The following is a 72,089-nucleotide window of genomic DNA, read 5'->3' as shown; positions in this document are numbered from 1 at the left end:
CACACCACTGCATTCCAACCTGAGTGACAGAGCGAGATCCCGTCTCTAAACATAATAATAATAATAATGGGATGCTAATCTTTTCCTGAATTACCATCTAGAGTTTGCTTCCTATTGTTTTTCTCACTTTCAGCCCTAACGATTTCTCCACTTGGCATTTTCTTGACCCTAAACACCCTTCCATAGTTTTCAGAGAGTTTCCTAGACATCTTGACGCCACAAACGTCATATGCAAGCATGACCCAAATGTAATTAAGGGCAGAAAAGAAAAATAACTTGGGCATGCTCAAATTGGCAAGGCAGGAGCTTCTGCAATTAAGTCGGATCTAGTATAATGACTTGTAAATTGTCCTCAACCTGCCCACTAGAACCTTGTTAGGTCAAAAGCCAGTATTCATTCATCCAACAGGAATTTTTTTTTTTCTTTTTTGCTCTTGTTGCCCAGGCTGGAGTACAATGGCGTGATCTTGTCTAGCTGCAACCTCCGCCTCCTTGGTTCAAGCGATTCTTCTGCCTCAGCCTCCCAAGTAGCTGGGATTACAGGTGCCTTCCACCACTTTCGGCTAATTTTTTGTATTTTTAGTAGAGACAGAGTTCACCATGTTGGCCGGGCTGGTCTCGAACTCCCGACTTTAGGTGATCCACCCGCCTCAGCCTCCCAAAGTGCTGGGATTACAGGCATGAGCCACTGCGCCCGGCTGGGATTTTCTTTTAGTAAGCTTTGACTTTAAATAACTACTTTAAATAATTTCAGATTTAAAGAAAATTTGCAGAAATAGCACAGAGCATTCCTGAACACCCTTCATTTAGATTCCCCAAAAAATAAAATTTTGCCACATCTGCTTAATTTTCTCTCTCTCCTCTATATATGTCTATCTATTCTATTTTTTCTGAGTCATTTTAGAATAAATTACAAACTTGATGCCTTTTCTCTTAAATACTTCAGTGTGTACTGCCTGTGAACAAGCACATCCTCCTATATAACTACAACATAAATATCAAAATCAGGAATTTAACATTTTACAATACTATTAGCTATTCAATGGACCTTATTTAAACTGTATCAATTGTCTCAATAACATTATAAGAACAGAAACTCAGTTTGGGGTCACACATCGTATGCAGTTGTCATGCCTCTTTAGTCTCCTACAATGTGGAAGTTTCTCAGTCTTTTCCCTGTCTTTCATGAGCTTGACATTTTTTTAAGGTTGCAGGCCAGTTATTTTGTAGAATATTACTCAATTTGGTTTGCCAAACATTTTTGGGAAATTAGATTAAGATTATGCAATTGTGGCAGAAACCCCACAAAAGTGACACTATGTTTGCAGTGCATGATATTTGGAGGCACAGGACATCAATTTACCCATGATGGGTGAATTAATATGGATTAACTTTGATCACTTGGTTAAGGTGATGTCTTCCAGGATTCTCCACTGTAAAGTTGCTATTTTCTCTATCATAACAAATAAGGATCTTGTAGTGAGTTGTAAATATTCTCACGCCTTCACCCACTACTTGTAACATGCATTAAAGATTCCTGCATGAACCAATTATTACCGTAACAGTTGTCAATGGTAGGGATTAGCCTCTCACGGGAGAAGACAACCACAGTATTACTAAATAAAAGTACATTAGGTAGGATGATGATAAGTGCTAGAGAGAAATACAGCAGGGAATAGAAATAAAGTGTTGAAGGGTTCTAATTTTATTTTTTATTTATTTTTTTATTTTTTATTTATTTTTTTTTGAGACGGAGTCTCGCTCTGTTGCCCAGGCTGGAGTGCAGTGGCGCAACCTCAGCTCACTGCAAGCTCCGCCTCCCGGGTTCACGCCATTCTCCTGCCTCAGCCTCTCCGAGTAGCTGGGACTACAGGTGCCCGCCACCACACCCGGCTAATTTTTTTGTATTTTTAGTAGAGACGGGGTTTCACCGTGGTCTCGATCTCCTGACCTCGTGATCTGCCTGCCTTGGCCTCCCGAAGTGCTGGGATTATAAGCGTGAGCCACCACGCCCGGCCTGAAGGGTTCTAATTTTAAATAGGGTTATCAGAGAAGACCTCAGTGAGAAAATAACGATCTAAAAGGATAAGCAAAAGCTGGATGCGGTGGTGCATGCCTATGGTTCCAGATACTCGGGGGGGCTGAGGTGGAAGCCCAGGAGTTAAAGGCCTTATTTTATGTGTTTTATTTTATTGAAAAATTTAAAAAATAAAATAAAAGGACATGTGACTGACCCATCTGAGGAAAGTCCAGGCAGAGCAAAGAGCTAGGGCCAAGGCCTTGAAGTAGAGCTCATCTGGAGTGTTCTAGAAATGGCAAGTGGCCAGAGGCAGGGCAGGAAGGGGGAGGTGGGGGGGCGGTAATAGGAGAACATGATATCAGAGAATTTATTATAAGGACTTTTTCGCTTTTATTCCAAGCGAGCTGGAAAACCATTGAAATGTTTTAAACAAAGAAGTAACATGATGGACCTTGCTCCTACCCCACAGAGCAAGTTAAGCCTTGGCTCCCTCACTGATAAAGTGGGAGTAATGACAGCTACTCCTTCATGTTGTAGTAGAGACTTACAGGAGATAACATATGGAAAGTGCTTAGCACAGGGCCTGGCGAGTAATAAGTGCTCAATAAATAACTTCTTTTATTTTTGTTCTTATCTCAGGAAGTGACTCACCTGTTTTCGCAGGTCAGGGATGTGTGCAGGGCCCTGGTTTCATTTCTCCTGTGTGCTTGCTTAGCTGCCAGACTTCCTGCTTTTCTCATTAACAAAATTCCTTGCTCAAGGCAACATAACACACAGCGGTTGTTAACTTTATGGCCGGACCAGGAACCTCTTGAAACTGAATCCAAAGTCTCATGTTTATGTAGTTACATACATGGGGTGTGAGGCTGAGATTTTCAAAGTGCTCCATGACCCCAAAATGCTATAGAAGAAGTGGGGCTTAACTGGATTCTGGAGAAGAGGTTCTGGGAACAGCCCAGCAAATAGCTAACTTTCTGACCCTTTCGAAGTCATTTGACATTTGGTAACATTCAGTTTCCATATCCGTCATGAGGAAGTTCTGTGAGATTACATTTAAGGTTACTTCTAGGTCAAAGATTCTGTGACTGGATGTTCTTGGCATTGATTAAATAAATATATTGATAGAGAGTGTGTCTCTCTTCTTCCTCCTTCAAACAGCCCTCTACGATGGCTAGTAATTTCCAGGACTAAGATGTGTAATTCAGGCTCTCTGCTTTGTTTCCCTTTTACATCTATGCAAACTTTTATGGGGCTGTTATCATGCAACCCCTTTGATCTGCCTCTCCCTGCATAGACAGCCAAGAGAGCATCTCTTTGGCCCAGCACACAGCCACTGCAGGGAAGAAGGGGAAAGAAAGGAAATAGCTATTGATTGCACTCCTACTACATACTAGAATATAGTGTTGACGTGTTTGCTCATTTACTACTCATGAACTCTTTGTGCTATAGGTATTATCTCTATAGATATGGAAACCAGGAATCAGAAACATTTAAGGTCACCAAACATATAAATGCTGGAATTTGAACTCAAGTTTATTCTGTCTGTCTCTAAAGATCTGTTTTTTCCCATTTCTTTATCTTGCCTTCCAGAGTAGTTGTGTCTTCAGCCATGTACCACAATTCATTCACTCATTCATTCCATGAGTGATCTTGCAAATAGTGCTCATTACAAGACTTCTTTTTTAACAGCCTCCATATGAAAGGAGCATCAGTCTCCTTTACCCAGCCAGAATGGTGAATGCAGTGTTCTTATTTCAGGCACCTATTTCCTGAGAAGCTAATGCAGTCATGGCGTTTATGTCTCTAATTTTTTTTTTTTTTTTTGAGATTTAGTCTCGCTCTGTCGCCCAGGCTGGAGTGCAGTGGCGCAATCTCGGCTCACCGCAAGCTCCGCCTGCCAGGTTCACGCCATTCTCCTGCCTCAGCCTCTCCGAGTAGCTGGGACTACAGGCGCCTGCCACCACGCCCGGCTAATTTTTTTTTGTATTTTTTAGTAGAGACGGGGTTTCACCGTGGTCTCTTATTAACTTCAGCTTGGTATTAGCCTGTAGTTCATTTCCTCCTCTTTGAAAGAAGAATGGTTTTTCTCTCTATTTTCTCTATATATGTATCTATTATGAAACAGACTTAGAATTAGAGCATGTTTTCTGCAGATTTCCCTAGGTTTCACAATAATAGTGAGATTTTTCCCCCTAAAAACTACCTTAGCTAAAAAACAGACAGACATACTAGAACAGAAAAGTGATTAGATCCATATTGAATGAGAATATTTAGTTCTTCCTTGAGGCATATTATGTGTATTTGACAAATGTTGCTTAAGTGAAGGTTTAAAAAATAAAAACTAAATAATGAGTTAAAGACTGAAAAAAATGAGTATGAGTTATAGGATTTTGGATTATTGTTGAGGGAATTATTGAGGCTACATGGTCTTCTATCTAGGAATATCCATTCCTCCATTTCATGAGGGTCACAACATTAGAAGATTTTTAACATTACTATTTATGCGTCCACCCTTTGTTCCACATTCTTGCTCTGTCAGATGAGAAATAGAAACACTTCAGCAATTAAAAAAAAACTTTTTATGAAAAATAAATCACTTACAATCTCACCACTTAGGAGTGCCTAACCCCTTACAAACTTGATCTACTATAGATCCCTCTCTTTCCCTCTTCCCTCTCTACCCACATTACAAATTAGGAGTATCATTAAACTAACTTTAAAAAAAAATAACTGCTATCAAATGCTGGAGTTCAAAGTTTTTTCAATAAGTCAAGAATATGCAGTCATAGCACCTGGTTGGCAGACTAGACCTCCCGGGATTACCCAGCACCTCTTGTGCAGAGCAGAAGTCCTTCCTGGGGCATCTGCCAGAGGGTCTTTAGGGACCCAACTGGACCCTTCCGGGGAGAGGGTCTTCAAAACTTTGCAAAATAGCCCATTCCATGGCTTCTTCTAGCACTATTCATTCTCTTATTTTCACTTCTCCTCATAATTTGTATATCCCTCCTTCACTCTGTACTTCCTTCTCTGTGGAACAAACATGAGACATGTCAGTGAAAATGGCTAGAGGGATACAACGTGGGGCCTGGTCTGGCACTACTCACAAACAGAAAAATTGGTGCATTAAACAACTGACTTTAAGGGGAACCATTCCAGAAATGATAAGAGAGGATGGGGCTGTAGCTATAATCTGCACATCGTTTGAAATGCTCTAATATTATGAAGAGAGCACTGACTTGAGAAGGGAAAGACCAGGGTCTGCCACCAATTTATTGGGGGATTTTAGCAAGTCATTTAATTTCTCTGGCTCACCAGAAAAATGAGGGTAATGTCACAAACTTCTCATGATAAACGAGTGACATAAAATGTTTATTTTAAAGTGGTTCAGAAAGCTATGCATTAGCAAAGAATGTATGACTATATATATAGGTTACATGTTGAGTTTTTAACAGGTATCTATATGCACTGATTGCCTGTGGTGTACATTTTTCCCTTATTGCATCCTTTGTCAACTAAAGTGAGATATCAAAAAAAAAAAAAAGCAATACGTGCTTTATAAAAGGTGCTCGGTAAATTGGTGAGAATTCTTTGCTGACCTCTGAGTATAACAACAAATTCTCAAAGACATTTTGTGTGTGTGTGTGTGTGTGAGACAGAGTTTCACTCTGTTGCCCAGGCTGGAGGGCAGTGGCGTGATCTCGGCTCACTGGAACCTCTGCCCTCAGGGTTCAAGTGATTCTCCTGCCTCAGCCTCCTGAGTAACCGGGATTACAGGGGCCCACCACCATGCCCAGATAATTTTTGTATTTTTAGTACAGATGAGGTTTCACCATGTTGGCCAGGCTGGTTTCGAATTACTGATCTCAAGTGATCCGCCTGCCTCGGCCTCCCCATGTGCTGGGATTACAGGCATAAGACACCGCACACGGCCCTCAAAGACATCTTTTATCCTTGGTACCCTTTCACAGACACAGGAGATATCCGTTAGCAAATGGAAGGCAAATGGTTTTCAATTGCCCTTCTAAACCAATCAATTGGTAATCAGCTTCCTGGAGCCTGGATTGAGAGAATGACCTCCTGATTGGGTAGGAAAGAATTCTGTGATTTGTTAGGATGTCTGCCACAGGGGGCTGTGTGAAGTGACAGCAAATGTGCCACATATCAACCATGACCATCTTAAATACACCATGACTTAAGGGCAACTAGATGTATATGTACAACAGGACACTTATTTCCCTAAGCCTGGATATCAGGTCCACTGTTACCAATAGTAACCAAATGAGATTTATACAAAATGTGACTGTGTATCGTATCTAGTTATATGTTCCTATGTTCCTGTCAACACCACGGTATCTAGAATAATAATTCATTCTCCAAAGTGATGGGAAGCTATTTTAGTCTCTACAAATTAAGTGTGCAGTTCACCCAGTTATCCAAAAATTCCCAAAGTCCCCGCTATGGAGTAGAGTTACTGACTTTTTGATGGCTGTATTGTTGAAGGTGGGCAGCTGCTCATTTACCTGGTTTACTAAGCTCGCCTGGTCATGTTTTTCATCTTCTCAGTTCCTTCTGTTTCTGTCAGGCAAGAAGGCAATGGCTACTCAGTCCTTATTTTCAGCCTCTTACTCTCAATCTCCATAGAATTTGTACTCAAAAGTTTAGTTTTCACCTGGAAATGGCTGTTTTCCTATCCCAAAAGAGGTCTTTTAGAATGTTTGATCAGGATGGTGCAGTCATCTGTATGCTTAGTTGAACCTAGTTTAATATGTCTGTCTCTTAGCTATTTTTGTTTCATGAAGCACAAAATAATGTCCTTTTCATGAACCACACTTCAGAAGGTTGCATTTCAGTACCATGTGCAATACTCTAGTATTTGTCTTTAGATTGCTTCAAATGGCTTTTCTCAAAGACTAAAGTGCTTTACTCACCTCACACTTTCAGCAGCGTCAAGATAGGGTTTTCATATCATTATTTTTCCTCCCTGTACCGTGCCTTATAGAATTGGCTGTTGTCTCTCTTCCCAAGGAATGACGTTTCTTTCAAGGCCTATGTTACCACCTTGACTCAGAATTTGATGCCAAAGTAGCCCTAAGCAAATTAGAATGTGGCAGTCCACGGCTCTAGTTGCCCAGTCAATGAAAGAGAATGTTTCTGGTTCTCTGCCTTTTGGAGATTCTTACCTGAGCACATTTGAGGATTCAGAAGAGAAGTTAACTCTAGCAACCTACAGAGCATTCTACTGCATCACCTCACCAGCTGGCAATAGTGCCTGACATATATTAGGCACTTAATAAATATTTATGGATGAATAAATGAATGCAATTTTCAAGGAAGGAAGGAACTAATAAATCTTAATTGGTTCATTTAGACAGAGTGCTTACAGTTTCATCTGGCTTTTCTTAGTTATAGTTAGTTAAATTGTAGGCAACTCAGTGGTTCACAAGGCAGCCATCCCTGTCTCCCTGTTGAGAGCTCCCCAGTGGGAACTTGCTGAGCCTGAAATACATTGATGTCACTCTTCTACAGGGAACTTCCACAAACTCCTGCTGTTGTGGCTTCCAGATCCAACCTAGGTCCTACCGCATGCCAGCTTGGTGTTTCACACTCAGGTTTCTTACTTCCAATAAATCCTGTTTGGAGATTATGTTAGCCAGAATCAGTTTCTGTCACTTGCGATCAAAGAAACATAATGAAGAATGCCCTCCTTTTTCTTCCTTCTAGCAAAAATTTTCAAAGATACATTAAAAAAAAAAAAAAGAATGCCTTCTTCGGCCCCCGAACAGCTAAGATTTATGCACCCACAGAAACTGAGAAGCTTCTGAAAATAAATAGCAGGTTTAAGATCCTTGTCTAGACTCTAGTTTCTTTTGAAATAAATACAATTCCAGTGCCATTCTCTGAGAAGACTGCCACTTGAAAAGTTAACTTCCTTAGTAATTCTTGTGTCTTTAAGTATGGCTTCATGAAAATTACTGTATGCGTCTTTTAAAAATGAACATGAGATTGACAAAATGTTGGCAAGTTGGATGGTGGGTATATGGAGATTATTACACTTTTCTACCTTTATGTATGTTTGAAATGTCCATAATAGAAAGAGTTTAAATGTTGTCATGCCAAAGGCTTTTATTATTTTGGGTTTTCTTTCCACTAGGAAGCCAGGTGTTACTTTGTATGGTCCCACGTGCTGTAGGCAGCCTCCTCAGCCCATGTAAGTGCGGTTTTCTTTCTTAGAGAGCCTGTAACTGCATTTGGCACTTCCTTAATCCCCATTGAGTAAATTCACTCCAGGAATCGTTTATTGAGTGTCTTAGTCCATTCAGGCTGCTATAACAAAATTCTATAAACTGGGTAGCTTATCAGCAACAGAAATTTATTACAGCTCTGGAGGCTGGGAAGTACAAGTGCAAGGCATCAGCAGAGCCAGTGTCTGGTAAGTGCCTGAGTTCTGGTTCACAGATGGTATCTTCTTGCTGTGTCCTCACATAGTGGAAGGAGTGAGCCTGCTCTCTGAGATATCTTTGATAAGAGTACTAATCCCATTCAGAGGGTTCTCCTCATGACCAAATCACCTCCCAAAAGCTCTGCTTCCAAATAATGTCACCTTAGAGGTGAGGATTTCACCATAGGGATTTGTGGGGGGACACAAACATTCATACCATGGCACTAAGCAATGCAGATTTTACTGTAGATTACTTAAACGAGAAGATCTATATCATAAGCCTAATTAAATTTCCCTGTAGGCATTTCTATCCTCCTGAAAGTCTATCTCCCGCAGCAGGCCAACCACAGTGTCTCCACTTGCCCTTCTTTTCTTTTTTTTTTTTTTTAAATAAAAGAGAAGGTGTCTTGCTATATTACCCAAACCAGTCTCAAACTCCTGGCCTCAAAGAATCTTTCTGCCTCAGCATCCTGAGTAGCTGGGATTACAGGCATGAGCCACTGTGCCTGGCTCCACTTCCTTTCTTACACAGAGTAATTTAGCTCCACCTCAGCTTTCTAGTCCCGGGAACTACATCCCTAAAGGTGTTGAATACCCATGCTTTAAAGTGAATTTTGGCCAGACATGGTAGCTCATGTCTGTAATCCCGGTACTTTGGGATGCCAAGGCATGAGGATCACTTGAGCCCAGGAATTCAAGGCCACCCTGGACAACACAGCAAGATCCTGGCTCTACAAAAAATAAAAATAAAAAATTAGCCAAGCATGGTGGCATGCACCTGTAGTCCCAACTACTTGAGAGGCTAAAGTGGTAGAATCACTTGAGCCCAGGAGGTCAAGGCTAAGGTGAGCTATTATGGCACCACTGCACTCCAGCCTGGGCAACAGAGCAAAACTCATCTCAGAAAAAAAAAAAGAAAAAAAAAAGACAACTTTGATCTAGCTGAGAACAGTTATTATTTTAGCCTCATTCTCTCACTCTTGATATGCTTTATCCTGTTCATTCCAAATGCCTAAGGCTCCCCCACACCAAGCTACTTCCCTCAAATCAAAATTCTCCTTAAATTCTACTTCACACTAGAGGTAAATTGCTAGAGCAATTGGGAGTGAGGGAAGAAAGACATAAAGAAGACTCACAAATTTACAAAGCAAAGAACAGCAGAGGAGAATTCATCTCGCCTTCAGGGTATGGAATTCATACATCCCACCTCCCATGTTTACCTATTGCTGCTTAGTGGTTTAAACAATAACAATCACTTATTTTGCCCAAGAGTCTACAATTCAAGCATGACACCTTGTCTCTGCTCATGCAGTGTGAACTGGGGTGGCTCAAATATGGACATATCTCCTTTCAAGATGATTCCCTCACATGGCTACTTGGTGCTGACTGTTGGCTGGGGGCTCAGCCACGGCTTAAGCCAGGGGACCTTGGTTCCTTTCCATATGAGCCTCTGTACAGGCTATTTGCACTTCCTCATAGTATGGTGGCTGGGTTTTCAGAGCAAGCATATCAAGAGAACAATATGGAAGTGCATGATGTTTTTATGATCTAGCTTCAGAAATCACCTAGCATCAGCTCCACTGAACTCTGCTGGTTGAGGCAGTTGCAAAGGCCCAGCGAAGTTCAAGGGCTGTTCTTGAAGAGTATATGGGACAGAAGGTATTGTTGCAGCCATCTTTGGCCACAGATGCCATAAGGCTCTCTGCATCTGTCAGCCATCTTTGGCACATCTATCTGCCACAGATGCCATAAGGCTCTATGCATCTCTTGAGATCAGAGTGGCAAACCACCTGTTCCTAATAAAGCATCTCTAGGAGAGTTGCTGAAGTGATGGCCAGAGGCCCAACTCAGATTATCAATTATGATGGCATAAATTCTGTCATACCAGCTAAGTCTTTCTGGTGACTTTAACAAGGTTTTCAGAGCCTTACGTGTGGTTGGAATTTGTAATAATAGTTGATTCCTCCAGCTATTCTGACTCAAATCTGTGGTAGGATCCAGGCTTCTGAATTTTAATAAGGACTACAAGTATTTCTGAAGCAGGTGGTCCTCCTACTATGAGACAAGTACGTTTCCCTGTAGGTGGTAATTGAATGAGCTCTAGTCCAATAATATGGATATGGACCATACTTAGAGGCTGCAGGTAGAGCTCCTGAATTAATGAGACAAGGAATCGACATTCTGAACTAAAGTACCGTGTGTTTCCTGCCCTCTTCTTTCCACTTTGTTTTTTCTTTTCCATTTCTGCCCTAGTTCCTGCATTCTGGCAACTGCTACTCTCTATAGGGACACAGCTTCTATTCAGTCTTGGGAGCAGAGCATTTCTCATTATTACAAGTAACTCTTAGAATTTCCAGCAATTCCAGTTCCCTGTTCATCTCTCTAATTTTCTCCATCCTCTCCAGAATGTTAAGGTTTTCATAGGTCATTTCCACTACAGCAGCTGGTTTTCGCTCTGGAATTTTTAGGTCTTCTCTTAGGGAAGATGTTTCAACATCTTCCAGTGAAGAACACCCTTCAAATGACTTCCAAGTAATGTCACTGTAATCCTAAATTCTGATGCAATTCCCCCTCAAATCTTGTCTTTGGTTGGGTATGGTGGCTCACACATATAATCCCAGCACAAGTCAGGAGGATTGCTTGAATCCAAAAGTTTGAAACCAGCCTGGGCAACATAGTGAGACTCTGTGTATGAGTCTGTTCTCAGGCTGTTATGAAGAAATACTCAAGACTGGGTAATTTATAAAGAAAAGAGATTTAGGCCGGGTGCAGTGGCTCACGCTTGTAATCCCAGCACTTTGGGAGGCCGAGGTGGGCGGATCACGAGGTCAGGAGATCGAGACCATGGTGAAACCCCGTCTCTACTAAAAATACAAAAAATTAGCCGGGCATGGTGGCGGGCGCCTGTAGTCCCAGCTACTCGGAGAGGCTGAGGCAGGAGAATGGCGTGAACCCGGGAGGCGGAGCTTGCAGTGAGCCGAGATTTCGCCACTGCACTCCAGCCTGGGCAACAGAGCTAGACTCCGTCTCAAAAAAAGAAAAAGAAAAGAGATTTAATTGACTCACAGTTCCACATGACTGGGGAAGCCTCAGGAAACTTACAGCCATGGTGGAAGGCACCTCTTCACTGGGTGGCAGGAGAGAGAATGAGAGCCAGGCAAAGGGGGAAGCCCCTTATAAAACCATCAGATCTTGTGAGAATTCACTCACTATCATGAAAACAGTATGGGGAAAACCACCCCCATAATTCAGTTACCTCCACCTAGTCCCACCCTTGACACGTGGGGCTTATTACAATTCAAGATGAGCTTTGGGTGGGGACACAGAGCCAAACCATATTACTCTGTTTCAACAACAAATTTTTTTTTTAAATTAGCAAGTGTAGTAGCGCATGCCTGTGGTCCTAGCTACTCAAGAGGCTGAGGTGGGAAGGTCACTGGAGCCCAGGATGTCAAGGCTGCAGTGAGCTCTGATCGAACCACTGCATTCCGGCCTGGGTGACAAAGTGAGACCCTGTCTCAAACAAACAAAAATCTTATATGTTTTTGGTGTCTTTCTTCTCTGGCTCTTGTGTAACATCTACTTCAGTGGTGGCAGAAACATTCCATGCTGCACAGATTCCCATGCAGCGCAGGTGCTGCCTGACTCACTCCTGGTATTCAACTCCTCTACTCTTTGATTTTCCACACAGGACCGGGACTAAGTGTGTATGTGTGTGTTTGTTTTTTTAAATTCAACCTGTTTACTAAACTAGTTTAGTTCCTCCTCTATCACATGCAAAGCTAAGCCACTGGCTAAATCACATTTTTCTTCATTTTCTTTCCTTTTTCCATAGTTCATGTATTGATTGCCACATCAAAACCTATTATTATAAAGCTGAAAAATTGAACCAAAACTATTTCTCCATTATTTTCTGTGATTTTTTTGTGTGTGTTAAAGCCTAAGCAATAATTTTGGAATTTAAAGAGATAAATAGCATTTGAATTAGGTAATTTATGATTATAGTTGGCTTTATAAGCCTAATGAGACCAGAGTGGATGAAAGAAAGAAAAATTTCCTACACATCTATGGGGAAATATCCAAGTATCAACAGGGGACATAAAATTATGTGTTGTATTTTGTTCCCCTAAATATTCAAAAAACTAAGAAATTCTTTTTATTTATTTATTTTTTTTCCTGAGACGGAGTCTTCCAGGCTGGAATGCAGTAGTGTGATCTCAGCTCATTGTAGCCTCTGCCTCCCAGGTTCAAGCAATTCTCCTGCCTCAGCCTCCTGAGTAGCTGGGATTACAGGTGCCCACCACCACGCCCAGCTAATTTTTGTATTTTTAGTAGAGATGGGGTTTCACCATGTTGGTCAGTCTGGTCTCAAACTCCTGACCTCAGGTGATCCGCCTGCCTCAGCCTCCCAAAGTGCTGGGATTACAGAGGTGAGCCACCCCACCCAGCAGTGCAGCAGATTTTATAGGCAGGCTTGAGGAAGCAGTGTCTGATTTACATAGGGCCCACAGATTTGTTTGACCAGGTGTGATGTTTACATGGTGTACGGGAAGGCTGGTCACCCCACCCTAATCCCAGCCTAATCTTATTGTGGCCAAATGGGGCTTTCCCACTTGGGCCAGGCCACCCATCTTTGGCCCTGGCCTCCCTTACTGTACACATGGCTGGCAAAAATAATAGATGGAGCCACGATTTTGAACATGACTAGTCCCAGGTAGTATATTCCTTTTGGCACAACTGCTGGCATTTGCCTGTGCCAGCTTCCAGCTTGCTTGTCTATGTCTGTAGCTTGATTTTATAGGCTGCTCTTTGCTTGAAAAGAAAATGATTTGAGGGCTGCTTTTTATTAAAAGGAAAACCTTATCGAGGACTCCCATACCCTCACTATCTGCCTAAGTAATTTCTTCTTAACTCCTGTATCACTGGCAATATTAAATTTCTTTAGCAGTCTGGGTGCGGTGCCTCACACCTGTAATCCCAGCGCTTTGGGAGTCCAAGGTGAGTAGATCACTTGAGGTCAGGAGTTCAAGACCATCCTGGCCAACATGGTGAAACTCCATCTCTACTAAAAACAGAAAAATTAGCCAGGTGTGGTGGTGGACACCTGTAATCCCAGCTACTTGGGAAGCTGAGGCAGGAGAATTGCTTGAACCCAGGAGGCAGAGGCTACAGTGAGCTGAAACCATGCCACTACATTCCAGCCTGGGAGACAGAGCAAGGCTCTGTCTCAAAAAAAACAAAAAAACAAAAAACAAAAAAAAAATTCTTTATCAGAGTTGTGGTGTTAGAGAAAACTCTCAAACCATTTTTACTATTCTCTCATTCAACCCGACAATCATCAACCCAGAAGACTTCTGTGACCAAATGTCAGAGGGTGGGTTTCTTCCCACCACCAAGCAAACAATCAATTATGCAGTGGACACAAGCTGGGTGTCCTCTGTGAAATTAGTCAAAGTCTACAAAATTAGGATTGAGGGAGGGGCCTGAATTCTGTTAAAATGTAAGCATAGGAGGCCGGGCGTGGTGGCTCACACCTGTAATCCCAGCATTGTGGGAGGCCAAGGCGGGTGGATCACGAGGTCAGGAGATTGAGATCATCCTGGAGAACATGGTGAAACCCCATCTCTACTAAAAATACAAAAAAAGTAGCCGGGCATGGTGGCGGGCACCTGCAGTCCCAGCATATATATATATGTTGCTTGAGGTAACACTTTTTCCTTATTTTAAAATAGAAACCAATTTCACCTCCAACATAGTGTGTTGGCTAGTTCACTGCTGGTTCCCCAAGGCATATGGTAGACACTTAATAAACATTTGTGAATGAACAAATGAATAAATGAGTTCTTCTAGTCCTTAGTGGGGCTCAGAATTTGAAGCTGGTAGAACACAAGAAATACATTTGCCCACAGGATTTAGAACAGGCCAAGAATGGCAATTCTTGTAATAGTGATCTTGATGGGAGTACTAACTAAGCTTGGTTTACATGAATGTGTAGCCTCAATCACGATATGCTAAGGTGTTATTCATGAACAGTCATGGAATAAAACTGTTCTTGAATGTTGAACTAGTGTTCCTGTCATTTCTATATGTAACAAGAAGAAAATACTTCCATGTCCCAACTCCTGGGGGATTGCCTTGACAAGGAGTTGGTGACTTTACAGCTTTGCCTCTTAATTTAGAGAATAGTATGAGGGTGAGGTCACACTGTATCACTAGGGGTTGATTTTTTCTAAAACTCTTTTCTTGTCTTTCTCTACACTTCCTTGTTGATCTCATTCATTACCATGAATGCAAGCACCATTTTTGCACCAACGAACCCTAAATTTGTATTTTCACCCCTAGTCTCTCCTTTGACTGAAAAACTCTTTTTTCTTTTTTTGAGACGAGGTCTTGCTCTGTTGCCCAGGCTGGAGTGCAGTAGCATGATCTTGGCTCATTGCAACCTCTGACTCCTGGGCCCAAGTGATCCTCCCACCTCAGCCTCCCAAGTATGTGGGACCAGAGACATGCAACACCATGCCTGGCTAACTTTTGTATTTTTTGTAAAGATGGAGTTTTACCACGTTGCTCAGGCTAGTCTTCAACCCCTGGGCTCAAGTGATTCTCCTGCCTCAGCCTCCCAAAGTGTTGTGATTATAGGCATGAGCCACCGCGCCCGGCCAACTGATGAGCTCTTGGCATCTGCTTTCTCTACATTTTCTCCTGGAGGTTTTATGCACCTCACACTTAACAAGTTGAAAAACAGCTTTAGATTTTCTCAAAACCTATTCTTCCACCCAGATCTGATCTTCCCCATTTTGTTTTCTGGCTCCACCCTCCACCTGGCTGCTGAAGCTAGAAAACATGAAGTAATCCTGAATTTCTTCCTTTTCTTCCTATCCCCTAATCTAACTCATTAGCATAAAGCTTTTCTTGATTGTGCGTCTCAGAGTTTGGGCTCATGTACTCTTGAAGGCTGGAAACATTTTAAGAAAATGGCTACCTGTTGGCTGGGTGCAGCGGCTCCCACCTGTAATCCCAGCACTTTGGGAGGCCGAGGCAGGCAGATCACGATGTCAGGAGATCGAGACTATCCCGGCTAACACAGTGAAACCCCGTCTCTACTAAAAATACAAAAAATTAGCGGGGCGTGGTGGTGGGCGCATGTAGTCCCAGCTACTGGGGAGGCTGAGGAAGGAGAATGGTGTGAACCCGGAAGGCAGAGCTTGCAGTGAGCTGAGATGGCGCCACTGCACTCCAGCCTGGGTGACAGAGCAAGACTCCATCTCAAAAAAAAGAAGAGAAAATGGCTACCTGTTTACTGTTGGAAATTTATATCTTTTTCTCTGAGTGAAAATTGGGTATTCCTGTGGAAGATTCTTCTTTTTTTCTGGGAAAAAATAATTTTGTTTTCAGTTTTTCAAAAAACCTGTCTTGTTTTGAACTAATTACCTGATGTTTTAAAAGCATATCTTCAATCTGAATGAGGGTTTAGAGTTCACGGGAACAGATAACTAACTTGGTTTTATTTTATTTTATTTTATTTATTTTTTGAGACGGAGTCTCGCTCTGTCCCCCAGGCTGGAGTGCAGTGGCGTGGTCTCGGCTCACTGCAAGCTCCACCTCCCGGGTTCATGCCATTCTCCTGCCTCAGCCTCCTGAGTAGCTGGGACTACAGGTGCCCGCCACCACACCTGGCTAATTTTTTGTGTTTTTTAGTAAAGACAGGGTTTCACCATGTTAGCCAGGATGGTCTCGATCTCCTGACCTCATGATCTGCCTGCCTCGGCCTCCCAAAGTGCTGGGTTTACAGGCATGAGCCACCGTGCCTGGCTTTCTTTTATTTTTTGAGATGGAGTCTCACTCTGTTGCCCAGGCTGGAGGGCAGTGGCGCAATCTCGGCTCACTGCAATATCCTCTCCCAGGTTCAAGTGATTCTTCTGCCTCAGCCTCCCGAGTAGCTGGGATTACAGGCATGCGTCACCATACCCGGTTCATTTTTGTATCTTTTTTTTTTTTAAATTGAGCCTTGCTCTGTCACCAGGCTGGAGTGCGGTGGTGCAATCTTGGCTCACTGCAACCTCCACCTGCCAGGTTCAAGTGATTCTCCTGCCTCAGCCTCCTGAGTAGCTGGGACTATAGGTGCCCGCCCCCACGCCCAGCTAATTTTTTTGTATTTTTAGTAGTCGGGGTTTCACCATGTTGGCCCAGATGGTCTCAATCTCTTGACCTCGTGATCCACCTGCCTCAGCCTCCTAACAGGCGTGAGCCACTGTGCCCGGCCTCATTTTTGTATTTTTAGTAGAGACAGGGTTTTGCCATGCTGTCCAGGCTGGTCTCCAATTCCTGACCTCAAGTGATCTGATCCCCTTGGCCTCCCAAAGTGCTGGGATTACAGGCGTGAGCCACCGTGCCTGGCCTCTAACTTAGTTTTAGATGACAATTATTAATAGTTGTGTCTCAGCCTGAACAAACAAAACCGTAAGCTCTCTCCTCCAGCAGCCATTCGTGAGTCTACAGGCCAGACTGAAAAGACCTGATAAGCACTGTCTCCTGAAAGACGGCAGATTGGGGGTAAAACAGAGTATAAAGGAGCATAAAATGATAATCATTTAGGGGAAAGTGTATTGGTTTCTGTTCTTCAAATTTAAAACTGGAGATCCATCAGCCTCAGCACCTCAGATTAACACATCTGCTCTGTTCTGTTTCAATCAATAAAAACAAAAAGATGAACAATGAGACATTTTTGGTCATACAAATGTAAGATCAGTCTCTGTCCCCCACCTCCTATCTTTGGGAATTTTCTGGACTTTATGAAGTTGTCCAAAGGCAATTACATCAGATTAGAATATTAAATGTACTGTTTAATAATTAGAAGTCTGCCCCCTGCCCGTGGTGTGGGAGCTTGGTGAGCAGGGAAAGGAGTACGGCAGGGAGCTGTTTTTCATGAGATGCCATGAGGAGGAGGAAAAGACTAAAACTGTTTTTGCAAGGATTATGACAGCAAGAGAAGTCTAGCATGGCTGACTCCATCTTGCTTCTAGTCTCACTAGCTGGCTGTCCTCACTCATTCCCCGGCATACACCAAGCTAACCACAGGAGGAATTTAGTTTATAGTTTAACTTTGAAGCAAGGATAATAGTCTCTCCCTAAAACTAGCCCCCTCCTTGCTCAGGGACTAAGACTACCTTTGTAAGACTAATGAAAAGCCACAAGATTAGAATTATGGGAGGGACTTGAATTTGCTGTAACATAGGCATGGTTAAAGAATAACCAGCCATTGTTTTTCTGTAATCCCTTACTGCTCAGGAGTCATGAAGCCAGAGTTCATAAGACTTGTGGCTTCCTAAATTGCTCCTACAGATAACATCACTATTGTAGAACCAAAGATTGGTCTTTTGAGATGTTCTTCAGACTTTTGCATTCTGGTGACTGGCTGACCCCACCTGGACCCCATGACTCATGACTCCGCCAGTCCTGTGGCCTCTACCCAAAGGCAGACTTAACACATGAGGACTGTTTTCCACACCCCTATTATTTCATCCTCCACCAGTCAGCAGCACCCATTCCCTAGCCCCCTGCCTGACGAATTATACATTAAAACCCTTGCCTCTAAGTTCTCAGGGAGGCTGATTTGAGTAATAAACTCTCATTGGTTGCTTGGCTAGCCATGTGTTAATGAGACTCTTTCTCTACTGCAATAGTGCTGTCTCAGTGAATTGGTTTTATCTGTGCAGTAGACAAGAAGAACCTGATGGGTGATTACAAAAGGAGGAGGAATTCTGGAGGTTCTGAACCTGGGAGAGGAGAGAAGAGGGAAGAAATGCTTTAAGGGAAGTATGGGGTTCCTGGGTGCTGGCTTTTATTTTTCTCCACTAAGCAGTTCTGTAGGGAGGCTTATCTCTGAAAACAAGGGCATGCCATTGAATGACTTATCTGTAAATGTCCTTGCTCATTCTTAAGCTCATACTATGTGCTGTGTGGCTTTGAAGGCAGGCACCTCACTGCTTGGTGTTTCTGCTGAAATCGCATGGTCACCAACTGTCTATGTCCACAGGTCCTAAATCCTGTCATTCTGCTGCCAGGCCCTCTCTGTGGGCTGTGGCTTTGTAAGGAAAGAAGCAGTCAGGATTCTCCTCCAGATGCAAATATTCAGCCCTCACTCTGACATGTTTTGCAGTTTAATTTCTTTCTGTACTATCACTGGGTCAAAATTCTTGAAACAAACAAAAGGATATAACCTGACAAATTATTTTGCAGACAAAGTCCACCATGCTGCCAGGCTTCACTGCTTCCTAAAAATACTACTTTTTGCTTGCTTTTCTTCCAAATGATAAGCAGATCTCAGGATACATATGTGGCTTTGCTATTATTGTCTTCTTTTCCCTCTTGACAAGTGGGAAGTTCAATGCTCATTGAAGCTTTTTGTAAATCTGTTCTATAAGAACTGGCATTATGGAGTACAGGTCTTTTCCCCATTCACAGTGTTTGTGACCAAACTCAGGTGAGCTTTTAGGCCCAAGAGATTACTGATGCTTAGTGGATTACACTTCGCATTTAACAAACCCTGTTCCTACACCAGTATATTGTCTCTTTTAACCTTAAAATCTAGGAAATAGTAGGAAGGCCTTATTTCCACTTTTTTTTTAAAAAAGACAAAGTCTTGCTCTGTCACCCAGGCTGGGGTGCATAGTTTACTGCAGCCTCAAACTCCTGGGCTCAAGCAATTCTCCTGTCTCAGCCTCCCAAGTAGCTGGGACTACAGGTGCGTGTCACCATGCCTGGCTAATTAAATAAAAAGTATTTTTTTTGTGCAGAGGGAGTCTTGCCATGTTGCCCAGGCTGGTCTGAAACTCCTGGCCTCAAGTGATCCTCCTACCTTGGCCTCCAAAAGTGTTAAGATTACACATGTGAGCCATTGCACCAGCCCTTATCTCCACTTTAGTGGTGATGAATCTGCGGCTGAGAAAGGCCAAGCAATATGCTTGACTTCACACACTGGCAAGCGGATTGATGTGGCACGAATTCCTCTCCAGGCTCTTCTGCCTTTGCCAGCCCCTGACTATGGGGCCACCCTGGGGTCTGACCATGGCCCCTGCTCTCCACACTCTCACACTGCCCCTGAGCAATCTCATCCTCTTACAGTTTTAACTGTCAGCTGGATGCTGATGATTTCGAAATGTATATCTCTATCCCAGACCATTCTGAGCTCCTGTGTTCAAATTTCAGCTAAATGTCTCTGCTTGGATATCTCATGGGCAGCTCAAACTCAACATGTCCCCAAGAAAACTCTGAGTTATGTATTGCACTCAAGCTTTCTCCTCCTCCTATATCATTTTCTGTCCTCCTTCCCTTCCTCTTTCTCACTCTCTCACTTCGTTTTTCTTTCTGAGAATTTGGGTTTTTTCTGCCTGATTACTCTTCTTAGTTTCAATGTCAGGACTTTAATAGATGAGAACATGTGGAATTTTTGTTTAAGAATGGTAAAAAGTGGCCAGGTGCGGTGGCTCACGCCTGTAATCCCAGCACTTTGGGAGGCCAAAGTGGGCGGATCACGAGGTCAGGAGATTGAGACCATCCTGGCTAACACGGTGAAACCCCGTCTCTACTAAAAATACAAAAAATTAGCCGGGCGTGGTGGCGGGCGCCTGTAGTCCCAGCTACTCTGGAGGCTGAGGAAGGAGAATGGCCTGAACCTGGGAGGCGGAGCTTTCAGTGAGCCGAGATCGCGCCACTGCACTCCAGCCTGGGTGACAGAGCAAGACTCCATCTCAAAAAAAAAAAAAAAAAAAGAATGGCAGAAAGTAAAAACATCCATTTGAGGAAAAACAAAGCAATCAGAACTTTAAAGACTATAGATATTACAACTCTGAAACACTTAACAAAAAGTAAGTTCACCACGAAAGTACTAATTTGTCATTTGAATACAAAATGTTTATCACTATAAACTAAGGGGAAATGACTAAATTTATATGTATGTATGTCCTCTGTAGATATGTCCTGTTCTCTGACATCTGTGGGAAGTAATTGTCTGTTGTTTAGCAGAAATTCTGATTGCCTCATTTTTTCATTTCTCTCTTACCAAAAATAACTCTTTTTGTTCCTGTTGTTTTCTCCTGACATTTACTTTTTAGGGTCTAGCTTTATCCAGATTCGAAAATCCAGACAATCCAGCTACTTCTATCTGTATCAGGAAACAGAGGCCTGGGTCTAGAGACAGGGTCTTGGTGAGGGAAGGACTCAAAACCATGAGATACAGCATGACTGGGCAGCACCACAACTGTGGAAGGTGAGAATGTTTGGCAGCATATGAGTCAAGGCATATGGATCCACATAAAGAGGAAAAGTATCCTGTCCTTGGGTAGGACAGCTGGGTAGGGCATTAGTTGGTAGTTTTGTGTTTACTGATCTCATCTTGTTAAAACCGTTTCATGATGGTTGTAGATTCTGGGGACCCAGAGTGTGGAGGGCCTGGAGAAGTGGTGATATGGTTTGGCTGTGTTCCCACCCAAATCTCATCTTGAGTTGTAACTCTCACAATTCCCACGTGTCATGTGAGGAACCCAGTGGGAGGTGATTGAATTCTGGGGACAGGTCTTTCCTGCACTGTTCTTGTGGTAGTGAATGAGTCTCCCAAGATCTGATGGTTTTAAAATGGGAGTTTCTCTGCACAAGCCCTCCCTTTGCCTGCTGCCATCCACATAAGATGTGACTTGCCTTCTACCATAATTGTGAGGCTTCCCGAGCAACATGGAACTGTGAGTTCTCCATTAAACCTCTTTCTTTGCCCAGTCTCAGGTATGTCTTTATCAGCGGCTTGAAAACAAACTAATACAGTAAATTGGTACCAGTAGAGTGGGGTGTTGCTGAAAAGATACCTGAAAATGTGGAAGCAACTTTGGAACGGGGTAACAGGCAGAGGTTGGAACAGTTTGGAGGGCTCAGAAGAAGACAAGAAAATGTGGGAAATTTTGGAACTTCCTAGAGATTTGTTGAATGGCTTTGACAAAAATGCCAATAGTGATATGAACAATAAAGTCCAGGCTGAGATGATCTCAGATGGAGATGAGGAACTTGTTGGGAACTGGAGCAAAGGTGACTCTTCTTATATTTTAGCAAAGAGACTGGCGGCATTTTGCCCCCACCCTAGAGATTTGTGGAATTTTGAACTTGAGAGAGATGATTTAGGGTATCTGGCAGAAGAAATTTCTAAGCAGCAAAGCATTTAAGAGGTGACTTGGGTGCTGTTAAAGGCATTTAGTTTTATAAGGGAAGCAGATCATAAAAGTTTGGAAAATTTGCAGCCTGACAATGCAATAGAAAAGAAAAACCCTTTTTCTGAGGAGAAATTCAAGCCAGCTGCAGAAATTTGCATAAGTAATGAGGTGTCAGATGTTAATACCCAAGACAACGGGGAAAATGTCTCCAGGTCACATCAGAGGTTTTCATGGCAGCCCCTCCCATCACAGGCCCAGAGGCCTAGGAGGAAAAAGTGGTTTCATGGGCTGGGCCCAGGGTCTCCATGCTGTGTGCAGCCTAGAGACTTGGTGCCCTGAGGCCCAGCCACTCCAGCCGTGGCTAAAAGGGGCCAACATAGAGCTCAGGCCATGGCTTCAGAGGGTGCAAGCCTCAAGCTTTGGCAGCTTCCACATGGTGTTGAGCCTGCAAGTGCACAGATGTCAAGAATTGAGGTTTGGGAACCTCCACCTAGATTTCAGAAGATGTATGGAAATGCCTGGATGTCCAAGCAGAGGTCTGCTGTAAGGGCAGGGCTCTTGTGGAGAACCTCTGCTAGGGCAGTGCAGAAGGGAAATGTGGGGTTGGAGCCCCCACACAGAGTACCTACTTGGACACTGCCTAGTGAAGCTGTGAGAAGAGGGCCACTGTCCTCCAGAGCCCAGAATGGTAGATCCACTGACGGCTTGCACTGTACCCTTGGAAAAGCTGCAAACACTCAACACCAGCCCATGAAAGCACCTGGGAGGGAGGTGAAAGCATCTGGAAGGGAGACTGTAACAGGGGCTGAACTGCTCAAGACCATGGGAACCCCCCTCTTGCATCAGCCTGACCCGGATGTGAGACATGAAGTCAAAGGAGATCATTTTGGAGCTTTAAGAATTGACTGCCCTGCTGGATTTCGGACTTCTATGGCCCCGGTAGCCCCTTTGTTTTGGCCAATTTCTCCCATTTGCAATGGCTGTATTTACCCAATGCCTGTACTCTCATTGCATTTAGGAAATAACTAACTTGCTTTTTATTTTACAATCTTTCCAGCTCATAGAAGAAGGGATTTGCCTTGTTTCAGATGAGACGTTGGACTGTGGGATTTTGAGTTAATGGTGAAATGAGTTAAGACTTTGGGGGGACTGTTAGGAAGGCATGATTGGTTTCGAAATGTGAGGACATGAGATTTTGGAGGGCCAGGAGCAACATGATATGGTTTGGCTGTGTCCCCAGCCAAATCTCACCTTGAATTATAACTCCCTCAATTCCCACATGTTGTGGGAGGAACCCAGTGGGGGGTGATTGAGTTATGGGGATGGGTCTTTCCTGCACAGTCCTCATGATAGTCATGATAGTGAATGAGTCTCATGAAATCTGATGGTTTTAAAAACAGGAGTTTCCCTGCACAAGTTCTCTTCTCTTGTCTGCCTCCATGTGAGACATGCCTTTCACCTTCTACCATGATTGTGAGGCCTCCCCAGCCACGTGGAACTGTAAGTCCAATAAACCTCTTTCTTTTGTAAATTGCCCAGTCTTAGGTATGTCTTTATCAGCAGCATGAAAACAGACTAATACAAGTAGGCAGAACTGAATAACAAACAGAGAAAGAGGAGTGGGGGGTCCTCCACCATACAGGGATTGTATCAACTTCTGAGTCAAGGTGAAGGTAAGCTGCAACAGTCGTAGTCCTTAGACCCCAGGACTAAGAAGAAAATAAAAAAGGCTGTGCTTACAACACTCTAGTTCTAGGTACCAGGGTTTTTAGTGCTGGGAAATGCCAGTGAAAAGGTATGAGAACTTTCAAAACTAAGCCCAATCAGTGGTTCAGGAGCAAGAGGGTTGATATAAGAACATTTTGTCATCTGTTTTCCAGGAGTTAGAACAACCAACTAGGGGTCATATAGACCTTGGCTGTGTCATATTAAGAATATCATGGCCGGGCACAGTGGCTCACACCTGTAATTTTGGGAGGCCGAGGTGGGTGGATTACCTGAGGTCAGGAGTTCAAGACCAGCCTGGCCAAAATGGTGAAACCTCATCTCTACTAAAAATACAAAAAATTAGCCAGGCATGGAGGTGGGTGCCTGTAATCCCAGCTACTGAGGAGGCTGAGGCAGGAGAATTGCTTGAACCTGGGAGGAGGAGGTTGCAGTGAGCTGAGATCATGCCATTGCACTCCAACCTGGGTGACAGAGAGAGACTCTGTCTCAAAAAAAAAAAAAAAAATCTGCTGCAGTCCACCACTTTTCCCTTTTCGGACGCCTCTCTCTCACGAGAGAGAGGGGGCTGCTCACCTCTATCCTTTCTTCTGCCTATTAAACTTTCCACTCCTTAGCACACTCCGTGTGTGTGTCTGTGTTGTTAATCTTCTACGGGCGAGATGACGAATCCCAGGTATTTACCCCAGACAACTGTGCTGCTTCACTATGACAGGAAATGTCCTTTCCATAGGGCATAGACCAAGTAAATGACTTTGTAACTTTCCTTCAATCTCTTCATTTACATAGAGCGTACACCAAGAAACCAGTGGAATCCTCTAGATGGTATTTAAACTCCCAAAAATTTTGTAATGGGGCCCTTGAGCCTCTATGCTTGGGACTGCTCCCACACTATGGAGTGTACTTTCATTTTCAATAAATTTCTTCATTCTTTCCTTGCTTTGTGTGTGCATTTTGTCCAATTCTTTGTTTAGGACCCAAAAACCTGGACACCCTCCACTGGTAACACCAGTACCGATGACACCCTGGAGCGCCCTGCCCTGATCTCATCCTCTCTTTCAGAGACAATCTGAATTTCGCACTACAATTTCCTTGACTTTCCTTACAGTTTCACCACATATGCAGGTATTGCTGACCAACATACTTTTGATTTAAAAGTATATGTTATCATATAACATGTATTCATTATATGGAATTTCTATAAACATCATCAAATACCATACATTTTCCTCTGACTTGCTTTTTGCACTCATTGTTATATTTTTGAGCTCACCCATATTGATCCAGAAAGCTAAGGTTCATTCACTTTCACTACAATATAATATTATTTGTCTGATATTAATATAGCCACAGCAACTTACTTTCAGCTCGTTCCCTGTAGACCATTATCCATCTTTTGACCTACTAAGGTTCTGTGTAGTATGCTGAGGCAAATCTTGATAAGAACATATAGCTAGATGTATTTGTTCACTTTTAAAATCTGATCTGGCAATTTTTGTGTTTTAACTGAGGTATTTAATGTGATTGCTGTTACGTTTGGGGAGAAAAATCTGCCATCTTATTTTGTGCTTTCTATTTATTTCTTTTTCTATTTCTCTGTCTTTCCCCTCTTCTTTCTTGACTTCTTTAGGTTTGATTGAGTCCCCACTTCTAGTTCACCCCACCGATAGGAAATTTTCAAAACATAGAATTTTAAATGCAATCAAGCTATAAAATGAAAGGGAAAAATAGAAATATGTTCAGACACAGAAGGACTCAGAAAATGTACTTCTCACTCCCATCCCGTCTTAGGAGGTCACATTCATATGTCACCCAGCCAAATGAGAGAATAAGCCAATGAAAGAGGATGTCTAGGAGTCTATATAACCCCAGGAAACAATAAAGAAAAGTTTCAGATGGACAGAAGCACAGCAAGTCTAGAGAAGAATCCATCCAAATTGGAGCAAGAGGGTAGAGGTTTCAGGGAGAAACTATGCAGGGAAAGCAATTCCAAAGATTTGCAACTAGCACTGAGGAAATGATTAAGATAGGTAAGGTAAGGAGACAAAAAAAAAAAAGATCTGAAACTTCAGAAGAAAACAAATGTCCTGACCTCATCAGTTAACTTTATTGTTATTTATTATTAATTTTATGAGCTGTGAAGCAACTTGCCCGAGGTTAATGCTTCCTCACAGGGCTATTGTTGAGGATTGAGTTAGTTAACAGAGTAATTCGAAGAGTGTCCCACGATTAATAAAGGCTACATAAGTATTTATCAAATAGATGATGGGAAATGAAGCTTGCCTCTGCCCTTAGCAATAGTCACATAGTCACAATAATGTTACTATTGCTTTTTAAACTAAATTCAGCCATGAGGCAAAGTACAAATGACTTAATTATGGTTACAGAATGAGATGTAAAGTTTTATCAACTTTGAAAATATATAAAAGCTTTGAATATATAATATAAAATATCAAAAACACAGATGACAGAAGTTGGGCAGTAGAAACGAGGGCAAGAGAAGGGAAGGGAAGGACACTGCTCACCTCCTAAATGGGAAATCAAGGGATACTGTCTAAAGCAGAAGAAGCCAAGGATAAAGGTCCAGTCAGGTATTTAAAGTTATAAGGGAATTGGGTGGAGTGCAGTGACTCAAGTCTGCAATCCCAGCACTTTGGGAGGCCGAGGTGGGCAGATCACTTGAGGTCAGGAGTTTGAGACCAGCCTGGCTAACATGGTGAAACCCCGTCTCTACTGAAAATACAAAAACTAGCCACGTGTGGTGGCGCGCACCTGTAGTCCCAGCTACTCAGGAGGCTGAGGCAGGAGAATTGCTTGAACTCAGGAGGTGGAGGTTGCAGTGAGCTGAGATTGCGCCACTGCACTCCAGCCTGGGTGACAGAGCAAGACTCCATCTCAAAAATAAATAAATAATAAAATAAAATGAAGCTATAAGGGAATTAAAGTAGGAATTAAAAATAGTGCTGTAGTTTTATTGGCGGGGAGAAGGGTGACTCTGTAAATGAGCTTAATCTTCCTCTATCATGCAGAAAGTCATAGTTAACATCTAAAATTATTAACCAAGACATAAGAGTATAATATGTTATTCAGAGACATGAAGATAAATCCCAGAAAAACTAAAAAAAGAAACAGAAACAATTAAAAGAATTAAAAGTAGTTCCCTGTATGTAGCAGGATTGAGACCATGGAAAAGTAGGGGAGGAGACTGCTGCTTTTCATTATAAATCCTTCTTTATTATTTGAAAATATTTAATCATTTATATGTACTACTTTAAAGAAAAATGAAAACTTTTTTTTTTTTTTTTGGAGATATAGTCTTGCTCTGTCTTCCAGACTGGAGTGCAGTAGCATGATTTTAGCTCACTGCAACCTCTGCCTCCTGGGCTCAGGTGACCCTCCGCCTGAGTAGCTAGGATCACAGGCGTGCACCACTATGCCTGGCTAATTTATTATTATTATTATTTGTAGATATGAGGTGTTCCTATGTTGCCCAGGCTGGTCTTAAACTCCTGAACTCAAGCAATCCTCCCACCTAGGCCTCCCAAAATGTTGGGATTACAGGCGTTAGCCACAACACCTGGCCTAAATCTTGCAATTTTTAAGTTCTTAAGTAGTTACTATAATTTACCGTCATTCGTATCCTAAATTGTTTTCAACTTTAAATAAAGATTAAATTTCTCCATGATATTGTAGGGAAGAAGCTGGAATGTTGAACAAATATTTTTAAGTTTTAAGGTGTATCAAATTACTAGCTTCTGTAGAGAGCCTTTAAGCCTTGGTCTTTCACTGTTTTAATTATATTGTTCTTTTTTTTTCCCTTGGTCAAGAATTGGCAGGTTTGCACAATAATTTTTTTTTTTTTTTTTTTTTTTGAGACGGAGTCTCTCTCTGTCGCCCAGGCTGGAGTGCAGTGGCGCGATCTCAGCTCACTGCAAGCTCCGCCTGCCGGGTTCATGCCATTCTCCTGCCTCAGCCTCCCGAGTAGCCAGGACTACAGGCGCCCGCCACCACGCCTGGCTGACTTTTTGTATTTTTAGTAGAGATGGGGTTTCACCATGTTAGCCAGGATGGTCTCGATCTCCTGACGTCGTGATCCGCCCGCCTCAGCCTCCCAAAGTGCTGGGATTACAGGCGTGAGCCACCGCACCCGGCCGGTTTGCACAATAATTAAAGTTTTCAAAAGCCTCTAGAAGCTTTCATCATAGCTACATTTTCTCATATACACCTTGGTTTCCTTTCCTGGTTGGGGTGGGAAGGAAGGTAAGAAGAATCAGGAGGCTTCCTTGATATTGAGGAAGAGGTTTAAGATCTCTGGAGGGTCCAGGGTCCAATAACAGAACCGAGTCCAACAGTATCAGTGGTGTGATGTCAGTCAAGTTATTAACACATAGCTAAGATCCCAGGTTCCTACTAAGCCAATGGACAAGGACCAAGGGACACTCTGGGGCAACTGCACCTGCATCACACTTTTCCCAAGTGCCAAGCAAGCCCGTGCTGTCACAGGCTGAATCTTTGCAGTTTCTGCTCCAGCCTATAGATAAGAATCCTGTCATTTTAAGTGACTGTGATTACCCAGGGCCTTAACACTACTCCCTATTTCAGAAAAGCCAGTCAGCGATTAAAAAGAACAAACACAGATAGTCCCAACCCTTTTCCAGTTCCTGGTTCCCGTCATTTATAAGGGCTATTTATATCTCTGCCCTTAGACTTTTGTTTCTTTTTATCTTGTTTTGCTTAGGTGGGAGTGGGGAGGGAGTACCTAAGTGGGTTTCTATTTCATAGCCTCTCCCTAAGAAGAGTTCCCAGATTTCATGAAGAAAGCACAGCCTATCTACAACTCCACAGCTATTGAGTACGGAGACAGTGTCCCTCATCACCATCTGGCTTCCATCTGGCTGCGGTCTTCCAAATGGTTGTAGAAGGTAGTCAGGAATTTAATCTGTAGTTAGGGGCTCCACAATAAAGATATATCTACAATTTTAATTTAAATTGTAGATATATCTACAATTTTATAACAAATAACAAGAAGTCATAACTTCTTCCATAACACATACTCATAATCATAAACCATATTCTCAGTTGTAACCTTCTGGGAAGGTACTTCCGTCAGACATAAAGTGACTCAGGTTGCTGGCATGAGCTTGAATTGCACCAGAATCTAACCACAGAAATAGGTTTCCACAGACATTACTATTGCAATATATATCTTCTCCTTTACCAAGTGAGTTGTAAATGATATGGTCTTAGACCGGGCATAACGGCTCATGCCTGTAATCCCGGCACTTTGTGAGGCCAAGGTGGCAGGACTGCTTGAGCCTGGGAAGTCAAGGTTGCAGTGAGCCATGATGGCGCCACTGGACTCCAGCCTGGGCAACAGAGTGAGACCTTGTCTCAAAAAATGAAAGGAAAAGGGAAAGGAAAGGGAAAGGGGAAGGGAAGGGGAAGGGGAAGGGAAGAGAAAGGGAAAGGGGAAGGGAGGAGGAAGCAAGGAGAGAGAAAGTACAAAAGAGCATATAAATATTGCAAGCACTTGCCATATTGGCATCAACCCTACAGTAAGAAAAGGCAGATTTTGTGACAGTGTAAAAGTGCTTTATGTAAATATAGACCACAGATTAGTGATGATAGAAAAAGAATATATCATAGTTTCTTTAGATTTAGATTTCTTTGGATTTAGATTTGGAATTTAGATTTAGAATGGATAATAGTATGGAGTGAATTTTTTCCCTTTTCAATTTTCTTTTTTTTTTTTTTTTTTGAGACAGAGTCTCGCTCTGTCACTCAGGCTGGAATGTAGTGGCGCGATCTTGGCTCACTGCAAGCTCTGCCTCCCAGTTTCACGCCATTCTCCTGCCTCAGCCTCCTGAGTAGCTGGGACTGCAGGCGCCCACCACCACGCCCAGCTAATTTTTTGTATTTTTAGTAGAGATGGGGTTTCACCATGTTAGCCAGGATGGTCTCGATCTCCTGACCTCGTGATCCGCCCACCTGGGCCTCCCAAAGTGCTAGGATTAGGTGTGAGCCACTGCGCCTGGCCTTCCCTTTGCAATTTTCATGTCATTTTTTTGTTTGTTTTGAGTTGGAGTCTCACACTGTCGCCCAGGCTGGAGCGCAATGGCACGATATCATCTCACTGCAGCCTCCGCCTCCTGGGTTCAAGCAGTTCTCCTGCCTCAGCCTCCCAAGTAGCTGGGATTACAGGCACACACCATCATGCCCAGCTAATTTTTGTATTTTTAGTAGAGACAGGATTTCACCATGTTGGCCAGGCTGGTCTCGAACTCCTAACCTCAAGTGATCTGCCTGCCTCAGCCTCCCAAAGTGCTGGGATTACAGGCGTGAGCCACCATGCCCAGTCTTCATATTGTTTTTTAAGGCTATTATTCATGGTGAACTGGAGTCAGCAGGAAGAAATTTGTTCAAGTGCCAAATTTCTGTTTCGTAATGAAATTTTTTGAGAAATCTATATTATATTGTTTGCCTTTAGTTTTATCAGTTATCTATTTCTGGAAACAAACCACCCCAAAACTTAGTGGCTTAAACCACCAACCATTTATTTTGCTGACAAATCTGCAATCTGTGCAGAGCTTAGCGGGGACAGTATATCTACTCCAAATAGCATCAGCTGGGGTAGTTGTACAAGGAGGAGCTGTTACCAAGATGGCTGGCAAGCTGGTGCTGACCCTTAGCTGGGAGTTCAGCTGGGGATGTGGTCTGCGTTTCAGCTTCTCTCCACATGGGCCTCTCATGGGCTGCAGGTTCCAAGGGCAAGCAATCCAAGAAACAGAAAGTAGAAGATGTTAGTTTCATAAGGCTGGCCCAGAAAGGGGCACAGAATCAGTTCTGCTGTTTTCTATGGCCAAGAAGCCACAAAGTTCAGCTTCAAGGGGAAGAGGGCATAGACCTCTCCTTTAGATAAAAGAAGTATTAGGCCGGGCGCGGTGGCTCACGCCTGTAATGCCAGAACTTTGGGAGGCTGATGCAGGCAGATCACTTGAGGCCAGGAATTTGAGACCAGCCTGGGCAACAGAGCAAGACCCTCATCTCTAATTTAAAAACAAAACAAGCGGGTGCAGTGGCTCATGCCTGTAACCCCGGCACTTTGGGAGGCTGAGGCAGGTGGCTCACTTGAGACCAAGAGTTTGAAACAAGCCTGGCAACATGGTGAAACCCTGTCTCTACTAAAAAATACAAAAATTAGCCAGGTGTGGCGCCGCACTCCTGTAATCCCAGCTACTCAGAAGGCTGAGGCACGAGAATTACCAGAACATGGGAGGCTGGGGTTGCAGTGAGCAGAGATTACGCCATTGCACTCCAGCTTGAGCAACAGAGGGAGACTCTTCTAAAACAAAAATGAAAGAAGCATCAAAAGAAGTAGTGAAGAATTTGGGGAACATATTTCAAAACTGAAACACCAGCTCTCCCTTTTTTTTTTTTTTTTTTTTTTGCATGGTATGATAAGTCTACACGGCCTGTTCAGAAAATCTAGTGCAAAGAGGAAAAAAACATATATAGACATATGTCATATATCCAACTTCAGAGCCGTAAAGTGGCTTTAGGGTCAAAGTGAGGAGTTTGGGGGAAGAGGGATAAAGGGGTGAGATAAGTACGCAAAGTGTAATAAATGTAAAAGAAAAGAGAAGGCAAGTCATAGACTATATCAGAGATTAAATACTGGGATCAAAACCAAAAGATGATGGAGTAAAAATAATTATCTGGACTTAGTTATCTTTCTGTCTTTCAGATTTGTGCTTATCAAATTTAGTCACTTGGTACATGTAGAAATGCATGTGATAAAGATGGCATCTTAAATCCCTGGATGGAGCAAAGTAGACTTTTAATAAATAGTGTTGGAATGACTGGTTAGTTGTTTGAAAATAAGAGAAAATTAGATCTAGAGCTCACACCATACACAAAAATAAACTCTAGATGGATTAGGGAGCCCAATGTAAAAAACGAGACCATGAAAGTACTAGAAGAAAACATGAGGCCGGGCATGGTGGCTCACACCTGTAATCCCAGTACTTTGCGGGGCCAAGGTGGATGGATCACTTGAGGTCAGGAGTTCGAGACCAGCCTGACCAACATGGTGAAACCCCATCTCTACTAAAAAATACAAAATTAGCCAGGTACGGTGGCCCATGCCTGTAATCCCAGCTACTTGGGAGGCTGAGGCAGGAGAATTGCTTGAACCTGGGAGGCAGAGGTTGCCGTGAGCCCAGATCATGCCATTGCACTCCAGCCTGGGCAACAAAAGTGAAATTCCATCTCAAGTTAAAAAAAGAAAACATGGTTGAATACCTCATTAATCTCAGTGCAGGGGAAGGCTTTTAAACTATAACTCAAAAATCTAGATGCAATAAAAGAAAAGACTGATACATTTGACTACATAAATTTTTGTTAATTACATGCTAAAAAATGCCATAAACAAAGTCAAAAGACAACAAACTGGGAGAAAATATTTGCAACATATTCCACATTCACAGGGTTCATATCTCTGATGTATAAGGAACTCTTAAAAACTGAGGCCAGGTGTGGTCCCACAGGCCTGTAATCCCAGCACTTTGGGAGGCTGAGACTGGAGGATCACTTGAGCCCAGAAGTTTCAGACCAGCCTAGCCAACATCAGAAAACCTCATCTCAAAAAAAAAATTTTTAAAAATAAGCCTGGTGTAGTTCCAAGTGTGGTCTCAGCTACTTGGAAAACTGAGGCAGGAGGATTACTTGAGCCCAGGAGTTCAAGGCTGCAGTCATTGAGCTACGAACATGTCATTGCACCCCAGCATGAGTAACAGAGCAAGATTCTGTCCCTAAAACAAAAGAAAATTGAGGAATAAGGGCCAAAACTCAATAGAAAAATATAACAAAAATATGAACTGACAATTCTCACACACACACAAAATAAGATTTTAAAACAGCCCCAAAACATGAAAAAATAATCAAACTCAAAATTAGAGAAATACAGCTTAAAACACGAAAACACAATTTTTCACTTATCAAATTGGCAAAAATTAAAAAGCATGAAACACATGCAACAGAGTGTTGCTGGTGAGATGAGGAAGCAGATACTCCCATACATTTCTAGTGGGAATACAACTAGTATCACCTTTTTAGAAGAAAGCTTGGCATTACCTAACAAAACTACATACACACTTACCTTTTGACCACAATCCCACTTCTAGAACCTATTCTGAAGATAAACCCCCAACGATAGGAACATACACATGCATTCAGTTATTTCTTGCAGCACTGTTTATAATTGCAAACTATTAAAAACAAACTAAATGTCCACACATAGGAGATGGCTGAATAAACTGTGGTATTCCCACACAATGGAGTACCCTATAGCTATTAAAAAATAATGAAGAAGATCTCTATTAGCTAATATGAAATGTTTTCCAGGATTTAAGTTTTAAAAAGCAAAGTGCAAAAGAGTAGCCATAGCGTGCTTTCACTTAAGAAAATATGCACGTATCTGCTCATTTGTACAAAAGAAATAGGAGGATAAACCAAAAACTAAAGAAATTGGTTACCTTTAGGGGATAGGTAGGAAAGGAGTGGAAAGAAGGGGAGAATAGGAATAGGGCAGCAGAGATGAGGAGGGTACAGCTTACTTAACCACACTAAAGAGGGTAGGAAAGAAAAGAACTACCCTAAGGAAGTTTGAAAAACAGTATTTATTTTATTTTATTATTTTTATTTATTTATTTATTTAGAAACGGAGTCTCATTCTGTACCCTAGGCTGGAGTGCAGTGGTGTGATCCCAGCTCACTGCAACCTCTGCCTCCTGGGTTCAAGCTATTCTGCCTCAGCCTCCTGTGTAGGTAGAGTAGCTGGGATTACAGGCGCATGCCACCATGCCCAGCTAATTTTTGTATTTTTAGTAGAGACAGGCTTTCATTCACCATGTTGGCCAGACTGGTCTCGAACTCCTGACCTCAAGTAATCTGCCTACCTCGGCCTCCCAAAGTGCTGGGATTACAGTCGTGAGCCACCTCGCCCAGCCTGGAAAACAGTATTTTGACTGGATATTGTGAGGCTAAAGATGAAAGGAACTGTACACAAACTCTGTAATCTAATTAGTAAATTTGCTTCTCATAGAGGTATGCATTAGCAATTCTGAAATCATTTTAAGATTAGACAGAAAATGATGATGATGATGAAGATAGATGGATAGATAGGATAGAGATGTATGTATGCAGCATGTATGTATACATATTCACGTATATATGTAAATATACATACTTATCCTAGCTGTACTGAAGTGGCCTAAAAGCAATGATAACCCAATAGCAATGAGCCCAGCTAGAAACTAAATCTTGGTTTCTAAATACCATTCTCCAGCAAAAGGAACCAAGGCTCCTCGAGGAAGAGGTTAATTCCAGGGCTGGGGGAGGGAAAATACAAGATGAACCTGGAACATCCTGTGATGCCAGAGAGTAAGAAAGTGCTCATAATGGATGAGAGCATGCAAAAAGGACACAGGAGCCAAGCCAAAGGACCCCTCAATAGCCAAAGTGGGAACACTTTGAGCAATAAAATAAATAATGATAGTATTAGATTATAATCCAGAGAATAAAATAAGTAAATAAATAATCTAATGGGTAAATAAACGGGAAAAAAGAAAGAACTTTTCCTTACAGAATAATTTTAATTAATGAATGAACAAAAAATAAGGAAATAGAAAATTACTTTTGCAAGCAAAATCTACCAAGGAAACTAAAATCAGTAAGCGAAAGTGACAGGAGAAACAGGATATTTGCATAGTTTCAAGTAGCTCATCCAAGATGTTTATTGATTACAAAGGGGAAAATAGTAACTTTATAGTGGAGACAGACAAACCCCACCTTAGCCAAGTGATCAAGGTTAACATCACCAGTAATAAAACACATTGACATCATATATGATCTGATGATTACTGAGAAAATGGCTGAGAAACCCAAATTGAGATACATTCTACAAAATAGTAGACCAGTATTCTTCAAATATGTCAGTCATGAAAGATAAGGAAAAACTGAGGAACTTCTCCAGATGGAGGAGACTAAAGAGCGATGACAACAAATACAATGTGGAATCCTGGATTAGACACTCAAACCAATAGAGAACATTCATGGAAAAACTCTTGGATTCAAATAATGTCATTAGTCATTAGTATATTACTGTACCAATGTTAATTTCCCATTTTTAATCATTGTATTATGGTTATAGGAGATGTTAATTTTAGGGGAAGTTAGGTGAAGGACATATGGGAGCTTTAGCCTATTCTTGCAACTTTTCTGTCCAAAATTTTTTCAAACTTTTAAAAAATATGTAGGCATTTGGAGGAAAAAAATTCTCTCATGTTTCTAACATATATCTAACATATATGTCCTTCAATCAATAGCCAGTTACCACAAAGATCTTGTGGGTAGAATGCTAAAAAGCAATCTTCCCTCAATGAGGTGTTTTTTGTTTTTTTTCTTTTGAAACACGATCTTGCTCTGTCACCCAGGCTGGAGTGCAGTGCCGCAATCTCGGCTTACTGCAACCTCCGCTTCCGGGTTCAAGCCATTCTCCTGCCTCAGCCTTCCAAGTAGCTAGGATTACATGAGTGTGCCACCACTCCAGGCCAATTTTTGTATTTTTAGTAGAAATGGGGTTTCCATGTTAGCCAGGCTGGTGTCAAACTCCTGACCTCAAGAGATCCTCCCAACTTGGCCTCCCAAAGTGCCGGAATTACAGGTGTGAGCCACCACGCCCAGCTCCTCAATGACGTTTTTATTGCTTACTCACAAGTTCAAATCAGATAAGAAACAATGTTTGCTGATCTCTTAAAGAGCAACTTTCCACTGCTAGGACAGTATAATTTTTTTTTTTTTTTTTTTTTTTTTGAGACAGAGTCTTGCTCTGTCGCCCAGGCTGGAGTGCAGTGGTGCGATCTCGGCTCACTGCAAGCTTCGCCTCCCAGGTCCACATTATTCTCCTGCCTCAGTCTCCTGAGTTGCTGGGACTACAGGTGCCCGCCACCACACCCGGCTAATTTTTTTTTTTTTTTTTTTTGTATTTTTAGTAGAGACAGGGTTTCACCGTGTTAGCCGGGATGGTCTTGATCTCCTGACCTCGTGATCCGCCCACCTCGGCCTCCCACAGTGCTGGGATTACAGGCGTGAGCCAGCGCGCCCAGCCAGGACAGTATAATTTTAAGTATATTATTGCTCAAGAGTTTTTCAGCTGTAAAGTGACGGGAATGAAATTCAACTTGAACTTTTTTTTTTTTTTGAGATGGAGTCTTGCTCTGTCACCCAGGCTGGAGCGCAGTGGCACAATCTCGGCTCACTGCAACCTCCGTCTCCCGGGTTCAAGCGATTCTCCTGCCTCAGCCTCCCAAGTAGCTGGGACTACAGGCAAGCGCCACCAAGCCCGGCTAATTTTTGTATTTTCAGTAGAGACGGGGTTTCACCACGTTGGCCGAGATGATACCGATCTCTTGACCTCGTGATCCGCCCGCCTCAGCCTTCCAAAGTGCTGGGAATACAGATGTGAGCCACTGCGCCCGGCCTTATTTAACCAAAGTAAAAAAGGGCCACCGCAGGGGAGGTGGAAGTTGGTAATTGTTGGCTCATGTAGCTGTGAGGATTTGCGGGGCAGGTCATAGAATCTAAGGGAGAGCTACCAGAAGCCAGGGCCTTGAACTCCCCTCCCCTCCCCTACCCGCGCCCTCCTCTCCTCTCCTCTGCCTGCACATTGGAATCATTCTCCACTGCTATAGTCAGACTTCCTCCACGTAGCCAGGGAAGATGGCCACCAGCAAGGCTATGCGCTCAATCCAAGTAAACAATTCCAACAGAAAAGAGAGAGCAGTTTCCTTCCAGCCACTTTTTTTTTTTTTTTTTTTTTTGAGTTGGAGTCTTGCTCTGTGGTCCAGGCTGGAGTGCAGTGGCGCGATCGCGGCTCACTACAAGCTCTGCCTCCCGGGCTCACGCCATTCTCCTGTCTCAGCCTCCCGAGTAGCTTGGTTTACAGGCATCCGCCTGCACACCCAGCTAAGTTTTCTATTTTACAGCATTTTTCAGAAAGAATTTTAATTGGCCCTGCTAAGGTCACATGCTCAATCTTTTGGTCCAATCAGTTTCCAAGGATATAGAGCTCTATGATGTGCTAAGCCTGGGTAACACTGTTGCTGGCATTGAAATGCACCTCCCAGATTCTCCTCAAGAAAAGATTGGCTGCCCAGCTGCAAGCAGTGTGGTTAGCTGGTGCCCAATTCTTCTTCCTCTTTTCACAGATGTTACCCAATAAACTTTCACAAGCATAACCAACCTGGGACCCATGCCCTGCCTGGGGCTGCACCACACCACTGGAACCATATATAATGTGGGTGAACAGGCTTTTCAAAGAAATAAATGATTTGTGTTTAATAATTATTTATAAACAATTGTAAGACAGGTTGTTTTGACCAATGGGATATTAACAATCATTGTAATGATAACTCAAACCAGAATAAATTTTTGGTATTTAGATTTTTATTTTATTTTATTTTTATTTTTTAGAGATGGGGTCTTGCTGTGTCACCCAGACTCAAGTGCAGTGGCATGATCATAAAAAGAGCTTAATTTACATACCTACTTTTGTTGCAGAGAACTATGACAGAGTGATCAAATAAAAGGCTTTCAGAAATAAAAATACCTATATTAGGATAATATTCTGTGGGAAAATCAGAAGTGAAATGCAAGTTGGCAAGGAACAAGAACAATGTAAAATTTCTATTAAAGGGCTTGTTTGAGCATTTTTTAAATAGGTGTGTATAGGTTGTAAATTGCCATGGAGCAATCTGGAGCTGAAGAGCTGGCACAGGGGACCAGCCACCACTAAAATAGGTGTGTGGACTCCTCTAGGATTCTCTGAAGTACTTTCAGAATGAATGAGAGCTTAATCAATGGCTGGACATCTTGCATTTGGGACCTCAAATTATCATTATTGGTATTGAGGGGAACAGAGACCCCTGTGAACACTTAAGAATAAGCAGACAGCCGGGCGCGGTGGCTCACGCTTGTAATCCCAGCACTTTGGGAGGCCGAGGCAGGCGGATCACGAGGTCAGGAGATCGAGACCACGGTGAAACCCCGTCTCTACTAAAAATACAAAAAAATTAGCCGGGCATGGTGGCGGGCGCCTGTAGTCCCAGCTACTTGGAGAGGCTGAGGCAGGAGAATGGCGTGAACCCGGGAGGCAGAGCTTGCAGTGAGCCGAGATTGCGCCACTGCACTCCAGCCTGGGCGACAGAGCCAGACTCCATCTCAAGAAAAAAAAAAAAAAAAAAGAATAAGCAGACATGGAGGTTCCATATGTACATAATATATGTATTACTACTTTTCAGTTGAAAATAAGTGCCATATCAATTAATTAAAAATACATTTCCTTAATCCATTCAAGAATCCCTTGAAGCCACCTCCTGCCTAAAGGTCTGACAAATACATGTGCTATGGTTTGAATGTTTGTGTCCTTGAAAAATTCACATTGAAAATTAATCCCTATTGTGATGGTATTAAGAGGTAGGGCTTTGGGGGAAGTGACTGAGTCATAAGGGCTGCCTGGCCCACCCAGCTTTTCTGCCATCTGAGGGCACAGCTTTCATCCCTTTTGCCCCCTTCACCATGTGAGGACACAGCAAGAACATGCAAGCCCTCACCAGATACTTTTAATAAGCATCCCAAGTGATTTTGTTATATAATCAAGATTAAAAACCACTGAAGATCCCTTCTAACCCAGAGGTTACTTAATTCTAACTGTAGCTGGTGCCTTCCTTATGGCAATCAAAGGTATCTGAAAAACATTCCAGTTTAGTATATAACAAAAGTGACAAGTCAGGAAAATGTGAACTTTGTGGTAAGCAGCCTTGTTATAACTGTATAATCTTAAAGATAAAATTGGATCTGTTTCTCATATTGTACATGAGAATAAATTCAAATTAGATGAGAGATTTAAATGTAAATAATATAAGATCTGGAAGAAAATAGGAGTAAATACCTTTACAACCTAAAAGTGAAGTAAATTTTCCTAAAACTCACATTTCAAAAGAAATAAGAGGAAAGATTAACCATTTTTACTAATCTAAAACCTTAATTTAAAAAATGTATAGCAAAAAAAATGAGCAAAGTATCAATTTGAAATCACTTTGTATTTTATTCTTAAAATGTGTATTTGTTTCTTTGCTCTAAACCCCCGAAAAAGCCCAGTGACAATGAGCACCTCTAGTATCTAAATTATGGTCTCTAACTAACATTTCCCACTAAAAGAAGCCAAGACTCCTTGAGAAAATTGTCAATTTCAGGTCTGAGTCAGAAAATATATAAATTGATCTGGGAACATCTTGTTGTACAAGAAAGCAAGCAATATGGTTTAAAAGAACAATTTTAGCATCAATAAGAACAACTGCAATGGGCCGGTTGCAGTGGCTCACCATTATACCAGCACTTTGGGAGGCCAAGGCGGGCAGATCACTTAAGGTCAGGAGTTCAAGACCAGTCCGGCCAACATGGTAAAACCCCATCCTGACAAAAATACCAAAATTAGCCAGGCATCATGGCACATGCCTGTAATCCCAGCTACTCCAGAGGCTGAGGCACGAGAATTCCTTGAACCCAGGAGGCAGAGGTTGCAGTGAGCCAGGATCGCGCCATTGCACTCCAGCCTGGGCGACAAGGAGAGACTTCATCTTAAAAAATAAAACAAAATAACTGCAATGGATCAAAATGCACCAAATATGTTTAAATTCATGAGTTCATAATGAAGCTAAAAAAAACTTTCTGTCATTGGATACTTTTGAAAAATGCTAGGAAACAACTCATTATTTTGAAAACTGGTGAATAAAGGGAATAAATAAAATATATATTTGCATTTTTATAGGAATTATACCTCAAGGTAACCAAATGGTTGATGAGGAGAATTTTCTTTTTTTAGAATCATTTCAGCTAATAAATGAAAAAGGAATATGTGTTAGTTCTTGTCCGTTGAGAAGCAGATGTCCAGACTGGATGAAATGCAAAGGATTTTACTTGAGGAAATGATTGTGTAAAAGGAAATAGAGAAGGAGCAAGAGAAGGCTGGGAAGGCTGTCAGACTGTGGTGCAAAAGGGTGAAGGAGATGAAGAGAAGGCTGGTTGAAGCACCCTACACTGCTCTGCAGTATAAGGAGGTTTGCCAAAGCCATCGAGCCAAAGTCAACTTACAAAGGCATCCCATGTCTCCCAGAAACAGGTCTACCGTAATATCCCCATTGCACTCAGTTATTGCTGGGAGGAATGGCCTCAGTACAAATGCAGCACTGTATTTCAAAGCACAGCAGCTGGGGCCTGACTTCACTTACACTCCATGCAGTAGGTCTCCTAGGCATATTCTCACGGCCATCTCAGCATGATATAATTAGAATATGACTATTTTGCAACCTCTACTGAAGGAGTGGATCCAGGCAATGATCATCAACCAACATTAGAAAAAGAAAATCAACTAAACATATGTGTCTTCTTAGGACAGTATATGGTAATACCTATGAAGTGTTCTTGCCAAAAAAATTTTACCTGAATCTGATCAAGCTTCTAGGGCTAACTACCACTTTACAGGAAATACAAGGGAACAGAGGAAGGGGTTAAATGACATAACGGGGGTAAAATCTGCCAATCTAGACCGTAGGAAACACTGGAGACAAACAACCAGGTTTATTCCAAATATAAATTATGTGCGTTGAGGCCGGTGGTTGTAAGAAGTAGGGAAAGGGAGAGGACACCTATAGATTTTAAAACACTTAAGACATATGTCAGCAAATGGCAATGTATACACCTTATTTAGATCTTGATTCAAACAAAAACAAATGTTTAATATTATGAGACAATCAGGAAAATCTGAACACTGAATAGTTGATAATATAAAAAACTCGGGGGGCTAGGTCTGATATATTTGGTTTGTAGTTTTATAAATGGAGGTTTTGTTAGATATACATACTAAAATACTTGGTGACACTTATCTTCTAAGATGTATACTAAAATATTAACTGATGAAATAATATGATGTCCAGAAATTGCATCAAAATAATCCAGGGAGAAAGAACTAATAATATGGTGTGGCAATAGACTGAATAATATTAACCATAGTTGAAAATTGTTGAAGTTGGATGATGGGTCCACACAGTTCTCTCAACTTAATTCTAGGTTGAATACAATGATTGTAACAATATGTGAAAGCCAAGAAGAGGCGTATGAAACCGTCTCTATATCATGGTCTATGAACCACAGAAGGAGTTCAGTAGGGCGGCCATCCCACTGTCAACCTCTTTCCTAAGCGGGAGCACTCATTTCCAAGGGAGATCTCCTGGCTGAAGCGAAGAATGCACACCAGCCTGGGCAACATGGAGAAAGCTGTCTCTATAAAAAAAAATTCAAAAATCAGCTGGGCATGGTGGTACACTCCTGTAGTCCCAGCTACTCGAGAGGCTGAGGTAGAAGAATCACTTGAGCCCGGGAGGTTGTGGCTGCAGTGAGTCGTGGTGCACCACTGCACTCCAGCCTGAGTGATAGAGCGAGACCCTGTCTCCAAAAGAAAAAAAAAGAAAGAATACACAAAATTATCCATACCTACATGCAAGGATGTAAGTGAATCTTAGCAATACATGTTAGATCTTCCTCGCAAATTATATGAAGTATCTCCTAAGTGGAAGAGAAATAAAATGAATAAGAAAATAGGGCCAGGCGCAGTGGCACACACCAGTAATCCCAGCACTTTTGGAGGCCAAGGCATGTGGACCACTTGAGGTCTCGAGTTCGAGGCCAGCCTGGCCAACATGGTGAAACCCCCATCTCTACCAAAAAATACCAAAAAAAAAAAAATTAGCCAGGTATGGTGGCACATGCCTGTAGTCCAGCTACTCAGAAGGCTGAGGAAGGAGAATCACTTGAACCCAGGAGGCAGAGGTTGCAGTGAGCCAAGATCACACCACTGCACTCCAGCCCAGGCAACAGAGTGAGAATCTGTCTCAGAAAAAAAAAAAAAAAAAAAAAAAAAAGGAAGAAGAAAAGGGAAGGAAAGGGAAAGGGAAGGGAAGGAAAACGATCCCCCTGCTTGAGCCTCCCAAAGTGCTGGGATTACATTCTCTTAAAGTGCTGGCTTAATCCCAGCACTTTGGTAGGCCAAAGCAGGGGAATTGCTTGAGCCCAGGAGTTCAAGACTAGCCCAGGCAACATAGGGAGACTCCAATCTCTAAAATAAATTTAAAAATTAGCCAGGCATGGTGGTGTGGTCCCAGCTACTCGGGAGGCTGAAGTGGGAGGATCACTTGAGCCTCGGAGGTTGAAGCTGCAGAGAGCTATGACGGCACCACTGCACTCCAGCCTAGGTGACAGAGTGAAGTTAAGTAGTGCCCCTGCCTAAAAAAAAAAAAAGCCAGAATTATGTGATGAAGGGTAATGAGGACCTACTTCAAGGAGGACTGAAGGAAAGGTGTCAAGACCTGAACAAGAGTTCAGATAAGATAGATAAGAGTTCTAGATAAGAACATTCTAGACAGAGGAAACCAGAAGTGTAAGGTCCTAAGGAAGAGTAAGCTTTGTTTTGGGAACAGAAGGAAGGCCAGTGCAAATGGAGAATGGCCATGATGGAATTTGGATTTTATTCCAAGTGCAAGGGGAAGCAATTGGAGTGGTTTTGTCGGAGTTACAAAATTTGATTTACATATTTGAAAGGTGATCCTGGCTGCTATATTGGAGGGCAGGAATGCAGGCAGGGAAACAAACAAGGAAGCTTTTGCAACAGTCCAGATGAGAGTTATAGAGGATGACAGTGGAGATGGAGAAAAGCAGATGGATTAGTTACACATGTCAGAGGTAAAACCAACAGCTGTTGCCAGTTGAATGGATGGGCAGTGAGGGATGACTTTTAGACTTTTGGCTTAATCAGTGAGTAGATTCTGGTGCCAATTACTGAGGTGGAGACGGTTAGAAGGTGTGTGTGTGACAGAGGATGAGAACTGAAGGTTTCAATGGGGACATGCTAACCTTGAGGTCCTAATTTGAATATTTACATATTCAAAGATATGTAAAGTTGACAGTTTTTCTGGAATGGTCCCTATTTCAAGTCTATCCCACTATCTGCGTAAGTCAAGATTTTGGGTCAGCAAAGTAGTTACCTGTCTCTTCTGCTGAGTCCTGCCTCTTCATCTTGGCTCATTCTATTCCACCTCTGCATCATCACCAGTTCAAAACCTATCCTTCAAAGTTAGCTTCATATAGAAAAAAATCATTTACTTTCCCAACCCACAGGGAATCTTACCAGTAGTTAATTCCTATTATATTGTACTCTGTCCTCATTTTCTTTCTGCTGGTATGGCTTCACAAATTTTCCTTTCTTTGTCTTTATTTATTTTTTTTTTGAGACAGCATCTTGCTGTGTCACCCAGGCTTGAATAGAGTGGCACAAACACAGCTCACTGCAGCCTTGAGCTCCTGAGCTCAAGTGATCCTCCTGCCTCAGCCTCCCACGTAGCTGGGACCACAAGTGTGCACCACCATGCTCGGCTACTGTATTTTTTGTAGAAACAGGTCTCACCATCTTGCCCAGGCTGGTCCCAAACTCCTGGGCTCAAGTGATCCACCCAGTCAGCCTCCCAAAATGCTGGGATTACAGGCATGAGCCACTGCATCTGGCTCTGTCCACATTTTCTAGTTGTCTGCAATATATCACCTTGTGTTGTCCTCCAGTTGCTCCCAGCATACCTTAAAAAGATGGACTGAACATATAAGATCCTTTATTCCCCATTCAGGGTAACATGATGGTAAAGATGGACATGGCCTTGATGTAATTTGACCTCTTTCCTTCATGCATTCATTCAGGACCAGGACCAGGGTGAGGCAAACAAGGTGCCTACAGGCACAAAATTTAAGAAGGCACTCACTCTTAATGAAACTGGAGGACCAAAATATAAGTATTTTTTTTGTTCTTCTATATACTATGTGGCCAATATTGCCCTTCTAAAAGTTGGTACCAATTTATAATTCCACCAAAAATCAACCAGTCTACTATCAGTTTTGTAAAACTTTGTCAAGGCTGGGTGTTTTTGTTTGTTTGTTTGTTTGTTTGTTTGTTTGTTTTTTGAGACAGAGTCTTGCTCTATCACCCAGGCTGGAGTGCAGTGGTGCGATCTCGACTCACTGCAACCTCCACCTCCCAGGTTCAAGCAAGTCTCCTGCCTCAGCCCCCTGAGTAGCTGGGACTACAGGTGCCCACCACCACGCCTGGCTAATTTTTTTGTATTTTTAGTAGAGATGGGGTTTCACTATATTGGTCAGGCTGGTCTCGAACTCCTGACCTTGTGATCTGCCCGCCTTGGCTTCCCAAAGTGCTGGGATTACAGGCATGAGCCACTGCGCCCAGCCTGGATGTTATTTTTTTATTTTTTATTTTATTTATTTATTTATTTATTTATTTTGAGACAGAGTCTCGCTCTGTTGCCCACACTGGAATGCAATGGCGCAATCTCGGCTCACTGCAACCTCTGTCTAACAGGTTCAAGTGATTCTCCTGCCTCAGCCTCCCAAGTAGCTGGGATTACAGGCATGTGCCACCAAGCCTGGCTAATTTTGTATTTTTAGTAGAGATGAGGTTTCTCCATGTTGGTCAGGCTGGTCTCGAACTCCCAACCTCAGGTCATCCGCCCACCTCAGCCTCCCAAAGTGCTCAGATTACAGGCATGAGCCATCCCGCCCAGCCATATTTTTTATTTTTTTGAGATGGAGATTTGCTCTTGTTGCCCAGGCTGGAGTGCAATGGCGTGATCTCGGCTCACCACAACCTCTGCCTCCCGGGTTCAAGCAATTCTCCTGCCTCAGCCTCCCGAGTAGCTGGGATTACAGGCATGCACCACCACGCCTGGCTAATTTTGTATTTTTAGTAGAGACGAGGTTTCTGCATGTTGGTCAGGCTGGTCTCGAACTCCCAACCTCAGGTGATCTGCCCGCCTCAGCCTCCCAAAGTGCTGGAATTACAGGCGTGAGTGACCGCGCCTGGCCAAGCTTACTGATTTTTAAAATGTACTTTCCCCCTTTAATACAATAAATAACTAGTATGTATTTGTTGACATCTTTTTGATTTTTCAATTTTTTAATTTTTTATTTTATTTATTTGAAAAAATGAGATGAGATCTATGTTGCACAGGCTGGTCTCAAACTCCTGGGCTCAAGTGATCCTCCCGCCTTGGCCTCCCAAAGTGCTGGGATTACAGGTGTGAGTTACCACACCTGGCCATGTCGCCATCTTTTTATTGTGGAGTTTATACATAGTATTTGGAAGAAAATAGGCTATCTGGAATTCCACATCTCTCTTTTTCTTTCTCCTTCTTTAGATTTCTTTGTTTCTTTGTTTCCCCTAATATTGATTATGTGTTAGGCACTGTTTTAAATGTTTTGCATGTATTAATTTTTTGAATTTTCCCTACAATTCTGTGGGGTAGATGCAATTATTACGCTCATGTGACAAGGAACCTGAGGCATAGAAATGTTAAGTGGCTAGCAGATGGCAGCTAGGAATTGGGACTGAAAAGGGACTCTAAGCACTTAGAGTCTGCCATAATGCCACACATTCTCACTGTACAACCTCACACAACAGCCTTGTTCTAGTGGGAAAGATTTCCCATCCGCAAAAACTTCACAGTGAATGACGGAAAAACTTCAGAGTGAATGACAGGAAAGCTGGCCACTCTCATTTCTTAATTTTTTTTTTTTTTAGAGACACGGTCTTGCTGTCACTCAGGCTGGAGTGTGGTGACACAACATAGTTCACTGTAACCTCAAATTCTTGGGCTCAGGCAATCGTCCTGCCTCAGCCTTCCAAGTAGCAGGGACTACACACCTACGGGTGCTTACCACCATGTCCGGCTAATTTTTAAATTTTTTGGTTTTGTTTTTTTTTTTTTAGAGACAGGGTCTCACTGTGTTGGCCAGGCTTGTCTTGAACTCTGACCTTAAGCAGTCCTCCACCTGGGCCTCCCAATGTGCTGGCCCACCCTCATTTCTGAAAGGTTTTGTTAAACAAAGTTTATGAGAGGCCATTGTTATAGACTAGCCTCCTGCTCTAGGCCCCAGAAAAATCAGACCAAACCAGAATGGAGTCGCTTGTGCTAAGTGACATATAATCAAACTGAACTTTGAAATGGACCAGTTTTCCAAAAAACAGGAGATTTCAGTCAACCTGAGTCAGTGTAGTAAGGAAGTCCTCTCTGTTTTAGTCCTATAAGGAAAGTAACTTTGAAACAACCAATCTACCTTTTTTTCTCTGTTTCCGCTTTCTTCATACTCACCAGAACACTCATTCTATTTTATAGAATGATGTGTTGCTTGATTCTAGAATTGCAAATAAAAGGCAATTACATCTTCTAAACTAAATTTGTTGTAATTTTGTCTTTTGACAGTTTAAACTATGGAATCAGAAATTCAAAGACTATGAATAAAAATTTCAAAAGAAAGAAATAGTAATACCACCAATAAGAAGAATAATTTAAAAGGTACAAAGAAATTGGATGCAACATTGTAAAAAGAGCCATAGTTTGGAGCTGAGCTGACATGAGCTAAAATCCTAGGTGGGTAATTTGTTAGCTATGTGGCCTCTGAAAGTCAACTCCAGGATCTGAGCTTGTTTCCTCACCTCTAAAATTGGAAAAATAAGGCCTAACTATCAAAGTCATTAATGAGTCATTGATAATGCTTGGCCTATTTTAATGTTCAGTATCTGTAAGTTGATACCATTAAAGGATGCTTGAGATGCCAACTACTATATAATCCGAAACAATAATGATCTTTTTTTCCCCACAAAGATAACAAAAAACAAACACACAAAAAAAACAGTAAGCTCTGCCAGACATGTAAAACCAATCAAACTATATAATGAATTAAATCCTTTCCCCACTAAAAAGACCTATCAGTGTACCTAACACAATATAGGAAAAGAAACACACCTTATTTGGCAAGAGATACATTCATTCTCCAGATAAGAGAAACACACATTGAAACCACTTCTGCTGGATTACCCTGGCCAATAAGAGCGACTGAAACTGTTCTACGTACTATGCCCTGCGATAGAAACACAGTTACCTCTCCCCTTTCACGTAGTTTTCATTTGTGGTGAGATTCTCTCCCAGGCCACAAGACATTTCCTGCTCGGAACCTCGTTTAATAATTGTAAGTACTTTACAAGTAAGAACTTCTTTTAAAAACTTAGCATTGAAAAAAAAAGCTGTCTTTAAAAGTTATTTGATTTTCTTGTTTTTTTCTTAGCATGCTATATTTTGAGTTTCAGCTAAAAGACTAAGGTTTTCTTATCTAATTGCTTTAAATTTATACATTTAGTCAAATTCAACAATTTCATGCTAAGCATTTTGCCAAATGCCAGGCTTTTCAAAGTAGTGTAAGATCCCAGCCTTGAATCCTCATCAATTGCTGCTTTCTGCAGCAAACACATATTATACATTGTATTTAGTAACATGATCATTAATTTTACTCTTTATTTCAATATGTATGCATGTTGACTTATGCTGGTCTAATTTCTTTCTGCTTTACAAATATTCTATTTTATCCATTCAAAGTATTTAGAAGCAAAATATGGAATTTTGTAGATTTAGCTAATGAATTATAAGAATTCTTGAATTCTCACTATGAAAGTAAGAAAAACAGACTAGAATGCTTCAAAATTAAATTCTGGTGCTTCATTTATATGTATAGAGATGGAGAGATTATGAAATGGAAATGTTCCAATCAAAGCAAAAAAATGAAATTTAACATCAATAAACAGTAGAAAGAAGAGAAAAATCTCAATAATATGTCTAGTGTCTGGATTAATCAATATTAAAATATGTATTAATATTACCATAATTAATATCACGTATTATATTAATATTAATGTATTTTATTAAGATAGTGGGCTGTCCTCAGGAGTGAAGTGCTCATAGAAAGGAGAGACAAATACAAGATTGATTCTTAACTAATAGATAAAATTAAGGTGTGTAAAATATCAGCCAAATACTGCAAGACTTCCTGACATTGAGACCATTCCACAGAACTTCCTAAAGAAAGGTATTCTAGTCTCATTCTCCAAAGCTTGCCCACCAAGATTCCCATTTCACTACCTCCTGGCCCCACTTTTCCTGCATTTTCCAAGGTGGCCCCTGCCAACTTTTTTTTATCACTCTCTCTGCTCCTGTGGGGTTAAAGATGGCATGGAACAAAACAGCTGTGTGGTCACACCACAACAGGCAGAACGGCTGGCCACAGATGGGAAACCTCAGGCATCTCCTTAGCCCTTACCAAATCCAGCACAACACTTTTACACACCCTGGCACTCAATAAAATATTTGCTGAATTAAATTGGATCTGTAGTTATTAGTAACAGAAGAAAAATAAGGCCACTTGTCGTGGGTTACAAAGTGTGCTCTGCAAGGCCACTGGCATTAAAATCTCATGAAGTGCCCAGGGTACTGCACAGGCCCGCACCTGAAGGGAGAGGAGCTAGTTTGGAATGTGCTCCTGGGAATGCGGTAGGGTCTACCATGGGCTTCATCGCGCTGGAGGAGGGTATACTGTTTTTCGAATTCTCACCAAAGCAGCTACGTGCTCACCAAGCCATGTCTGTGAGAAGGGCCACCTTTTTCTAGTTCATAGGACAAAACCCTATGGCATAAGGGCAGCAGCCCTGCAGGTGCGCGTTACAGATTCTTAGACCCTAGCTCATTCTATCTAAACCACAATCTCTGAACAGTGTGTAGAATTCTACATTGTACAGATTCCTCAACCCTAGCTCATTCTAAGTCACAATCTCTGAGCGGTGTCTAGAAATCTACACGTTAAAGAGCAGTCCAAGTGGTTTTACTAATAGTAAGCTTTGAGGACCACTGAACTAAGGAGACAAGCTGGTACCTAAGGTCTTAGGAACTCTAGATTTTCAAGGAAGTTTTCTCTCCACTTATTGTTGACCTTTTACGTTGAATGGCTAAGGCTAAAGACTTCACGGCTGAAGCAGAGAATTGCGGTTGTTTGGAACAAGCAACAATTTTACATTTCTGTTTTACATTTGTTGCAACTTAAAAGATACCTTGAATTTTTAAATGATCACAGAGGCGCGTACAAATGAGTGTGTTTGCTTTCTCATCTCAGTTTTATAACTTTCAACAAGGTATTTCTTTGAATAAGATATCTCACAGGAGAAGTTATTAGACTCTTTTTAGAATAAGCTAGAAGTGACAGATGGAAGTCCTGGATAGCAGTTCCCTTTAGGACTACTCTTCTATGCAGGGATAAGCCGAGTAGACTTCTCCACCAATATAGGTAATCTGTGCTAGAAAAGAACTTATAATAGCATCAGAAACCTCCTGGGGCCCCCCATTCTGCTCCAGTTGCTAGTGCTAATATTCACAGAAGCACCTGGGTCCCTGCAATCTCCCACATTCAAAAGAGGAAGTCAAAAGTACAAAAGCAGTGAAGGAAACAGAAACAATGTTGACTGTTGGGCTACAGACTGTTGAGGCTACTACATGGAGGAAGTAATGTTCACACAAACTAACTGGCAGTTAGCATATGGATATTTGAGATACAGCATATATATATATATATATATATATATATATATATATATATATATAGTTTGTTTGTTTTTTGTGAGTTGGAGTCTCGCTCTGTCATCCAGGCTGGAATGCAATGGCGCCATCTCGGCTCACCACAACTTCCACCTCCCAGATTCAAGCGATTCTCCTGCCTCAGCCTCCCGAATAGCTGGGATTACAGGCATGCACTACCACACCCAGCTAATTCTGTATTTTTAGTAAAGACAGGGTTTCTCCATGTTGTGCAGGTTGGTCTCGAACTCCTGACCTCAGCCTCCCAAAGTGCTGGGATTACAGGCGTGAGCCACCACGCCCAGCCGATACAGCTGCTTACTATAGAATATAGAGATGATGGCCACTGAGTGGATTTCAAAGGCACTCAGAAAATGTTCAGGATTCAAACTGCTATGAAGTCTAACATTAGCCAATTTGAATACAAAAACACATATGCCATACTAGTGTAAAGACAGTCAAGTAAAGGAAAAACAATTAAATAATTGCAGGGTGGTTTTTATTCTGAAATCTTCAGATTGCTGTTATTACATTAAAAATCACAATATAGGCTTCTTGAAAAAATAAGGGTGTTAAATGAACATGTTTTTCCTCTGAAAGAGTTGTAGGATCATCTTTATTTATTGAATACCAGTTTCATGCCAAGCATTGGCTAGGGGCCAAGAGGGAAAGAAAATACAAACAGCTATAGTATCATTTATATGACTTGCCCCCTCCTTTTTTTTTTTTTTTTTTTTTTTTTTGGAGATAGAGTCTCGCTCTGTCACCGAGGATCCACCCGCCTCGGCCTCCCAAAGTGCTAGGATTACAGGCATGAGCCACCGTGCCTGGCCAGGTATGACCCCTTAAAAATTTTTTTTTTCTAGTCACTGGATTTGCTTTTTGTTTCTGAAAAGTATATTTCTTGTTTTGCTTATAAAAGAAATAAATGCTAATTATAAAAAAAATTATCGGCCATGGGTGGTGGCTTACACCTGTAATTCCAGTGTTTTGGGAGGCCAAGGCAGGAAGATCACTTGAGGCCAGGAGCTCAAGGTCAGCCTGGGCAACATAGTGAGACCCCCATCTCTACAGAAAACGAAAACAAATTAGCCAGGCATGGTGGTGTGCGCCTGTAATCTCAGCTACTCAGGAGGCTGAGGTGGGGGGATCACTTGAGCTCAGGAGTTCCAGGCTGCAGCGAATTATGATCGTGCCATTGCACTCCTGCCTGGACAACAAAGAGACCTTATCATAAAACAACAACAACAAAAAGTCTATCAGTCAATCACCTAGGGATAGCCACTTGACATTACTGATAATTAGCCTTTCATATTTTTTCTGGTATTTGATAACTAAGATGAAATGTAGAAGAAATTTGAATACATATTCTCTAGCATTTCCTGTAATGCTTTTTCCTCCAGGATTCCAAATGTGGGAAGCCATCACCCAAAAATATGGTTTCGACCATGTTAGTACTGGAGTTGGGATTTAAGGAAGATCTGGGCCCCACCTGTGGAGGTCTGAAGAGTCAGTTGAAACATTAGCCTTGTTTGCGTTTCCAGGGCTGGGCTCTTGCCACTGTTTGCTGTGCACCATCTGGAGCCTGCATCACGCACGGCCTCAGCCAGCCGGGAAGCGGAGAGCGTGGTGGCGGGGGCGCTAGTGAGCTCCTCCTGTGTACCAGGTCCCGAGCTAAGGTTTTGAGACACCTCAGTGAACTTGGCCCACAAAATTCCCTGCCTTTGTGGAGCTTACCCTCAGTGTTGGGGATTTGGGACTTAACTTTTCCCAAAGCCAAGCTAATTATTGTAAAAGGGGTGAGTGACGAAAACGGAATCCTTGCAAGGTCCTTACCTCTTATTTCATGAGATTGGCGGCATGAGTGTGTCTAGAGAGCTGTGGTTGCTTCCTCTTACACGTGGGCGTGTACACCAAGACTAGAATCCAGGGTCCATGTAATAAGCATTCAAATCAGCGGGCGGGGGAGGGGGTGGGTGATAGTTTCTAGTCTTACTTTCCGATCCCAGCGTTGCTCAGCCCATACCATCTGATAAAAACTTTTTACAATTTAGAAATGCCCGGTGAGCCTGGGCACCCTGAGCGACAGAGCGGCGGGTGCCCGGGTGGGAGCGGCGCCAGCCCTGCCCACCGCTGCGGCTCCTGGCGCCTGCCGCTGGGGCTGGGCTCCGAGACCGCGCGCCCGCTGCCGGGTTCACGCCGAGTCCCCAGCGGCGCGCCGCCCCGGCGAGTGGTTCCCCGAGGGCAGCCATCCGCAGGCGCAGTTCCCTGATTGTCCCAGCAACAATGGGCGTTCTCCTTGGGATAGATTCTGCGCGGGCTGCTCTAAGAATTTACCGGCAGGCAGGTCTGGTCCCAGCAGAGGAGACCCAGGGGTCCCAGAGCGGCGCTGGCGGGAGGCGTAATGCCAGGGGGGTGAGGGTTGATCCGAGAGCCCAGCGCGCGGCTGCCGCTCACAGTCCCCTTCCCGAGCGCAGAGCGGGCGGAGAAGGTAAGAAGCCCACCCACCCACTCCCCGCCTCCTGAAGCCCGTGCTTCAGACCTGTCCTGCAACTGGGGAGGAGCCAGGCGGGCTCTCCGCCTCCTCGATCCTCCTCCCTGAGCTGCCAGGCACACGTTCGCCTCATCCATCACCCGCCGGCTCTGCCCCTCAACAGGGGCTCCTCCACCTCCACGTACACATCCGCGGCTCATGCACGCCCTGAATGATCGGCTCGGCCGGACCCTCTGGGTTTTTGTTCACTTACTGGAACCTTCTTTTGCAGAAAATCTTGTTTGCTGTGGGATCCACGGATGAATCCGCCTCCCTCTTTTAGTACAAAAAAGCAATGAACGGCTATTATGGTACATTTTAAAAAAAAAACCAAGCAGAAGCCAAAACCACTTTAATGTCTATAGAAGGGCACATCTAATACATTTAAAATAAGCTTCAGCTGTTCTGAATACAGTTCATGGTATTTTTATTTAAAGACAAATTCTTTAGAATGAGCCTGTAAGGTGGGTAGGTCAGAAACCCCATTTTACAGATTAATAAGTGGACATTTAAATAACTAGTTAAATGATGAGTCTAAGATCACAGTTTCAGAAACCAAGACTTGGGCAAAGCCGCTCTCACTCCGAATCTAATTCATGTTCCATGACCCTACACTGCCTCTCATGATGTAGAGAAATGAGGAGTAACCTTACCAAATGTACTTCCTAATAAACTGCCCCTACCACACAGCAGGGTCCGTCAGGCCAGCGCTGACACAGGATTGCAGGCTCCCAGTAAATACGAAATGAAGGACAAGTCAGGAAGTGGGAAGACTGAAAAGGATTGCTCATCGGAAATCGGTCCAAAACAAAAAGAATAAATTAGGAACAAGAAGGGGGGATATACACAAAAGTTTAGGATGATGCCATTTTGGAGAATGCTATTTTCCATAATTCACCACTTTCGGCTATGATCACAGGTTGCTCGTTTGTTTCGCTCCCTGTGTGAATACCAGGTACCTGTCTAAAAACAGTACACGAGCAACACTCTTCAGCTCCCTTACCAACCACGAGAAGCAACTGTTCACCTTCCCAGTTCCGTGAATTCTGTGGTTTTTGTTTTGGGGGGTTTTGTTGAGATGGAGTCTCACTCTGTCGCCCAGGCTGGAGTGCAGAAGTATGACCTCGGCTTAATGCAACCTCCACCTTCCCGGTTCAAGCGATTCTCCTGCCTCGGCCTCCCGAGTAGCTGGAGTTACAGGCATGCGCCACCAAGCCTGGCTAATTTTTTGCATTTTTAGTAGAGGCGGGGTTTCTCCATACTGGCCAGACTGGTCTCGAATTCCTGACCTCAAATGATCCGTCCGCCTCGACCTCCCAAAGTGCCAGGATTACAGACGTGAGTCACCGCACCCGGCCCAGTTCGGTGAATTCCTTCCTCTCACCCCCAGGGTCTCTATCTTGTGAAGGGTGGAGATAGAAATTCTGTTCTTCAAACAGAGCAACTTCCTCTACACTGCCTCAGCATCCTGCCCCTAAAGTGGGCCTTTAAAGAGCAGCCTCGAGATTTCTTTTATATATATATATATATTTTATTATTATTATTATACTTTAAGTTCTAGGGTACATGTGCACAACGTGCAGGTTTGTTACATATGTATACATGTGCCATGTTGGTGTGCTGCACCCATTAACTCGTCATTTACATTAGGTATATCTCCTAATGCTATCCCTCTCCCCTCCCCCCACCCCACAACAGAGATTTCTAACACCACTCTGCATTTTCAGTCCACTGCTTTTAAGGCCCTGCACTGAAAATGCAAGCTCAGGCGCCCGTGGTCGTTGTGACCCAACCTGGAATCGGTCCCGGTCCGGCCCCCCAGAACTCCAACTGGCAGACAGGCATGTGTGACTGTTTCAGCGACTGCGGAGTCTGTAAGTGTGTGGGGAAAGAACCCCCTTATTTGATACCGAGGTGAATTACCAATGACTCAATCCTTCCCCCATTCCTCCCTTATTGTGTAGAAAAAGTTTCTAACTTATTACAGGCACTCTGCATGTCAGGCAATGGTATGTTCAGAAAAAAAAAAAAAAAAAAAAAGCCTCCGTATGGATAAGTTAATTTTCTCCAGCCCTTCAAAGAACAGTCTTACTCCCAAAGTAAGTTCTGGGTTAAGATAATAGCAACAGAGCTGATTGATTCTAACAACGAGCAGGTCTGGCCTGACTAAATAGACCTTACATTAATTTAAAAATTCCAAGTTGAACCTGATTTCTTTAGAAACACTGTTCTTGCAACATATAAATTAACCTCATTAATTTATAGTTACATTGTGTCCAGTACCCAAGGGATAGATTCATGGTTTCCATATGCGTTCAGAGAAGAACTATTTTAATGTATATATTTAGGTTTTTTACACACCTGAGAGTAAAGAATTCTGGAGGCAATTAGCTTGTCACTGGGAAAAAAAAAAATCTCTGACTGCTTTGTTTTCTTTTTCTTTCTTTCTTTCTTTTTTTTTTTTTTTTTTTTTTGAGATGAAGTCTCACTCTTGTCCCCCTGGCTGGAGTGCAATGGCATGATCTCCACTCACTGCAACCTCCGCCTCCCAGGTTCAAGAGATTCTCCTGCCTCAGCCTCCCGAGTAGCTGGGATTTCAGGCGCCCGCCACCACACCTGGCTAATTTTTGTATTTTTAATAGAGACAGTGTTTCACCATGTTGGCCAGGCTGGTCTCGAACTGACCTCAGGTTATCCGCCTGCCTCAGCCTCCCAAAGTGCTGGGATTACAAGCGTGAGCCACCGCGCCCAGGCTGTTTTCTTTTTATAAGATCTCTCTAAAAGATCTCTTACTTAGAGATGTCTCTAAATGAACTTGGAGGAAAGGAAGTTTGGGGTGTGATGGGCGTTGCCGAGAGGAACAAGGTGCTTAGTTCTCAATAATGACCAAGAAACAAACAAACCCACTTACAGAAAACTTGCTCTGAAGTCTATTTGCTTGTCTTGGTCCACATAGTACTCTAAGACAAGAAAATAAAATACATTATCCTTTAAAGTTGAAATTGACTTTGAATGAGAGTTGAATTGAACCTTGTTTTTGTTTTTCGTTTTTTTGAAACACAGTCTCACTTTGTCACCCAGGCTAGAATGTAGTGGTGCAATCTCCGCTCACTGCAATGTCTGTCTCTGTGGTTCACGTGATTCTCCTACCTTGGCCTCCGAGTAGCTGGGGTTACAGGCACGCACAGCCACACCCAGCAAATTTTTGTGTTTTTAGTAGAGACGGGGTTTCATCATGTTGGCCAGGCTGGTCTCAAACTCCTGACATCAAGTGATCCGCCCACCTTGGCCTTCCAAAGTGCTAGGATTACAGGCATGAGCCACCATGCCTGGCCTGAAATTGAACTTTGAATGTGTTAATAATTACACTCAGGCTGGGTGTGGTGGCTCACACCTGTAATCCCAGCACTTTGGGAGGCCAAGGCGGGCAGATCACAAGGTCAGGAGTTCAAGACCAGCCTGGCCAAGATGGTGAAACCCCGTCACTACTAAAAAATACAAAAATTAATTGGGCATGGTGATGGGTGCCTGTAGTCCCAGCTACTCGGGAGGCTGAGGCAGAAGAATTGCTTGAACCCGAGAGGTGGAGGTTGCAGTGAGCTAAGATCGCGCCATTGCACTGGAGCCTGGCAAGAGAGTGAGACTCAATCTCAAAAAATAAATAAATAAATAAATAAATAAATAAATAAATAAATAAACAAACAAATAAAATAAAATAAAAATAAAAAAAGAATTACACACTCAGTAGCACAGCAAGGGAAAATTACCTAGGGAACGAAACAATTGGGTTTGTTTTTTCACTCTCATTGTCTGGGGTGACGACTTAAGCTTCTCAGGACACCAGTTCAACATCTGCAAATCAAAGTGAGAATTAGACTACGTTGGTGAAACTTTCTAAAGATGAACATTTTAACCCTCTCACCCCTAGTATTATTATTACCCAATTAAATGAATACACAAGTTCCAGTCAAAGCTTAATTGCTTAATAGCAAATTTTCCTAAATGTAGATCTGATCAAATTATTCTCCCCTCTTAAAATGTTTCAGTGGGTTCCTCATAACTCTCGTGACACACTCTTAACACTCACCATTTTTCATCACCTGGTCCCCAAACTGCCTCAACCCCCAGTTAAATCCTCATCCCATCCCAGGGCTCCAGCCACACTGAATCAACACTAGCCTTTGCCAGGATATGCCAGATTACCTCGAAGAGGCTGTTTTCCTTTTTGTCCACCTTTAAAACATCTAATCATCCTTCAGTAGTCAGCTCAAACAGCATTTCCTACTCAGGGCCTTGTAGGCCCCATTTTTCTGGGTGACCTGTTGGTATTTTAAACACGTTTCTGTTGGAGAACTTTCCCTGTGATCTGCCTTCACTACTAGACGAGCCAGGGGCACTGTCAGTACTGAGGATAATGTCTGGAAAATGAATAAGTTTTACCTCATCAATGAACAAATGAATGAAGGCAGAACTATGACAAGAATGATATACTTTGCAAAGGTGTGGTCATTCCTGAAATGATTTGCGGGTGGAGGGAGAAACTGATGCAAAGCTGAACAGAAACATTGAAGATGGACTTAGCAGCAGGCTATGTGGCCAAGGCCCCATGACTTGGACTGCCATTTGTGAAAGCAAGCTAAACTTTCAGCTGTAGCAGGGGCAGAGTGGAGTAACATGTACCCTTGGTTTCATGTGTCTAGGTCTCTGTGGCACATTTTGTTTCCTGTGCCTTGGGTGTCAAGTTGCAGCTGATATGAATGAATGCTGTCTGTGTGGAACAAGCGTCGCAATGAGGACTCTCTACAGGACCCGATATGGCATCCCTGTGAGTCTCTTACCATACTCAAATATGCAACCACATTCAAAATAATTATCATAAACATGGAGATCATTTGATGTATACATCTTCTGAAATTGATTGATAAGAGTTCCCTAGCATGTGCAATCTTGCATTCAGTTGTAGCAACAGATCTTCTGGTTATGTGGCCTCCTTCTAGGTTTCTGTTGAAAACCTGAGAAAATAGATAACTCATATTTGCAATGGATGTCATACCATGGAAGAGGCTTATGTAGGATCTACTGTGCCATGGATGCATTACATGTATTATCTCACTTAATCCTCACATCATCTCTGTAAAGCGGGTAGGTCCACAACATTTTGCCAAAGAGAACTTTAAAGTTTTAAGAGGTGGAGTAATTCCCTCAAAGATAATAGTAGAGAAAGATACTCATTTCTAACTGTCCATTCATACACTTTCCATTACACCAACTCCACTTTGTGTAGGTGAGAGATTATATTACTTAGGGTTCTCCTAAGTGCATTAGAAACAGAACCAATAAGATTGGGAGTGGATGTGTGTGTGCTTGTGTGCATGTGTGTGTGTATACACATATATATATACAGGCAAACCTCAGATATACAGGTTTAGTTCTAGACCACCACAATAAATCGAATATTGCAATAAAGCAAGTCACATGAATTTTTTGGTTTCCCAGTGCACATAAAAGGTATGCTTATACTACACTATAGTCTATTAAGTATGCAATAACATTATGTCTCGAAAAACAACGTATGTACCTTAATTTTAAAATACTTTATGGCTAAAAACTACTACTAATAATCCATCGGAATCTTCAGCAGTTCATAATGTTTTTGCCTGTGGAGGGTCTTGCCTCAATGTTGGTGGCTGCTGACTGATCAGGGTGCTGGATACTGAAGGTTGGGATGACCGTGGCAATTTCTGCAAGTATGGCAACAATGGTCTGGGCGTGGTGGCTCACACCTATAATCCCAGCACTTCGGGAGGCCCAGGAGGGCTGATCACTTGAGGTCAGGAGTTAGAGACCAGCCTGGCCAACACGGTGAAACCCCTCTCTACTAAAAATGTAGAAATTAGCCAGGTGTGGTGGCAGGTGCCTGTAATCCCAGCTACTCGGGAGGCTGAGGCAGGAGAATTGCTTGAACCCAGGAGGGAGGCTGCAGTGAGCCCAGACTGCGCCTCAGCTCTCCAACCTGGACAACAGAGCAAGACTCCATCTCAAACAAAACAAAACAAAAACAAAAAACAAATAAGGCAACAATGAAGTCTGCCTCATTGATTGACCATTCCTTTCATGAAAGGAAAGATTTCTATGCATTTTACCTATAATAGAACTTCTTTCAAAATTGCATTCAGTCCTCTCAAACTCTGTTATGGCTTTATCAACTAAGCTTATGGAATATTCTAAATCCTTTGTTATTATTTCAACCATGGTCACAGCATCTTCACCAGGAGTAGATTCCATCTCAAGAAACCACTTTCTTTCTTTCTTTCTTTTTTGAGACGGAGTCTCACTCTGTTGCCAGGCTGGAGTGCAGTGGTGCGATCTCGGCTCACTGCAACCTTCGCCTCCCAGGTTCAAGTGATTCTCTTGCCTCATCCTCCCAAGTAGCTGAGACTACAGGCACCCGCCACCGCGCCCAGCTAATTTTTTGTATTTTTAGTAGAGACAGGGTTTCACCATGTTGGCCAGGATGGTCTGGATTTCTTGACCTTGTGATCTGCCCACCTCGGCCTCACAGTGCTGGGATTACAGGCATAAGCCACCGCACCCAGCCTCAAGAAACAGTTTACAGTTTTCTTTCTTTTTTTTTTTTTTGAAAGGGAATCTTGCTCTGTCGCCCAGGCTGGAGTGCAGTGGCACGATCTCAGCTCACTGCAAGCTCCGCCTCCCGGGTTCACGCCATTCTCCTGCCTCAGCCTCCCAAGTAGCTGAGATTACAGGCGCCTGCCACTACGCCCAGCTAATTTTTTGTATTTTTAGTAGAGACGGGGTTTCACCGTGTTAGCCAGGACGGTCTCAATCTCCTGACCTCATGATCCGCCCTCCTCGGCCTCCCGAAGTGCTGGGATTACAGGCTTGAGCCACCGTGCCCGGCCAAGAAACAGCTTTCTTTGCTCATCCATAAGAAGTAACTCCTCAAGTTTTATCACGAGATTGCAGCAATTCAGTGACATCTTTAGGATCCATTTCTAATTCTAGTTCTCTTGCTATTTCTACCACATCTGTAGTTACTTTCTCTACTGAAGCCTTGAACACCTCGAAGTCATCCATGAGGGATAGAATCAACTTCTTCCAATCTCCTGTTAATGTTGATATTTTGATCTCCCCCCAGGAATCATGAATATTTTTCTGTTTTGTTTTTTGAGACAGGGTCTCACTCTGTCACCCAGGCTGGAGTGCAGTGGCGCCGTCTAGGCTCACTGCAGCCTTCCCCTCCCAGGTTCAAGCGATTCTGCCACCTCAGCCTCCTGAGTACCTGGGGCTATAGATGTGCACCATCACACCCAGTTAATTTTTTATTTTTATTTTTTGGTAGAGATGGGTTTTTACCATGTTGACCAGGCTGATCTGACCTCAAGTGATCCACCTGCCTTGGCCTCCCTAAGTGCTGGGATTGCAGCTGTAAGCCACCACACCTGGCCAGGAATCTGAATGTTCTTAATGAAACCTAAAATTATTAATCATTTCCACAAGATTTTCAATTTACTTTCCCTAGATCCATCAGCGGTATCACAGCCTTCAAAAGTTTTTTTTTTTAAATAATAAGACTTGAAAATCAAAATTACTCCTTGATTGGCTGCAGGATAGGTGTTCTTTTAGAAGGCATGAAAACAACATTTAATCTCTCTGTATGTCTTCATCAGAGTTCTTGGATGTCTAGGTACATTGTTAGTGAACAGTAATATTTTGAAAATAATCTTTCTTTGTGAGTATAGGTTTCAATACTGGGCTTAATATTTGGTAAACAATGCTGCCAACACATGTGCTGTCATCAGGTTTTGTGGTTCCATTTATAGAGCACAGGCAGATTTAGCATAATATTTTTTTTCTCATGGGGTGGGGGAAAGAAAAGTGATTAGAATAATTCTTAAGGGCTCTAGGATTTTGCAAATAGTAAATGAGCATTGGCTTCAACTTAAAGTCACCAGTTGCAGTATCTCCTAACAAGAGAGTCAGCCTGTCTTTGGCAGCTTTGAATACAGGCACGGACTTCTCCTGTCTAACTTTGAATTTCCTTGATGGCGTCTTCTTCCAATAAGGCTGTTTCATTTTCGTTGAAAATCTGTTTTTTAGTGTAGCCACCTTCATCAATTATCTTAGCTAGACCTTCTGGATAACTTGGTACACCTTCTCCATCAGCACTTGCTGCTTCACCTTGTGATTTTATGTTATGGAGAAGACATTGTTCCTTAAACCTCATGAACCAACCTCTTTTAGCTTCAGACTTTTCTTCTGCAGCTTTCTTTTTTTTGTTGTTTTTGTTTTTGTTTTTGTTTTGAGATGGAGTCTCGCTCTGTCGCCAGGCTGGAGTGCAGTGGGGCATGATCTTGGCTCACTGCAAACTCTGCCTCCCGGGTTCAAGCGATTCTCCTGCCTCAGCCTCCCCAGTAGGTGGGATTACAGGCATGTGCCGCCACACCCAGCTAATTTTTGTGTGTTTTTAGTAGAGACAGGATTTCACCGTGTTGGCCAGGATGGTCTCAATCTCCTGACTTCGTGATCTGCCCACCTCGGCCTCCCAAAGTGCTGGGATTATAGGCATGAGCCACCGCGCCCAGCTTCTTCTGCAGCTTTGTCTCTCTTATCCTTCATAGAACCCGAAGAGCACTGGGGCCTTGCTGTGGATTAGGCTTTGACTTATGGGAATGTTGTGGCTGGTTTGATCTCCTATCCAGACCACTCAAACTTTGTCCAGATCAGCAATAAGGTTGTTTTGCTTTCCTATCATTTGTATGTTCACTGGAGTAGCGTTTAATATCCTTCAAGAGCTTTTCCACTGCATTCACAACCTGGCTAACCATTTGGCACAAGAGGACTAGCTTCCAGCCTCTCTCTGGTTTCAATATGATTTTCTCACTAAGCTTAATTATTTCTAGCTTTTGATTTAAGTAGGGGATATGTGACTCTTCCTTTCATTTGAACATTTAGGAGGCCATTGTAGGGTTATTGGTTGACCTAATTTCGATATTGTTGTGTCTCAGGGAATAGAGAGGCCCAAGGAGAGGAAGAGAGATAGGAGAACAGAACAGCTGGTCAGTGGAGCAGTCAGAATACACACATTTATCAATTAAATTTGCTGTCGGTATTAGTCCGTTCTCTCATTGCTATAAAGAAGTACCTGAGACTGAGTAATTTATAAAGAAAAGAGGTTTAATTGGCTTATGGTTCCACAGGCTGCATAGGAAGCATGGTGGCATCTGCTTCTAGGGAGACCTCTGGAAGCTTACAATTATGGCAGAAAGCAAAGGGGGAGCCAGCACTTCACATGACTGGAGCAGGAGGAAGGGGGACAGAGGTGCTGCACATTTTTTTTTTTTTTTTTTTGAGATGGAGTCTCGCTCTGTCACCAGGCTGGAGTGCAGTGGTGTGATCTCGTCTCACTGCAACCTCTGCCTCCCAGGTTCAAGCAATTCTCCTGCCTCACCCTCCTGAGTAGCTGGGAGTATGGGCGTGCACCACCACACCCATCTAATTTTTTTTTTTTTTTTTTTTGTATTTTTAGTAGAGATGGGGTTTCACCATGTTGGCCAGGATGGTCTAGATCTCTTGACCTTGTGATCTGCCTGCCTTGGCCTTCCAAAGTGCTGGGATTACAGGTGTGAACAACCATGCCCAGCCTCTGCTACACACTTTAAAACAACCAGATCTCATGAGAACTCACTCACTACTGGAACACAGTACTAAGGGGAAAATCTGCTGCTATGATCCAGTCACCTTCCACCAGGCCCCACCTCCAACATTGGGGATTACATTTGATGTGAGATTTGGGTGGGGACAACATCCAAACTATATCACCATCTTATATGGATGGGTGCAGTTCATGGTGCCCCAAAATAAATAGTAATATCAAACTCTTAATGATCACAGGTGGCCATAACAGATATAATAAGAATGAAAAAAATTGAAATATTGCAAGAATTTCCAAACTGTGACACAGAGACACGAAGTGAGCACATGCTACTGGAAAAAATGGCACCCTTAGACTTGCTTGATGCAGGGTTGCCACAAACCTTCAATTTGTAAATTGCAGCGAGCCAAGATTGCATCATTGTACTCCAGCCTGGACAAGAATGAAACTCCATCTCAAAAAACAAAAAAAAGTTATAGCTGATTATAAAATCATCTTTTAAAGAGGACCCAAAGTGAGAAAACAATTGTCTGTGGATGACAAAAACATTTTAGGGCAGCCTCAGTTAAAGGCACAATTGACAAGGAAATTTACTTCTGTGGTACACAGTCATTTAACATAATAATTATAATTATTATTGTTAACATGTAGAATTATAGCAGTTTTATATAATTTTGGAACATACACCAATAACACATTTACACAAATATAGACCAAAGAAAGTCATTTGATATTTGACAATGCTTCCTGTGTGATTTTTGTACCAAATAAGCCATTTTGAGACTTTAGAGGACCTAATATCTAAATATTAGGTTAGAAAGGGACATAATTTATCATTTGATTTTGGGAAGTTTGTCAAATATCAAAGGTTTAAAACACCAGATATCACAAAATAGAATCCCAAGTCACCATAAGTCATTCATTTGGCAAAAATAACTCAAAAAAATTAAAAAAAAAACAACCTTTATTCTGATAGAGGAGACTTAGCTTTCCAAATAAGACTCAATGAAGATAGCATGAAGCCAGCTGAATCTGTCTCTTCTTTCTGTCCTGCTTTTTTTGCCTGCCATTTACCCAAAGGAGAAAACAAAACTCTTTCATTATCTTTTAACATTACATAAAAATCATCTTTGAAAGAGAAAACCAAATTTCATGTTTGCATTAGTGCATCTTTAATGCTAAAGCTAGTTTTTACATGAAATTGTATATATCTATCCAGTTTTAATTAGTTTGACCATAAGGTAAGATTTTCATAAACTTTTTAGAATGCTTTATAATTTTCCATCAAACAGAAAATCCATTTTCTAAGAAAACCCTGTTATTTGGACACATGGGCCCAGATTCTGGCCCCACATCAGTGTGATTTTAATGTTTTAACCTATGGAAAAATGCTAAATAATTTTTTTTTAGCTCTTGGCCAACTTGTTTATACCCACAGAATTTTTTACAAGATCAACCCTTTACGAACCCTTTTCACTTTGCTTAAACCTTCAGTTTTGTCCCGTTACTCTTTTAGGTTAAGACAATCTTTAAAACCCTCAGGCCCGGCTCGGTGGCTCACGCCTGTAATCTCAGCACTTTGGGAGGCCAAGGTGGGCAGATCACAAGGTCAGGACATTGAGACCATCCTGCCCAACATGGTGAAACCCCATCTCTACTAAAAATACAAAAATTAGCTGAACATGATGGCGCGCACCTGTAGTCCCGGCTACTCGGGAGGCTGAGATAGGAGAATCGCTTGAACCCAGGAGGCGGAGGTTGTGGTAAGCCGAGATCACGCCACTGCACTCTAGCCTAGTGACAGAGCGAGACTCCATCTCAAAAAAAAAAAAAAAAAACCCTCAAAACTAGACAAAATTACATTCCCTTCAACAAAAGCCATATTCCTATGCCTTCTTATAATCTTTTTCCAAAAACACATTGCCTACACACCTCGTATGTAAAACTGTTTCTCCAGTGGTCTCAATTACATGTTACAATATTAATTCTTAGCAACTTTTATTTTTAGTGAAAACTCTGATAAGTAAGAGATTTTAATTATGTATTAGGGGTGGAGCCTAGGACATTAGACAGAAATGAAGATAAGGTCAGACTCTTTTTAGCATAGCTAGCGGGCATGGCTCTCCATATGTTCCCAGGCCTTATATATTATCTAAGCCTCCAAAGTAGGTAAATCAAACACTTTTCAAAAGTCAAAGAAACAGTTTGACCTTAAAGCATTTAGCAAATCTGACCTTAATTTAGGGCAAATGTCTACATTTTCAAGACAACTTATTTTACCAATAATCTTTAAAACTGTCCTTATTTCCAAAAGATTACTAAAGCCACGTGAACAAAAAGGCATTAAAGTTTCTATTTTTCTGACAAAATATTTTATTTAAGCGCTTTTTTCTAAGCCAATTAATCAGAGCTCTTTTATATATAAACATCACACACACACACACATACACACACACACACACACCCCACATGTAAATACAGACAGACGGAAGATTGGGCACTTGTAAGATTTTTCATTTGCCAGTTTCTTAATTGGATGACTGGCTTCAGGGTGGAGCCCTTGGAGGAACAGGGCTGGGACAGCATGCGTTTCTAGGACCAAATAAGTAGCAAATAAACAGCTGAAGGCAAGACAGATCTCCAAAGTTAAAAGGTGCCGTTTTATACTGGTTTCTCGATACCCAAAAGGCGGGAAACACTACGGGAGAAGACAATGCAGTGCTTTTACCAACTGTGCATTTCATTGCAAGGCAACCTAAAGCCAGTCAGCCCATTTTGTAATCAGCCCATCCTCATGAGAGTCTCATCTCCCAGTGAGGGGTGAGGATGTTGCCTTATCTTCCAGGTGGCCAAGAGCATGCTTCTCTGATCCAAGTGTGCAGAGTCAAGTATCCGTCCATAACTACTATTAGCCACCCCTTAAAGGTACATTTCCTACCTAGTTATTATAACCAAAGCTCTCTCATAATGCAAAGTAATTGCTGATACCTCCCACACCCACCCCGCCCCGCAAACTCAAAACCGTCACATAACGCAGTGCAAGACAGAACAGAGCCTTTGATTTTGAGAAGGATCTATCCACTTTGGGTCTATCCAGTTCCTGGGGTTTCATGAGGAAAAGTGTTTTTTTCCAAAACGTGGTCTCTGGTGCCTCCTCTGTTTTTCCCAATGAGTCCTAGGCTACCAGAAGTTATCTTAGGGCCTCTCATGTGCCTTAAGGATGACAAGTCAAAAAAAAAAAAATGGAGAAAAATAATTCGGTCAACTGAGAAGAAAAAAATCTTTTTTTCAGAAAAACAAGTTCTAAGAAGAGAAAAACACAAAGGCCTTTTAAATATACCTATAGCTTGTTTATCCACTTTTAATTAAGCTGATTTTTAATCATAGTACTCTTTAAAAAAATAAATCCTTTCAGATACCTTATTACCCGAATTTAGCCATGCCAAGTGGCCAATATTTCTGGTTTCTGAACTTTACCAAAGGTAACCTCCTAGGTTCCTCAAGGACATGGTGAACAGTTTCTTTTTTACGAGATTTACAATCTCCACAAGGTAGTTCAGAGAAAGGAAAATTCAAGAGGGGAAATCAGAAGCTCTCCTTTGGTGGAAAAACACCTCAATAAATGGCAAAGTCACACAAATAACAAACCAGAAAGGAATCATTCCAGAAGCCAACAATTGAACCCAGGCCACTGCAGTCAAAAAGATAAAGCCTTAGCTGCTGAGCTATATAGCATTGAGCAGTTTCTACTGCTTTTTCCAGAAGGAGCCTAAAGAAGCCAATTTCAAGCTTACAAGGCTTTTATCTGCTCAAGAAAAATTTTTTGGACTAACTATGACGTGAACCCCCAAATTCCTGTCCTCTGGATGGTGGAAACCAAAAGAAAGTATCCCCATATGGTCACAAGATTTAGCTCTTAAGGACACAAAACAAGACATAGAAATTTCTTACAGTATTGGCTATCATATATCAAGTAGGAAAAATAAGTTACAGGATAGTATGACCTCATTTTTAAAAACCAAAAGAACTCCTGAAATGCCAAACTCTATATGTCTATGTCCATAGCTGTATCTTCGTCTCATCTATATTTATATGAGTCATGGGCATAGAACAAAATCTAAGGAAAGAGGATACACAGCAAATTATTAATAGTTTATCTCTGGTGGTAACATTGGGTAGAAAGGGATTAGATTGTTATTTTCACTTAATATTGTTCTGTGTTTCAATTTGTCATTAAAATTATCTATAGCATGCATTTAAAATTGTTTTAATTTTTATTTAAATGTTGTTCACAAGTGCTGTCAATAAGCATTTCTTTTTTGTAATTCACAAAATGATAAATATTTTTAAGTGAAAATATAAAATAGTTTCAGCTAGGTGCAGTTGAGCACGCCTGTAGTCCTAGCCTGGAAACTCTTTTTCAGGAGGCTGAGGAGGTGAAACTGCTTTTGCGAAATTATGACTGAGACAGTGAAAGAGATCTAACTTAACTGACTCCATCTTACTTCTAACCGCCAAGCTGTCCTTGTTCATTCCGGGGTGTAGGCTGAACTAACTTTGGGAGAAATGTAGTTTATAGTTTAAACAAACACGGTAATAGCCCTTTCCCAAAGCAGACCTCCCTTTTGCCTGGGGGCTAGATTGCCTTTGTAGGACTAACACTAGCCACAAGATTGGAAATTATAGTTTAGAAGTCATGGAGCTGGAGGCTACAAGGTTCCGACCCTCCCTAAACTGCTCCTAAGATCAGTGCTTGATATAGTTTGCAGACCCTGCACTTGATGGAGGTGAGGGTTCATCTAGTGCCCTGCCCGTGACTGTGTTCAGTTTCAAGTCTATTAAATGCCAGGAATGTAAATGCCACCGTTTTCTAATGCAGCTTCAATTTTTTTATTTATCAAAACCCTGAAACAAAGTGTTTTTAAAATCATCTAATTTTACAAAGTAGTCCCCAAAAGTTTCTTCCTTACTTCTTCCCTAGAGCTGATGTCTTGGGAATTTTCCTCCATAGCTCCAAATCACACACTTGTATTGCGACTTCTTGACTTTTAGTTAGAGGCATTATCTGTTAACCTCCCACTAGGGAAGATGTGAATTTAGTTCTGTTTTCTCCTCCTCCCCCACCACGCACATGTGCCCTCTCCCCCTACCCCATTCTTTCCGATATAGTTATATGGTTAATTCCATATTCAGTGTTTACATTATGATACTTATATTTGTTTTATTCAACTTCAAAGCTGAGTCGTGTAGTAAATATGATTGCTTTTTCTTCTCAATTTTGTTTCTCCTGGTATTGGTAATTATTGAGTTTTTGTTAGTATTGTTCCTCCATTTACTTGTGAGTCCTTTAACCCCAAATTGTTCGCAACACCTTCAACACATAGATGTTTTATCATTTTCATCTTCATGATGAAATCATTTCCAGTCCCACTACCTTTTAAACTAGTTGCCCATTACTCCTAGTGCTTAGCTCTCATCCTGGGATCTCCCTTCACCATGACCCTGGAGATTCCATTAGCTTCTCTCCTGTATTAGACTCCTTCTTCTTATCTTCCTCTTTCTTGGTTTACACCTGTATTTCGGTGGAGCACATCCTCTGCTAACTTCCTATGACAGAGAGGAGGTCCAGGAGAAAAGAGTTTTGAAATTCTACTTCCTAAAGATATTTAACTCTCATACTTGATAGTTTGGTTGGACATCTCCTTACGTTTTCAGAAACGTAAATTATAGAAAAATATTTTCTGTCATAAAATGAGACATTTATATGAAAAAGCGAGGTAACGTTTTCCTAAATGTATTCATCCAAACTCCGAATCTGAAAGATCAGTGCCTTCTGCTTCTCTTCAAGATGTGGCAAGTCTTAATTCCAAATAGGTGAATTTTATATGTTTACTTCTTTTTGGTTTTCAAACAGGGATCTATTTGTGATGACTATATGGCAACCCTTTGCTGTCCTCCTTGTACTCTTTGCCAAATCAAGAGAGATATCAACAGAAGGAGAGCCATGCGTACTTTCTAAAAACTGATGGTGAGTCAATGCAAACATGCCTCTCAGAATATGTGGGTTTTTAGAAATATCACTAAAGACTTTGTCAATTATTCATGGTTTTGAATAATTCAGCAATAACTATTTCTTAAGTCTCCTGAAGTGCTATCATAATATCAAGATTGGCTTTAATTTTCTTCTTATGAAGAAGATAGCTCTATACTTTGAAACCATATTTTAGTAAATAAAGGAATGGTGAATTTTCTAAACTTCTCAGAATTCTGGTGATCTATTAAGGAAGCACTTACCACTTGTAAGATACCAGAGTATGGTGAGATACAAAAGAATTAGAAAACATGTTCCCTGCTAAGACAAACAAGGTGACAAAAGGAATTGGTAAATAATTATAAAATAGAAGAGCAATGAAAATAACATACTGTATGATATTTGGATTGATTGTGGCATAAAGCATCTATCACAGCAAGGTGAGGTTAAATAGAAACTCCTATTGGAGAAGTTGAACTTCGAAAGAGGTGAACACAGAATTTAGAATGCTTGGAAATGTTATATAGAATTCACCATCTGAAATTCAATCAAGTCATTTTCAACTAATTTTTCTCAGGACTATCTATTGAGGATATAGTTAAGTAGAAATCAACATGATTTACTCCATCCCCTGTAGAATATATCTTGACTATGGGAAGAACACAATTTTTCTGCTCTTTGTAATATGCAGTTTCCTTCCTGAAGTGATAAGCGCTCTGTATAGGTTAATAAAAATAACTCTTGGGAGATACGTAAACAAATGTTCATTTACTTAGCAAGTAATGTATCAAGGATCTAGGATCAAGTCTATATTATCTTAGCAAGTAATGTATCAATGTATCAATATCTAAGACTAGGTAAGATACTGTTAGGTATTGTGGTAGGGTTGGGGAGCAAGATAAATAAGCTAGTCCCTCTGTCATTATAGAATTTATACTAAAAAAGGCGGATTAGACAAACCCCTAGCTGAAATGCAGAATTCAATTAATGCCTATAGACAAAGCAATATTTTATGTTCAGAGGAGGAAAAGATCACGTCTTGTAAGATGTATAAGTGAAAGTTTCTTGAAAGCAGTGATTTTTAATTCTAAACGGGAAGTGCGTGTTAGTTCACAACAAGAAACAGATGGCACTCAAACTGTGATAGTTCAAGGATTTAATGAAGACTAATTATAAAGGTGTGAATGGGGCATTGTAGGGAAATGACAAGGGATGGCGTAATAACCTGTCTGGCAACAGCCCCAGGGAGGAGAAGAGGGAGCAGTGAACTGAATCCTTAAGGAGAGAGCCCTGTGAAGAAGCCTGCCCTGAAAGAAACAGTATCCTCTTAAGAGAGGGTTGTGAGCAGCCCGAGGCAACCTACAGAACTGAAAAAGTACCCTGACCTCACTTTCGGATGTCCTTCTGGGTTTCCCATTGGCTGAACCCACCAGAAAGGCAGAGGGCAGCAAAGTGTCACTGTAGTCCACAGGTCGCCTCCCAGGGCACACAGCAAGATGGTCAAGGGAGTAAGTAAATCAGATGGGGGCAAACAGAGGATCACTGACTCAAGATGTGGTTTTAATTAATAGAAATGGAGGCTGAGTGCAGTGGCTCATGCCTGTGATCCCAGCACTTTGGGAGGCCAAGGCAAGAGGATTGCTTGAACCCAGGAGTTCGAGACCAGCCTGGGGAACATGTTGAAACCCTGTCTCTTCAAAAAATACAAAAATTAGCTAGATGTGGTGGTGCACGCCTATAGTCCCAGCTACTTGGGAGGCTGAAGTGGGAGGATCACTTGAGCCTGGGAGGTAGAAGCTGCAGTGAGCTATGATCACACCACTGCACTCCAGCCTGGGCAACAGAACAAGACCCTGTCTCAGAAAAAAAAAAAAAAAAAAAAGGAAAAGAAAAAGAAAAGAAATGGAATGTTGCTTCTAATCAGCAATATTAATGAAACTAGAGAGGCAAAAAGAGAGAAAATATCTTTATGAGCTTAGGTGCAACTTGGCTAGAACATATGGCATAAGTAGAAAAATAATGAAAAATAAGAGATTTTAAAAAGTGAGTTGGGGCCTTAGCATGCAATGTCTGAATACTAAGCTAATGACTTGGTAGGAATTGGGAAATTATTGCAGGCTTGAAGTAAATGAATAGAACTACTCTTTAGAAATACGAATCTAAGGCTGGGCATGGTGGCTCATGCCTATAATCCCAACACTTTGGGAGGCCGAGGTGAGAGGATCACTTGAGCTCAGGAGTTCACCACCAGCGATCAGCCTGGGCAACATAGCAAGACCTCATCTCTACTAAAAGGTAAAAATAAAAATAAATAAAATTTAAAAATAATATTAATTTAATAGTAGTATATAGTACAGACTGTACAGGATGAGGCCAGAAGCAAAGATGGGGAGTTAGACCATTCCAACACTGTTTACTTAAATAAATACATGAAACAATTTGGATCAAATATCTACCCACACATTCATAGTAATGAGTCCTGATAGCTCAAGTGTTTTCTTTAACCTCAGGGAAAATATCTCACTGAATCTTTAGATGGGTTTGAAGTAAAATACCTTGGCGGTCCTGACTCCTCCTCATCAACTTGGACCCTACATCACTCACTGGCAATAAAACTTTAGACATACAGATATCAAAATGGGGAGAAACAAGAGAGAAAGAGCAAGGAATAACAACATGATTTTTGTTAAAATAGATTGAGACGAAGGACATAGGAATCCACTGGAAAAGCTCTGCATAGTCCAAAGTGGAACACTTTGAGGAACAAAATAAGGTCGTGTTAGATTATAACCCAAAGTGTAAAATATCTATGAGTTTATACTGACATAAATGATTGAATAAAATTTGAAAATTGAAAAAAAAAGTATGTATGTTGAAAGCAGGGAAAACTGGGAATTTTAAGAGCGAAGAAGTGGCAGGAGAATTTCTGTATGGGGGGAGAGACATATCTCCCATACAGAACTCCGGATATTTAGGTAGATACTCCTTCCTCAAGGAGAGCGGCATGATTCCCCACCCTGAAGTGGGGGTTTGCATAGTGACTTCCTTCCAAAAAGTACAGCATGAAAAGTACAGCATACAAGTACACTCTCTGTACTGTATGGAGTAACTCCACAATGGAGAAACCTGACACAATGACCTGAGCCAGGTAATCAATGTCACCATCATTGGTAATAAGTCATATTGACAGTTTGCACCCCTGATTTGATGTGATGAGAATGGCACTTTACCTTTGTGGTCTTTCTCCCGAAACCTCTTAACTCCAGTCTAACCGTGAGAAAAACATCAGACAAACCTAAACTGAGGCACATTCCACAAAAGACCTGACTATTCCTCCTGAAAACTGTCGAGGTCATCAAAAACAAGGAAAGACTGAGAAACAGTCACAGTTTAGAGGAGCCTAAGAGAAGATGACAATTAAATGTAATGTGGTATGCTGGATGAGATGCTGGAACAGAAAATTAAAGTAGGTAAAAACTGAGTAATCTGAAGATAGCATGGGCTTTGATTAGTAATAATGCATCAGTATGGGTTCATTAGTTTTGACAAACCTCCCATAGTAATGTAAGATGTTAACCACCAGGAAAATTGGGTGCTGGATACATGAGAGCTCGCTGTACTACCTTTGCAACTTTTCCGTCAATCAAAAATAATTCTGCAATTAAAAGTTTATTAAAAATTATAAAAGTACATTAAGAAAATTCAAAACTCTTCTTTGTGTGTCCTTTATAGGTGAAAAGCTGTTACCGAAGCAACAAAATTCAGCAGACACCTCTTCAGCTTGAGTTCTTCACCATCTTTTGCAACTGAAATATGATGAATATGTTTAAGTACAACTGATGGCATGAAAAAAATCAAATTTTTGATTTATTATAAATGAATGTTGTCCCTGAGCTTAGCTAAATGGTGCAACTTAGTTTCTCCTTGCTTTCATATTATTGAATTTCCTGGCTTATAAACTTTTTAAATTACATTTGAAATATAAACCAAATAAAAGATTTTACTGATAAGATTCTTCATGCTTCTTTGCTCTCCTTAAAATGTCTTTTTCACTAGTTAATTCCAAGGGTCAGTCTCATAATTTTGTTCTTATACTTTGGTTTCTTTTTTCTTTTTTTTTTTTTTTAATAGAGTTGGGGGTCTTTCTTTTTTTTTTGAGATGGAGTCTTGCTCTGTTGCCCAGGCTGGAGTGCAGTGGCGTGATCTTGGCTCACTGCAAGCTCCACCTCCTGGATACAAGCAATTCTGCTGCCTCAGTCTCCCAAGTAGCTGGGATTACAGGTTCCTGCCACCATGCCTAGCTAATTTTTGTATTTTTAGTAGAGACGGGGTTTCACCATCTTGGTCAGGCTGGGCTCGAACTCCTGACCTCGTGATCCACCTGCCTCGGCCTCCCAAAGTGCTGGGATTACAGGCATGAGCCACCATGTCCGGCCTAGAGTTGGGGGTCTTTCTATGTTGCCCAGGCTGGTCTTGAACTCTGGGCCTCTAGCAAGCCTCCCATCTCAGCCTCCCAAGGTGCTGGAATTACAGGTGTGAGCCACTGCACCATACTTTGGTTTCTTAACGGGAGATTTTGGTCCACAGTAACCTAACTGTCTTTCATTTAAGAACTTTAGATGAGAGAAAAAAAAATAGACTACAGATAACTATTCTCAGGTAGTTATGGTACATTTAATCAACATTTTTGCTTCTTCTCATGTTATCTGTTAGTATTAATGCTGACAAAGCAAGATTTTATGCAAAACAACACACCAAGCCTTGCTTTTCCACTGCATTCCTCAGGAGGTTGTTGTTTATTGTGTTGTTGATTTTCTTTCCCTTTTGAATATGAGATATCAGAGTAAGAA

The 72,089-nt window shown here is 41.9% G+C and overlaps 1 protein-coding gene across 2 annotated transcripts; it reads left to right on the top strand.

The window, feature by feature from the left end:
• Positions 1 to 46,437: 46,437 nt before the first annotated feature.
• On the top strand, positions 46,438 to 71,254 carry PLAC8 (placenta associated 8). Of its 2 annotated transcripts, none has more exons than XM_003265833.4 (5): positions 46,438 to 46,576; positions 53,263 to 53,409; positions 56,236 to 56,360; positions 67,123 to 67,236; positions 70,972 to 71,254. In XM_003265833.4, the coding sequence occupies exons 2-4, from the start codon at positions 53,292 to 53,294 to the stop codon at positions 67,225 to 67,227; spliced, it is 348 nt and encodes a 115-aa protein (XP_003265881.1). In that variant the 5' UTR covers positions 46,438 to 46,576; positions 53,263 to 53,291; the 3' UTR covers positions 67,228 to 67,236; positions 70,972 to 71,254. The 2 variants fall into 2 exon arrangements, with proteins under 2 accessions (XP_003265881.1, XP_003265883.1); XM_003265835.4 differs by lacking the exon at positions 46,438 to 46,576 and adding an exon at positions 51,330 to 51,493.
• The last annotated feature ends 835 nt before the right edge of the window (positions 71,255 to 72,089 follow it).

Source organism: Nomascus leucogenys, chromosome 9 (genome assembly GCF_006542625.1).
Source record: "Nomascus leucogenys isolate Asia chromosome 9, Asia_NLE_v1, whole genome shotgun sequence".
Lineage (NCBI taxonomy): Eukaryota > Metazoa > Chordata > Mammalia > Primates > Hylobatidae > Nomascus > Nomascus leucogenys.
Note: the sequence above shows the minus strand (reverse complement) of the source record. Positions and strands in the feature narration are given on the sequence as shown.

Excerpts from the sequence above, each read along its gene's own strand:
- PLAC8 (XM_003265833.4), top strand. The coding sequence starts at position 53,292 with ATGCAAGCTCAGGCGCCCGTGGTCGTTGTGACCCAACCTGGAATCGGT. Across the intron at positions 53,410-56,235 it reads TTTCAGCGACTGCGGAGTCT|GTCTCTGTGGCACATTTTGT; the intron begins GTAAGTGTGTGG and ends TCATGTGTCTAG. Across the intron at positions 56,361-67,122 it reads GGACCCGATATGGCATCCCT|GGATCTATTTGTGATGACTA; the intron begins GTGAGTCTCTTA and ends GTTTTCAAACAG.